This window comes from Rhododendron vialii, chromosome 4a (assembly GCF_030253575.1).
Source record: "Rhododendron vialii isolate Sample 1 chromosome 4a, ASM3025357v1".
Lineage (NCBI taxonomy): Eukaryota > Viridiplantae > Streptophyta > Magnoliopsida > Ericales > Ericaceae > Rhododendron > Rhododendron vialii.
Genome location: NC_080560.1, coordinates 27164618 through 27236706, shown reverse-complemented (window position 1 = coordinate 27236706; position 72089 = coordinate 27164618). Strand labels below are relative to the sequence as shown.

Sequence of the window (72089 nt, the reverse complement as noted above, 5' to 3'; positions counted from 1 at the left end):
GCATTACAACTGGAATTTTACAACAAATGCACGGTATTCCAAATTTTTGAGGTTGTCAATTTATTATATTTGCCGACCAAATTAAGACTTGAAAAAGATATGCAGAATATGTTTTTGGGCTTCAAAATTTGAAAAAGGGATTTTAGTGGTGTATCATATGTATGTACTGCTCTTACATACTTTGAACAGGACGAAATGTAAAAACCTATGTAGTACAGGTTAGTGCTGTTTTATATTATGTCAAATGGTGAATCTTGCTGCTGTTTCTTAAGCTGGGAGCTGTTATGTTATGGCAGATGGTTTTCTGTTATGGTAGCAGCTGATTTTTCAATATGTTTTCCTATGGTGCACCTCACGGTTGCTGGAGAATGTATTCACGAGTATTGTGCTCCTGTTTGTGTGCAAGATACACCATTTGAAAAGTACCACATAGATAGTTGCTGCTACTGCATATGGTGCTGCTATTATTGTACATCCCCAATTTGTTATGGCTGATTCGGTACCCCTAATAGGGCAATGATGAAACAATTACAATGTAAATGAAGGTAATGCCTTGGCGGGGTAACTTTTGTTGTAGCCATGAGTACCCTCATGTTTGTCCTAATACTTTTCTGAGCCCAGTGGACATCATGACAAACTGCACAGGGCTGCTGCAGTTTTGAACATTGTTTTCTGTTGAGCTTTACTGCAGTTTGATTTAGCATGCTATTTTCTGTTGTTACCAAGCTATTATGGAAATGCATAACCAATTTCGTGGCTATGATGTGTTACAAGCTGATCCAAGTGTTTGTGGTTTTGGCTGTGATGATATTTGATTTGAGCCTAAGGTTGCTTTCAAACTGCATTCATATATGCAATTTTTGGACTGCTGTGTGTGTGTGTGTTGTGTGTTGTGTGTTGTTGTTGTTGTTTTGGGACTGTTGTTGTTTTCGGAGTGATGAAAACTACTTTCAACTTTTTTTGGCAATGATGACAAATGTTTGATATGTACATTCAGGACTTAGGCGGGGCAACCGTAGACCGTCAATTGGCAACTATTGTTGCCGCCTTAGTTGCTTTCAACATTTCAAATATATCTGAGCCAAAAATTTATATTTACTTGCTTCGTATATGGCATTGGCATATATTGTTGGCTATGGTGAAATGCAGGTGTGTGGGTGTGTGTTTGGAATATGCAGTTCACAAAACTACAAACTGCAAAAAAACTAAATGAAAATGTAGACTTTGGTGTTCAAGCATGACTCTGTGTTTCTGCTATTTCTGAGTTGAGCATGCTATCATGTCTGTGTGTGTTTGGCATTGGCATATATTGTTGGCTATGATGATATATTATCTGAGCCAGAGGGACTATAAGACAGCTTTATGGGGTTACCATGGAGGTTCAACAGCTTTATGGGTGTGCTGTCTTCTGCTGTTTTTGGAGGGGTGTGTTGGCTGCAGGTTTCATGTGTGTGAGTGCATGTGTTGAGCTATGGAGTGGTGTGTTTTTCCTATGTGTCCAAATTGTGTCTAAGTTGAGCTTGTTGTTCTTTAAGTTGGCAGACAGGTTTTTTTTTTGTTGAAATTGAGTGTTATGTGTGCAGCAGGTTAATGGTATAAAAAATATTTACGCTTTCAATGTAATTTTACTGCACATTGCTATGCAAGTGCAAGTAATGCTACTTATGCTGTGTTTGTGTGTGTCCAATCTACAGTGTTAATGGATATTGGAGGTTCTGTTACGCCCCGTTTTATTGTTACTGTTGTGTCCAAATCTGTGTCCATCCTCTGCAATGTCCAAGTGGGGTTGAAACACCACAAACTGTGTCCAGAGGTGTGCCCATGTGTTACGACTGTTTTAGTGGAGTTTTTTGTGTTCAACAAGTGTTTGAGAAGTTTGCAGCAGCTGTGTGTATGTTCATGACCAGGTGTATTTGTGGAAGATTCAAGGTTTTAATGCAGTTTTGGTTCCAAACTGTGTCCAATATTCTGCTTGCAGCACCAATGAAGCTATTTGCCATATTTGGTGGCTATGATGATAAATTTTGTGAAGATACGTTCAGGACTTAGGCGGGGCAACATTAGAAGGTCAAATTGGCAACTAATGTTACAGCCTACTAGTCCTTCAAAAAGTGTTCTTAAATTTACAAATTATATGAGCCAAATGAAATTGAGTGTTCGACACGTATCCAAGCTCGCCAAGAAGAGTTAGTTAGAAGAAGCAAAGAACGACCAAGAAGAAGAGGACATATTTCATTGTAATTTTTTCCTAGCCTTCGTACGTTGACGTTGTATTTTGTTGGTACATGTTGTAGTGATTGTACGATTTCACAAGCAGCACATAGCTACTTGCTGCTACTGCATAGCTGGTGCTGTATCCAATATTGTATCCGATAACATTGTAAATGTCCCTTGTAAAGTGCGTTATGTATATTGTGTATCTGCAGTTAAGTAATGAGACATTGGATCTCCGGTAACATTATATACTTGTGTATCGGTCCATACGGTCTGCCGTTATGTATAATTGTATCATCGATATCATTACATTTCTTGATTGATACCGCAATGAATATCATGGAGCCAAGGTGATTTTTTGGATTATGTTACAAAATTACATTATCAAACTTTCTTGTATGAATTCAAGTAAAATGTTTAAGATATTACAAAATTTGAAGATTGCAATTTATGTATCCCTCTCCCACTAAATCACGAACAAGGCTCAGCCGCCTCAAACCCAATTTGAACCAGTTAGATGGATATGAGGACAACAAATTAGAAGGCCAAAAAAATGAAACACCCCTAAAAAATAAACAACAACCCCAGCGAAATTTGGGAATGACGTTATGACTTTTTCACTAACGTTATGACATTAATTAATTATATACAGTTTGGCAGTGAAAGTACCAAAATGTACTGTGGAGTTCAGAACCTAAACTACCATTATCCGAGGAAGTTAGAGCAAGTATCAATTACTGAAAGAGTACATTTTATTTTCAAAAAGAGTAGAACTGAGAATCATAAAGAGCAGTTGTTTCTTTATATAACACTCGAGTCTGGAATATTATGTGTGATCCACCCCCTATTCCACCTGGCCTTTTCATAAAAGGGCCGCAGCTAAGAAACCCCAGCGAACCTTGTCAATAATTTACCCTACCAATCTATCTTGACTAACATTGATTTGCAAGTATTCATATACAGCTTAACTACCATTCTCTGAGGTTGTAAGAGCAAGCAAATACTGTGCCCTATTCAATACGCGTCAGTCGTTCGCAATTTTTCCTTTGTACTGCTGGATGTGTAATCAGATTGTTCAACCCAACCCATCTAACTCAACGGCAGTTTGCTCCGAACGGAGGGAAATAAGAACATAAACAGCACTATCGTGACAGATAGACAATGTCATATAATAATGTAGATGGCCACTTTACTGGTTTTTTTGTAAGACCGCCCATACATAAGAAGAACGGGAGAACAACACACCTTTGTAAAGGAAGACAATTTATGAACTTTGTCTTCTGCTCGCATGTCTTGTGGGTTTGTGAACAATTCAAATGAACTACATATTCTTAGTGGTTTTTTTGTGATGACACTGAAGTGGGGGAACTTTCTTACTGTGTTAACATTGTTTGCACAACTTGGTGGTATTTATATGCCATGGGGATGGGAATTTAGTAGTTCGCATCTAACTTACTTTCTCCCAGGTCATCATACATCAATGAAAACCATATATATATTTTGTTTATTAGGAGCATATGTTGTGTTGACTTGAAGAAGTGTGGAAAGTTAAGTGCGCGAACTTCCATTCCACCTCAACCAACTTTTTCAGAAATTACAAAAGAACGAACTTAGTAAGTTAAGACAATTATATAAACCATCTGTTTACACCAATTAATTAATGCAGTTTAATGCAGTAGGAGGACATTTGTTGCAAAATTGATTTTTATTTCATCTGCCTTAAAATGGCCCAAATAATTTACAACCTTAAGATGGTCATCATCTCGATGACATAGTTCCGTCAATCAAACTTGTGTAAATACAACATCTATTAAATAACATAAGACAACAAAAAGGGGGGTCCCATCCCTATGAAAACATAACGTAACACCACAGAAGTCCTTGCTGTTTGTCATGCCTGGAAATGCCACCATGCCCAGCCTTCATCAAATCTGTGGGGATTGCTTGTTTTTGCGTCATGACAAATCAACATAATAATGTAGATAGCCACTTTAGGTCACCCCGGTTTGCAAGCATAACACCACATAAGTGAAGATGCTTAACAATGCCAAAAGGGCCGCCATGACCAGTCTTCATCAAGATGCTATGGATTTTGACGACAAGGCAACATAATAATGTAAATAGCCACTTTAGTGGTTTTTTACCAACACTGCCCATACCATACCCAAGCAAATAGGTTTACGCATGCAATGAACCTATCATAAATTTTATGGAAAAAGCAACTGCTTGAGAAAGCTCATGACATATTGTCAATGACAAGAAATGGACTTCTTGCTATTCGAACTTATATCGAACTCAGCGTTCGAAATTATGAGATATGCTCCAAATGGGTGTGAGAATGACCTAATAAGGTAGATAGCCACTTTACTGATTTTTTACCAAAACTGCCAATACCAAAAAAGAATTTTTTACAGACTGCATCTTGTTCACGCGCAGCAAGTAGAAATTTTTTGTTACTGTTGGGAGAGTAACGGGAAAGTTACGTTTGGATTGTAGTAAAAGCTGAGGTAAGAAGAAAGTTGGGATGAGAATTGAGGCAAAAAGAAGACGAAGTCAGTATGTTAAGTTTTGATTGTAGTTAATGATTGTGGGTTTATGACTATGTGAAACTGAGGTTTAAAGAAAGTTGGGATGGGAATTGAGGGGAGGCAGCAAACATTGTATGAGGACAGAAAGAAGATGAAGATGCAAATTAGTTCAATATCTCATATTTATTTATACACATAATTTTCTACTATCAACTAAACAGTCAAAGTACTACCATTACTATGGAGTTCAGCAGCTCAACTACCATTCTCCGAGGTAACAGGAGCAAGTAAACATTTCTCAGAGAGTACAATTTTTGTTCACATGGAATATAATTTAAAATCACACGGAGCACTGTTTAATTGACGTAACTGTTGAGTATGGAATATTAAGTGTGAGGCATTCCCTATTCCAGCTACCCTATGAAAGGGGGCCCACCATGGTTCAATGTTAAGGCCAGTGAATCTTGTCATTAATGGACCCTACCAATAATTCTTGACTAACATTATGACATTATTTGGACATAGTTCAGATAAGTCTAACAATAAATCTTTCCCTGGACGGTCAGATATTGGCCAATATTTTATTGTACCATCGATACCATTACGTTTCTAGATTGATACCGCAATGAATATCTTGAAGCTAACAACGTACTTGTTTGGATCATTGTATCCCTCTCCCACTAAATCACGAACAAGGGTTGTGTCCAGTTTAATCTCTAATGGTAGTGAATAATTTCTCCCACAAGGCACAAACCCAATTTGAATTGTCATCCACATTTTTTGCTATTTATTTGTTGTCCCCTTTTTTTATAAACCAGTTACATGGGTATGAGGATAGCAAATTACAAGCCAAAAAAAATATCAATCACTTATGCAATGAAACACCCCCAAAAAAACAAAAAATCAAAGGACATTTGGAACTGACGTTATGACATTTTCACTAACAGGAAGACATTAATTAAATATAGTTTAGAAAACAGTGAAAGTAGCAAATGTACTATGGAGTTCAGAACCTCAACTACCATTCTCCGTGGTAGTTAGAGCAAGTAAAAATTACTAAAAGAGTACATTTTTTTTCACCAAGACTATAACTTAGAATCATAAAGAGCACTTGTTTCTTTATATAACTCTGTCTGGACTATGGAATATTATGGCTGACCCGCCCCCTATTCCACCAATCCTATTGAAAGGGGCCCACCAACGAAGCCCACCGAATCTTGTAAAAAATCTACCGCCGATATAACTTGACAAACCTTATGCATCTATCTATTTATATACAGTTTGGCAGTGAAAGTACCAAATGTACTGTGGAGTTGAACACCTCAACTACCATTCTCCGAGGTAGTAAGAGCAAGTACATATTACTAAAAGAGTATATTGGTTTTTCCCAAAGACTCCAACGTTGAATCACAAAGAGCAATAAGGTTATTTAGATAACTATGTAGTATGGAATATTAGGTGTGACCCATCCCCTTTTCCAGATGCCCTTACAAAAGGTGCCACCATAAATGTTGTCATGAATGTACTCTAACAATAACTCTTGACCGACATTTTCACTAATATTATGACATTTTTAATATATGTAATTTGTCAGCGAAAGTACCAAACGTAGTATGGAATTCAGCACCCCATGCAAACATGTCCAACTTAGTAAGAGCATTGAAATATTACTACTAAAATACATCAAACATCTGTGTAGACCACCTTTGCTCATTGGAAGAGTATCCCTCATTGGAAGAGGCAAATAATGCTTGGACTACGTATGTTGAAGCTCATTCCAATGTGCAATTGTTGTCTCCTCAACTTCCTGGACTCCCGACTGATTATCCACCTTTGCTCGTACCTGTGGAAGCAAACATGGATGACAAAACTCCTTACAAGCTGTCCAAACATTACGTGTACATTGCAATGCTCTTACTTGGAGTTGTAATAGGAATTCTACTTTTGTTGGGCATCATGTATATTTTCTTTTAGTTGGTTTATGTAATGATTACGTTGAACAAAATTTCTACCTTTTGATGTGTACAAATTTAGAACTTGAGTAAGTGTTATTGCTGTTAGTGGTATGGTTATGTTGACTGTTTTTTTTTTGGTAAACTAGAGCATTTCCACATAGAGGGGAAAAAGTTGGTTGTTGTAATTTTATGTTGTAGGCCATCCCTAAATCTGCCCACAGTTTCTGATGGCAAGGCTGTCATTTTGGAAAAGGGCTTTGTTTCTGAGAAGGCAAATGTTCCAACAAGTTTGGTTCAATGAAAATATTGTTGACCCAAAATTCAGGTACAACTTTGATGAGGCAAGACTGGGACTTTTAAACCTTGAAAAAAATGGAACTTGTGAAGGGGATGAGGCTGCAATTAACCAACATGCTTGCCCTTCATTAGAGAGTGAAGGGGGCTACTCTTCTGATTGTAATTGAATGGAGGCATAGATGGGGGCTACTTTTCTGATAGTAGGACATATTTCAACAATCCGTTCCCAATATTACAGAATTACCAAAATCCCCAAACAGCTAACCAAGTTACAACTTTTAATATCAAAAATTTTGAAATATATCCTGGTAATACATGGTACGTAGCTAATAAATGTTGCCATAAATTTTGCCAATAAAACTAATACATATCTAACTGTCCACCAAGTTCATCATGGTAATACATGGTACGTAGCTAATAAATGTTGCCAGAAATTTTGCCAATAAAACTAATACATATCTAACTGTCCACCAAGTTCATCAATAAAGTGTCACCAAGTTCATCAATACATGGTACGTAAAACTAATACATGGTTTTCTCAGAAAATTTGCCAGTCAAAAACTAATACATGGTACGTATCTAAGTGTCCACCAAGTTCATCAACAAAGTTACAAATTTCGCCTCCATTTTCAGTGTGTAATACAAATGGCTACACCATTTCCATAGCATTCAGATAATTTACAAAAGGAACCGAGCATCATTGCTTCCAAGATCAGCAGCTATTTGTTGACATTAAAAAAATAGGAGCAGTAACAGCAGCAATAACAGCCATGACAGGCACAAAACAGGCAATACCAGCTCTGGTCAGACTAGTGAAATTCAATACCATACAATAGACATAGCCAAAAAAACTCTTTGCCCTCCTAGCTTTTGGAGTTGACAAGAGAAAAACACCAACCAAATGCAAATATCATGACAATACTCTCCAAATTCATCCATGTGCAACCACCAATCTATCCTGCAACCCGAATAAGTAATAATATCAATAAAAGAAAAAATAGGCGAGAACAATTACAGATATAAACTTAGATGTACCACAAACACTTACACTGATCGTCAACGTCATCACAAAACTTTATGAACTGTACCCAAGTAAGTTCCTAAAGGAGGGGACCATTGCACAAAACTTTCTGTCCAAGTAAAGCGAGAAGAAAGTGTTTTGGATTGTTATCTTCCACCCATTTTGAAAGATCAAGACAAATCCCATACAACTTGCCCAAATGATACTTGAATGAGTCTTTGGTTCTTGCGACCCAAGATCATTAACCATCTTTAGAGCCGTCTTCTGTCTTTCATCTTTCAACCCCTTTGAGCTACCAAACTTGTTCAAGAAACTTGTTCAAGTTTTCCTCTACGTGACGGAGACACCATGAATTAAGGGGCCCGCCAAAATGTTAAGATTTATTGGTAGGTAGGTACTGTAAATCCGAAGATTCACTGGACTTCTTAGCTGGGCCCCTTTCAAAAGGGAATATTTCATACTCCACAGTTATATACAAACATAAGTGCTCTTCGTGATTCAGAAGGGTAGTCTGTGTGAAAACCAAATGTAATTATTAAGTAATATGTACTTGCTCTTACTACCTCGGAGAATGGTATTCCAGCAGCAAGCAGCAGAAGAAGCAACAGCAAGTACATACCAAACAGCATTAGCAGCCATGGCAGGCAAACACTACTCTGATCAACAGCAGCCACACATCAACTTACAATCAAAATGAAATGGAATTGAACTATACAATCCACTACTGCAAAGAACTTCAAGTGCTGATTTTCGACTCTCACAAGTGCTGATTCTTGTGCTGGTGCTACTTTTTGACAGTGCTTCGAATTACATACATGTTCAGCAGGTTATATGACTGAAATACAACAATCTTAGGTAGGTGAGGCACAACCATTATAATATGACAAGGTCCCAATCCATTATATTCAACAAAATCCAACGTCAGAGGCAACAACAGTTACGTTACATTAAAATCCAAAGTACCGCATACCTAAAAAATCGAAAAGGTTCAACGAAAGTACCTAAAGGTTGGATTACATTCTCAACGCTCACCCAGGCAATGGAGACTTGCATGTGCTTCGATTGTGTCCAGGCTCATGGTAAAGCCCACAAAAAATAGTTTGTTTTTCTTGGAATTGTGACTCAATCCTCTTTTTCTTCAGCCTTCCAGTAGGTCGCTTTGTAGCAGGAGGTCGAAGCGCTTGCATGGCTATGGAAGAAGAGGTGGCTATGTCAAGGTCTTCACAACCGTACTGAATCTCAGGAACTTGTGGGACGATGTCAGTCGAAGAAGGCATGTCATGAAAAGGTATGGGAGACATTACGGTCGTGTAAATAAGAAGTTGTGCCTCGACCTTATAGAAAGGATCCACATGTTATATATATTGTACGACGAACCTTGTATTGCACGAACCGCATGCTTGCAAGGGATGTCTTTCATCTGCCAACGCACACAACTGCAGTAAAAGGGATGGAGCTTGACCGCATGAGATTTCCAGTCGGATGCAGAGACGATGAACTCTGTGGGAGAAGTGGGTCGACAAGTGAGACCTCGAGATTTTTCCTGAGATTCCTTAATCATTTTGTCCATATTACGACCAACCGGCAAGGGATGCCATTTACCCACCTCCATCTTATGCCTATATAACATGTTAGTGGTGATGGTAACGTGCCCCTTCATGAATTGGATGATGTCCAAGTCTCTCAATTTCAATATCCAATTGTTGAAGCTTTCGGCAATGTTGGTGTACAATTTGTCCCACCTCCGATACGGAAATCGCGCATTCGACCAGTGTTGTGGACCATTTTCTTCAACCCACTTCGACAACTCAGGTGATAGCCCAAACAATTTCGTCAAGTACACCCCATATAGCCGCTCATCACATGCATAGGCAATTTTTGTGAAAAGATGCAACGCCGTCTTCTTGGGGTTCCCCTTCATTCCTTTTCCGGTGGCAAACTTGCTAAAATTTTCCTTCACGAGGCGAACACACCATGCATTGCATTCCTCACCAAACAATTCCTTAACTGCCCTCAACAACCCAGGATTACGGTCTGTCACAACCACAACTTCCTTTCCGGCAACAATTTCCTTCAGGCTATGCATGAACCATAACCAATCCTCGTAGTTCTCTGATGATACAATAGCATATGCAAGAGGGTACAATTGATCATTCGCATCATAGGCAGCTACAGACAAACAACTACCGCGATATGGACCAGTCAAAAAACATGCATCAATAAACAACATCGGGCGACATCCCCCCAAGAATCCCGTAATGCTGCAACCATAAGCGACAAAAAGTTGCTTGAACTTGCCATCCTCAGAAGAACTCCAAACTGCCTTCGTGTTGGGAATTGATTCTATAAGATGTTGACAAATCCACGGCACTAAGTGATACGTCATGGATACCGGCCCACTTATCAACTCACGGGCACGTTCCCTAGTCCTCCATCCTTGCGAGTAAGTTAGGGGAGTATGGAACGCAAGCTCGAAGTCCTTGCATATGCTCCTTGGGAGGATATTGGGCTGCCCTGCTATTTTGTCCATGAATATCATACCCATCTCTTTTGCCCGAATCCTTGGCTTGAAATTAGTGTTGTCCTGTGCAGTGTGGCAATGTTCATTCTTCATATTGATGACTCTAATGAGTTCAGACTTACCTTATGTCCTAGCTGTTAACTTCCATGGACAACCATCAACCACGCAAGCTAACCTATAATAATGACAACTATTGTCCAAATACTTGAAAGTGAACTTGTTCAATGCTGCAAAAAGAATAACAGCCTTCTTGAATAGCCTATGGTTGTCAAACAACTGACCATCACCACTTAGAATGTCTTCACCTCGCCGTTGCGAGTGCGGCACCAAACCCATTTCATGGCAAATAGTCAAACTATCTTTGGTAGTCGAAGAAGGTTCTCCTTCGGCAGTGGATGGACTGCTATTCAACAGGTTCGACTCCCTACAAAAAAAAAACGTCTTAGTAGAACACTTGACTAGGGAACTTATCAAGTAAATCATTAAGGAGAGCAATTGCCATACATGTTATGCAAAAACCAAGTCAATTAATGAAAAAGTGGAAAACAGTAACCTCTTCTTGAAAACCATATGTTACCCATGTGTAACCTCTTCAAAACAATATCACTTTTCACGTAAACACAAACATGCAGAATCCTCATATATGTATATGTGTGTGTGTTATATTTCAAAAAAATTACAACAGTTATACCTGCTACTTATGTTACATTGTCTTGGTGTGTTCACAAGGGTCTTTTCTTCCACAAATATGTCAACCTCATCCTCATTCAAACAGAACATCATAGAAACACCATTTGCATCCCTCATACGCAAATGCTTCGACTTGTCCTTGCTTGTACTATAAAATAATGACTTCCCATCGGAGCTCATATCCATGCGCGAGCAAACTTTCATGACTAACTCCTCAAACGGTATGCCTTCTTCAATGATTGTGGCTTCGGATACACCACCCATATACTTCCCCAAGCTACCATCCGCATTTGCCATGCGCTCACCACCCGAATAACAAAAACACATCAACTTCCGAGGAGTCGTCGACATGGCTGCACAACATCAACTACATATATAAGCATTACGCAATTCATACCCAATTACATGATACAAGGGACGTTCAATTGTCCGATGAGTCCAATAAAACATGTAATAACCCTTTACACTACACCCACAACACTTGTTTGGATGAGGTAATTTGTAAATCACACAGGACAGCAGTAGGAAGTCAAATCAAATATTTGTATGGAGCAACTACAATGCTATGCAAAAACCACATCCTTTAATCTTTCTAGATTAAGCCACTAAACTCTTGAATACCATATGTTACACACCATCTATAAATCATTTGGGATTAAGAGGATAAGTAAAAGGGACAATTACGGGTGAGAGGCGGTTTAATGCAAATTTTACATTTTAATACTAATCCTATTACACACCACACCACCCACAAATTTAATGTTCATGAACAACACATTAAAGATGGTCTAATAAAGCTATGTTGGTCCTCATATGGAGAAGTAATCTAGTAGACAACTATTGTGTAAACATTTAAAAAAGCAGACATACCACCACACTTTCATTATCAATATCGATTTGCATGTGTGCACAAAATAGGAGGATAAAGATAAATGCTTAAACCGAAAGAAGACCTTTGCCTTAGATACAAGGTTTGAAAACCCGAAGCGCATTCGCTCTTGGATCATACTGGCAAAGTTTCCACCAGGGGGTTAGCCTCGTGGTCATAATACGCCTTCTCGAGACGTTTTACCTGAAACACTTAAGAACCTACCTTACAAGTATAATTGAGTAAAAACGACAAGTTATAACTAAGAACACTACTCACTAGGGGACTTAAGCACTAAATTTATCTACAATCTTAGGTGCTTATCAATAAACTGCATAACTTAGTAGGTTATTAACGATACAATCTATGCCCTAGCATCCACTCCTTCATTCCTGGCAAGGTCTTCCCTTGAAATTGGTTGCAGATATATGCATAGGGCAAAGGAGTGAATAGCTTTACCTTTTAACCAAATCAATGACCATACTCATAAACCAGATCCCAATAGACTGATTTTCACCTCTCTACAACACAATTACATACTATAATTAACAAAGAGCATTGAAAAGATTCTACCAATTAATACTCAACATGGCTTTATCTAGTCAAAGCATGACAAAACTCACAATGTTGAACAATTCTCGTACGGGACATGGAAACCATAAACCTACCCAACCATGGAAAACAACCAAAAAACCATATGAACTCATGGTTGCAGGTCAACTGTACATATGGACCACCTAATCACACCTAATCATACAGTTCAAAATTCTAAACCAACCATGGAAACCATAACCTCTGTCCAGATCAAAACCAAAACACACATGGTTACACGATATCTGTATCAATACAAACCCACTTGTCAAACAACTATATGAACTAAATACGGAGTACGAAACAACCAAATCAAATCAAACAAAGTGACCTAAATATGGACTTATACAAATGACTACACAGAAAAATCACCAATGTAGTATCTGTCAAACCTTCATTCAGGGTTCACACAAACACAACAATATTGGTCGAAATTTGTAAAACAACCAAAAAATCATCTCAACTGGCCGAACATTACAGTGAGAGGGAGATAGAACGGTATAGATAGTGAGGAGAGAGAATAGAATGCCAAAGAGAGAGGAGAGCGCAGAGAGAGAGACAGAGAGAGGGAATACCTGCAGAAGGGCAGAACAAAACTATGTGTGTGTGTGCGAGAGAGAGAGAGAGAGAGAGAGAGAGAGAGAGAGAGAGAGCGGAACATACCAGTTCGTGCTTTCTTACAAATCGAGTGGGAATCGTGCTCCTGCTACAGAGAGAGAGAGAGAGGAGGGGGGAGACGAGAGGGGAGACGAGAGGAATTGAAGAGGGGGGAGGGGGGAATGAGGGAGTTAGAGTTTTAAAATGTATATAAAGGAGGGTAAAATAGACATTTTAAGTTCCCACACCATGTATTGGTGAATACTTTCCCTTTTGCCATGGAAGGGGTACTATTGAAACTGGAGCCCATGGTTTGGGAAATAATTCCGATCCACGCCACTGACCGGTCATTTTCCCTTTCCCGAATTGAGATTGGCGCCCTTCTTATTATAATTGGGTGAACGCTATAATTGAGTTAGTGGAACGCTATCAAAAGCCTTCTGCTCCCCTATAGTGCTGTGCACGCTATAGATGCAACTCTACTATAGCATTTTCTTAAAAATGCTATAAGATTATGCTATTGAAACTTAAGTTTGTTGTAGTGCTGCCCAATCATAAAACACTATGTGTTTTATTTACTTGCACAATATCAATTGTTATGCTCGCTTTCACATTGAAAAGTATCTTGTTAATGATTAAGCTATTATCGTGTTGTTATTGTCGTACTTGTTAGATCGAACTTAGGTTCACGGGGTGGTTTACGATGAGAAAATTGATAGAGGTTGTCAAATTAATGGAAATCTAATAATGTGTGGAGAGAGTGTGTGTTGTGAAATTCTGAAATGGGTGACCAGGTAGGGCCTAGTGATCAAATTGTGACCAAGTAGTGCCATTGTGATCTTGAAAGTATTATGATTCTGAAATGGGTGACCAGGTAGGGTCCAGGGTGCTAACCGAGGCCCAAAGTGTGTTGTGTTGTGTACGGCCCTAATAGACGGTTACGTCATGGGTAACTTAACCCCTTGTTATGGTCTAAGTGAAACATATTCACCTAAGGCCCCGGTGCAGGACAAGCAAGAGGTAAGTTGTCCCATGAAACGGGCGGAGTTAGTGGTATGGGAGGAAAGGATTTTGTGGAGAAGATCTTTAGAATTCACGTAAGTTAATGGATAGTAAGAAAAGGATGATGTGTTACATTTTTGTGCTCTCTTTTGATATCAACTGTTATATTATTCAACTGCTTAGTTATAAAGTAAGGGGTTAGTAAGGTAGAGACTTATCTACTGAGTGTCAACTCACGGCGTTTTCATGCCAGGCTTAGAAGACGGAGCTGAAGGACCATATCAACTCGAGGATGACGTCAATTGTACCAGTAGTAGCTCTGTTTAATTTCTCTAAGTTAATTTCAAAGTGTTGTAATCAAACTAATCTTCCGTTGTTATTTAAAGAAAATTTTCCTTTGATTTAAATAAATTATTTTCGAAAATCTTTTAATAATTGCGTGTCTGAAAATCGGAGCGTTACAATATAGAATGGCACGAAGTTTTCCTTGATTAATCTTATAAAATCAATTTCTTCCCCTGGCTAAAGGCCTTGCTAATATAGTCTCAGGTGATGTGATGAGGCGGATAGACTGTTCAAATAAAAGAAAGGCTTGGGTGGTCAGGAAGGATGTATGTGAGGCCAACTACTTCCTATACATCAGAGACGAGTGTAGCTTTTCAATATGATGAGAAGAAGTCATATTGGTACCACACAAAAAAAAAAAAAAGCAATTGTGAATTGAGACCTATTCTTTGGCCTGTTTGCATGCGTGTTAGAAAGCCATTCTCATGTCATAAAAGAAAGAGCTACTCGCCGCAGAGTAGGCCTACTAAGATAAGAGCAGATCATGAACCCAAAAGAATAGATATGATTTAGGGTAAGCTGGAGAGCTTGGCCCAATCCTACTTAGGCGATGGATTGCGAGATTCACGATGCTAGTATTCACCTTCTAAAAACTCCCGAAATAAGTTTTCATGATCTCAAAATTGTTGAATACTCTGTGAGATGCTAAATAAATGGTACTTATAGTATTGCGTCTGAGTAAGGCGTTCATTCACCCGTCAACCATTACAAAGTCTCAAGCTCTCAAATCAGGTCCATCAAAATTTACCATGTGCTCATAGTAAACCATAACGTAATGACAAATACACTAGGTGATATTCATTAATTTGCATCAACTCATTCTCTTCTCTCAAATGTAGGATGATATCTCTCGTGCCACCAGCCTTGGTTGCATTTTTCCTAAGGGAAGTATAAAGAAGTAACTTTCTAGACCTCTTTACTCAGCCAAAAATAAAAAATAAAAAATAAAAATCGAAACCTCTTTACTAGTTTCCTGTTAATTAATTTAAAGCTAAAAGTATGTACCTTTTTTTTTTTAAGAAAATTTCTTTTATATCCCTTCGACTCTGATCAAAAATTCATTTTGGTCCTTCACCTTTCAATTTCAGCATAAAATAACTTTGACTTTCCAATTGTTTTTAATGTGATCTTGTAGAAGGAATCTGTTTTCTTTTTGGACGGAAAAAACGACGTTGACTCCTTTTTAGGGGCATTATTGTCCTTTCCCTTCCTCCCTCTCCCCTCCCTTACCCTAGGTCCATTGGAGGGAATCAAAACCCACGTTACCCACCTGCATACGAAAACAAAACACCAAAAATTCAAAAACCCAACAAACCCAATCCCAGAACTCAAAAACACAACCCGAGGTGGGACGATCGCACGGGAGATGCAGCATTTCGGGTTGAAGAATGTCGCAGGATGGAAGAACCGTAGGTGAGATTACTTTTTGGGTTTCGATTTTGGTCATTTTTGGTCTTGAAATTTTGGTCTTGAAATTTGAAAAAAAAAATGATTTTTTTGGTCTTGATGTACGATTTCTGGTTGAAGAATGTCAACACAACATTTTTGGTCTTATATATGATATCTTGTCGAAGAATGTCAACGCAACATTATTGGTCTTGATATACGAAAAAAAAGATTTTTCTATCTATTTAGGGTTTCGATTTTGGTCATTTTTCACTAAAATAGAAGCACAATAGTTGTATGATTTGTTTATTTGATCACTTCGCATGGGTGCTTTATGCCATTTGTATATTTGTTCTATGCATGATGGGTTGTTTTCTGTTATTTCTACTGATTGGGCTTTTAAATCTTGTATTTTAAAATTGTAGGAGGCAGTGGGTTGTTTACGATGCAGATTCATCATGAGGGTAAGTTCTTTAATGTGCCTAGAATCAAGTATGAGGGTGGTTCTATTGCATACGTAGATAACTGCAGCCGTGATACAATTTCTTTACTAGAAGTTGGTGACTTGGTCGAGCAATTGGGGTACACAGGTATGATAAACTATTATTATGTGATGACTGGGAGAACCATAAACAATGGGTTGAAAATGTTGTTGACTGATAAGGATGTATTGGATAGGATTGACCAACTTCCTCCAAGTAGGGTAGTGGACATATACGTAGAACCTATTAGTCCCCTTGCAATGATGCAAACTCAAGATAGTTCAACTGATAAGGCTGGGCCAAGTGGGCCAAGTGATAAGGCTGGACCAAGTGGGCCAAGTGATAAGGTTGGATCACCTGATATAGGACTTGGCCTTAATCTTAACTATGAGGATTTTCTCTTTGATGATGGTGACTTAGAAGATGTAGACATTGGTGATGTAGACATAGAAGGAGTGGTCACCACCAGTAGTGAATCTGATGCCTCCTTTTTTGAAGATAGTGACTATGGGCAGTCAGATGATGATGAATTATTTGAGGCTTTTGTTGATAATGGAATTGAATGGGAAGGGTTAGGAAAGAACAAAGGGAAAGAAAAAGAAGTCAATGAGGAGGTGAATATGGAGGTAGATGATGGGGAGGATTGTGGAGATGTTTCATCAGAAGACCTCCACAGTGTTATTCAGATTCTGATGATGAGGTAAAGGACAAAAATCCTGAGTTTAGAGCATAAACTGATATGGGAAAGATCAAGTTCTGTCCAGGGATGAAGAGTTCAAATGCAAAAGAGTTTAGGGAAGCAGTGAGAGAGTATGCAATAAAGAAAGGGAAAGACATAAAGTTTGTGAAGAACGAGACAACAAGAATAAAAGCAATCTGTGCTACTAAGAAATGTCCCTGGAGTATTTTAGGGTCGCTTGCACAGAAAGGTGAATCTTTTCAGGTGAAAACCTACAAAAAGTAACACAAATGTTTAAGATCATTCAGAGTGAGGCATGTAACTTCAATGTACCTTGCCAATAAGTATGTTGATAGTATTAGATCTAACCCTAATATGCCATTGGACCACCTACAAGAGAGAGTGAACAAGGACCTTGTGGTTAATGTGTCAACTACTCAAGCATACAGAGCAAAGAGGAAAGCACTTGACCTTATTGAGGGAACACACTTGGAACAATATGCATTGTTGAGGGACTATTGTGAAGAGGTTAGAAGGACAAATCCCAACACCACAATCATCATCAATACTATACCTCCTCCAACTGAAGATGGTCAGCCAACATTTGAGAGACTTTATATTTGTTTGGGGGCATTGAAACAAGGAATGCTATATGGTTATAGGAGGTTGGTATGTATGGATGCTTGCCATTTGAAAGGATCACATGGGGGTCATTTGTTAGTGGGTATGGGTATTGATGCAAACAACCAATCTTTCCCATTTGCATATGCTGTTGTTGAGATTGAAACCAAGGATTCATGCATCTGGTTCTTGGAGTTGGTGACTGAAGACCTACAAATACAGAATAGTAGTGCATGGACATTCATTTTAAGTATACTATTGCATATGCTGTTGTTCATTCTTATTAATCCATTCCATTGGTATTTGTAGGGACTAGTTCCAACATTGCAACAAGTTGTTCCAAATGCAGAGATGAGATTCTATATCAGGCACTTGTACACCAACTTCAGGGATTTGCACAAGGGGATGGAATTGAGGAAACAGCTATGGTCAGCTGCTAGAGCCACAACTATTGAAGATTTTCACAAAGCAATGGAGACAATGAAGGCCACTGATGTTGAGGCTTACAAATGGCTAGCAGAAAAACCACCCATGCAATGGTCCAAGTCTTACTACTCTACTTTAAACAAATGTGACCTTCTTGTTAACAACCTGTGTGAGGGTTTTAACAAAGACATAATGGTCCAGGTCTCACTACTCTACTTTAAACAAATGTGACCTTCTTGTTAACAACCTGTTTAAGGGTTTTAACAAAGACATAAAGTTGGCTAGGGACAAACCTATTATAACAATGTTGGAAGGAATTAGGTGTTACTTAATGAAGAGAATGACCAAAAGGAGGGAGCAAATAACCACATGGGAACACAACATCTGCCCAAACATTATAGATAAAGTGGAAAAATATAAAAAAGATGTGGTGGTTGTAATGCAATTTGGTTTGGTGAGGGACATTACCAAATACATGGCCCTCCACCTCAACAATATAGCCAGAATTTGGAAGACCGAACTTGTAGCTACAGAAAATGGGATTTGAAAGGTATCCCATGTACACATGCTATAACTAGCATTACCCACAAGCATGCCAATATAGAAGATTACATTGACCCTTGTTATAAGAAGGAGACAAATGCTAGTATCTATAAGGGTACCATTTACCCCATCAATCAAAGAAACATGTGGCATGCAAGTGGGTGCGTGCCAATTCTCCCTCCCAACTATGGCAGGTCTTCTGGAAGGCCTAAGAAATGTAGGAGGAAAGAAAGAGTTGAGTTAGAGAATCCTGACCCAAATAAGTTGAGGAGACAAAATACTTCATTGAGATGTGGGAAATGTGGCCAATGGGGGCATAATATGAGGACTTGCAAAAATAAAGCAAATTCAAAAATTCGAAGGAGGCCTACTGGAGGGTTAGTGTTCACTCGGCCAAGTGGCAGGTCAAGAAGTAGGCCAAGGAGAATGGGTGTTCAATCAACCTTTGGTAGGGGCAGGGGTGCAGTAGGTGATGGTGCAGCACCTCAAGCAAGCCAAGTTTCAATGGGAACTGATGGTGCAGCACCTCAAGCAAGCCAAGTTTCAGTGGGAGCTGTTGGTACTGATGGTGGTGGAACCAAAGGTGGAAAGGGAAAGGGTACTGATGGTGGTGGAACTAGAGGTGGAAGGGGAAGGGGAAGGGGTAGAAGCATATGAGGGAATAGTGGTGGAAGCACTGATGTTGGTAGGGGCAGTGGTGGTGGAAACAAAGGAGAAAGAACTGGTGGTGGAAGGGGCAAGGCTAGAAGGGGGAGTGGTGTTGGAACTAGAGGAGGGAGCATTGATGGTGGGGGCAGGACTGGAAGGGGAAGGGATCGTCCAGTGAGTACAACAGGAAATTCAAAGCCAACATGGTCCCAATACTAACCATGGGTCATTGCATTGCATTATGAGGATCAATTTTGTTTTTGTCCAGGTCCACTTTTGCTCTGTTGTAACTTGCTATATTGTAATGCATTTTGATTCCTTGCCACTAATAGATATGACAAACTTGGGTCATGGTGCTTTGTTTGTTTTGGCAAGTAGGTTTTATGTATTGAATGGGTTTGAATAGTTCCAGTTGAACTAACTTTTGCTTTTGAATATTATGGTCAATGGCAAGTAGGTCAATGGGTTTGAATGGTGCCCACTATTTTTGGATTGATTTGTGAGACAATGGGAAGCAGGTATTTGCATTGAATATTGTGTGTTGAAACTGCATTTTTGTTGAAATTGTGTTGAAGCAGATATATGCAAGTAGGCCAATGTGTAGACTGTCTTTTTGTTTTTTATTTTGGCAAAAACGTGAAACTGTTTTTTTTTGTTTGGCCAATGTGTAGACTTTTTTGTTAAAACTGTGTTGAAGCAGGTACACAAGTCAATAAGATGTTTATTTTTACTTATTTGTCTTTTTGAAAAAAATTATGAGTTTCAATCCAAATTTTTTACTTTTCCGATTCCTCCCGTCGAGACGAATCAATAAGTCACAAAAGTTTCACATAAAATTAACAAATGCAAAAAAATAAAATAAAATAAGACAAAATGACTTTTAATTTGAAGGGGGGACCCTTTTTGATATACAGGTGGGTAACGTGGGTTTTCATTCCCTCCAATGGACCTAGGGTAAGGGAGGGGAGAGGGAGGAGGAGAAAGGACAATAATGCCCCTCAAAAGGAGCCAACGTCGTTTTTTTCTGTCCAAAAAGGGAACAGATTCCTTCTACAGGATCACATTGAAAAAAATTGAAAAGTAGAAGTATTTTTATGCCGAAATTAAAAGATGAAGAACTAAAATAAATTTTTAATCAAAGTCGAAGGGATATAAAAGAAATTTACCCCCTTTTTTTTCACATTTTCCATCGTTTCCATACCAATCATACAAATTGATTAGTATCACTACCGCCATCCCGTCAATGTCCGGGATTCCTGTGCACATCCGGAGGACTAATACAAAAATGCTATCCTTACCGCATTAGGCATACCGCTCCATTGACCGCACCACTCAAATGGTGCCGTTATGGTGAGTTTTTTTTCCCTCTCAGTTCTCATGTAAATGGGCATGATTACCGATAATTTTGTGGGCCCATTTCAGGTCTCATAAAAATTATTCAAATCATAAGTTATTGGGAAAATGGCGGTCAAGAACGTGTTTCAATAATTAATACCCGTCAAAAACATTCACCATTAACAAATATTTTTAGCTTGTCCTTGGCAGGTATTAATTATCAAAACACCTCATGAGTCGTCACTTCCCCATAGTTATTCTTAAATGTTTATTTTATAGGTTCTTGTAAAAAAATAGCTCAATCCGATATCTGTAAGGGTTTTTTCAGCATTCGTTGGGATCCTACGAATTCTGAAATAGCCCTCAACGATTTATTGATAATTTTGTAAAGCCCATTTCTGGTTCCAAAAAGAAATTCAAAAAGCAAGATATTCTTAAAATATTTGTTATGGGTTCTTGTAAAAATTTAGCTCAATCTGATCATTCATTGGGGTCCTACAAATTCTGAAAGAGCCCTAAACGATTTATTGATGATTTTGTGGGGCCCATTTCGGGTTCCAAGTAAGTTATTCTTAAAATATTTTTTTATGAATTTTAGTAAAAATTTAGTTCAATCCGATATACGTAAGGGTGAAAAAGCCTTTACGGTTATCTGATTGTGCTAATTTTTTACAAAAAACTATAAAAAAATAAAATAAAAAACACTTTAACAGTAACTTGTGTTTAGAATTATTCTTTTGGAACCAAAATGGGTCCTACAAAATTATCAAATAATCTTTAAGGACTCTTTCAAAATTCGTAGAGCCCCAACGAATACTAAAAAAGCCTTTACGAATATCGGATTGAAGTAATTTTTTATAGCGTAAATTTTCGTAGTCGTCCCTGTAGTTTGTTTTACGTTCCAAATTGGTAAAATCGTTAACACTGTTAACGAAACTAACGGAAAAAAAAAAGTGTTCCAATTTTCAATCCGTTTGAACCGGTGCGAAGATCTTATTTTTTTGATCATTTTATCCTAAATGGTCGTAATGAATTTTTGGCTCTAAGGCCTTTCAATGAGCACCCGAAGACTTCTTATTTAGTTTCAGGGCTCTCTTAGGGTGCTCATTGAAAGGCCTTAGAGCCAAAAATCCATTATGACCATTTAAGATAAAATGATCAGAAAAATAAGATATTTGCACCGGTTCAAACGGATTGAAAATTGGAACACTTTTTTTTTCTGTTAGTTTCGTTAACGGTGTTAACGATTTTACTAATTTGGAACGTAAAACAAACTACAGGGATGAAATTGGAGCACTTTGAAACTAGAGGGACGAAAGTGAGATAACTGTAAAACTACAGGGATGACTAAGAAAATTTGCCCTTTTTTATAAGAATTCATAAAATAATATTTTAAAAATAACTGAATATTTGAATATTTTTTGAGACCCGAAATGAGTCTCACAAAATCATTAATAATTATGCCCATTTACACGAGAACTGAGAAAGGCAAAAGAAAAACACCAGAACGACACCGTTTGAGTGGTGCGGTCAATGGAGCAATATATAAGCCTAACGCAGTAAGGATAGCCTCATTGGGACTAGCATCTCCAACAGTCTTAACCTAATTTCTAGCCATTTTGGTTAGGAAAATTGTGTTAGCTAGCCACTAAATGTTTTCCCTTCCCTACAACCTCCTCAACACCCTAACCAATATTATTGAAACCCACCGATTCGGATAGGAAACCACAAATCTATTCCATTCGTCAGTGACTTCTCTCCGATCAAACAAAGCGTCAATCTTTCTGGATTTCAAGCATAGTACTGAGTTCTCTCATTATTTCTTTCTTTTTTTTGGTAAGCAAATTTTATTAAACCACCAAAAGCACAAAAAGCTACAAAAGAACAAAGGGGCATTCCCCTGAAACAACAAAAGCAACAAAGCCTATAGCCGGCCTAACTAGGCAACATGCACAAAATTTTTAAGTGCAAAAATACTAAAGTCCAACAACCACGTATCACAAATCTGATGATTCTGAGCAAAAAACTTGATAGTAGTCCAAGAGCTAGCTTTAACTCTAACCGAGTTGAAAATTTCGGAAGTCACCACATTCACATCCCTGGATTTGTTTTGGAAGATCCTAAGATTTCGCTCCCGCCATAGAACATAAATGGAAGCTGCTAACGACAACTTGTAAATTGTATCTCAAAGACTTTTACCCTCCCTATTCTAGACAGCCCATTCCAACTCTTGAGATAATGGCAGAAGAGGCCTATCCAAACCATTCCGAGCTAAAATTTGCTGGCAAATCGCAGAAGAAAAACAACATTCAAAGAAGAGATGAGTATGAGACTCCATCCCATTTTGGCAGAGAGAGCGTTGAGGAGATACCTCCATACCTCAACTTACTAATCTGTCTTTGGTAGACAATCGTCCCAAGATAGCTATCCACGTAATAAAGCTCCATCTGGGAACCGCTTGGCCAAACCACACAAGAGCATGCCAAGGCTGAAAGGCATTTCTATGCCTACAAGCTTCCCAAGCCGACTTGGTTGTAAAAATACCATCCTGTGTAAGAGTCCAAATAACCTTGTCAGAGCTGGATGGATTAGGAAAAAAGTCAACTGGGGTTTCCCTAATAATCTCCATAATAAATCGGTTGCGTTGCCTTGGCCATTTCCAGAAATCTTGATCAATAATGGAGTCCACTTTTGTTCTTAACGCTCTCCCCCTTTGAGCCACAACAGCCTCACCATACCTCTTGTACAAAGGACCCAAAGGATGCCAATTATCTGTCCATAGAAACTTCTATCTGCCATCTCCAACAATGTATCTAATCCAATCCTGACAGGTACCACGTAGCTTCAACAATTTCCTTATAACCCAAGAAGCCTCACCAGGAATTTGAATCCCCCATAAACTTTGACCTTTAAGGATATAAACATGAATCCATTTAACCCATAACGTGTCAGCCTTAAGACTGAGAGCCCAAAGATGCTTCATGTTGATAGCTTTATTCCATTCCTTGATAGAACGAAACCTTAAACCACCTTCATTTTTAGGAACGCAAAGGTTGGACCAACTAACTTTCACTCCAGTATGCTTCATCTCTGTTCCTGACCAAAGGAAAGCACACAAAAGACTTTCCATCTCCTTAATGATTTTCTGAGGCAGCACAAAAATAGCACTCCAATAAGTCTGAATATTGAAGAGGACAGAGTGAACCAATTGAAACCGGCCACCATAAGAGAGGGATTTTTGGGTCCAACTAAGAATTCTTAACAAAATCTTTTCTTTTAAGACAGCACAATCAGAGGAAGTAAGTCTAGTGCTGATTAAAGGAACACCCAAATACTTCACAGGAAGATGACCTTCAGCAATACCCAACAAATTAGAAAAAACTTGTTTAGAAGTAGTAGGCACACCAGCATAGAATATGGCACTCTTTAGTAGATTTGGTTGAAGCCTAGAAAAACTATGGGAATCCTTCAAGAGATCATCAGCAAAAATCACATGAGAAATTCTCAAAGATTGGCATTTTGGGTGGTACTGAAAGGTATTCGAATCAATGGTCCACTGCAATAGAAAGGAGAAAGCTTCCATCACTAAGAGAAAAAGATAGGGGGAGATTGGATCCCCCTGACGAAGACCTATAGCTCCTGGAAAATAGCCAACAAGCCCACCATTCAACACAATAGAGTATTTAGGTGTGGTTATACATTCCTTTACCCATTGAACAAAGACCCCCAGAAACTCCATAGCTGTCATAGTGTCTAACAGGAAGTCCCAATCAACTGAATCAAAGGCTTTCATAATATCAACCTTAATAGCACATCTAGGAGGTCCATCATCACGATGATAGTTCCTAACTAACTCATGCATAAGTAGAACATTATCAACAATACTTCTTCCTTTAATAAAGGCTGATTGGGATTGGTTGACAATGAGGGGCAAAACCTGTTGCATTCTATTAGCCAACACTTTAGTAATCACCTTATAAACCACATTGCAACATGCAATAGGTCTATATTGCTTAATGGTAGAAGGGTGAGAGACCTTAGGAACAAGAGTAAGAGCCGTAGAATTCCATTCCTTTAGTATGAAACCCTTATCAAAGAAAAGTAACACAGCATCCACGAAATCCTGCCCCACAGTCTCCCAATTTTGCTGAAAAAAACTAGAGCAATAACCGTCAGGCCCTGGTGCTTTATCCCCTTTTATGGAACTGAGAGCACACTTGACTTCATCTACAGTCACAGGTTTAGCAAGATCTCCTTGCATTCCAACAGGAACTTTCTTCCGAATAATTTGCTGAAGACAACTTTTGGCATCCCTCCTATGATAGAAAGGAGTACCAAGCAGGCCTTTATAGAAATGAATAACTTCTTGTTGCACCTCTTCAGGTTTATCCAGACAAATCCCATCATCATTAATCAAACTCAAAATTTTGTTCCTCATTCTGTTACTGGAGACTTTGTGATGAAATTTTTTTGTATTTTGATCCCCTAGAGAGAGCCAAGACACTCTAGATTTTTGTTTTTTAATGGATTCTTCAGACATGCTAAGCTCCACAAAGGATCGAAGAGCTTCCTTTTCCTGAACTCGCAAGCTGTCATCCCTAATGTTTTGATTACAAAGATGCTAAATATGCTCTAGCTTTTGTCTAGCCTCTACAACCCTACCAAAGATATTATAAAAACATCGGCTATTTAAATCCTTAAGCACTGGTTTCAATCTTCAAAGTTTTAAGGACAGCTTAAGCATAGTAGATCCAAAAATAGGTTGAGACCAAGAATTCAACAATAATACTTTGAACGAATGGTGTCTCATCCAGAAATTAAAGAATCTAAAAGGCTTTTTGCAAGGCACCATGCTAAGAATAGAGACCAACAAAGAACAGTGGTCAGAGATACCTGGAGCATGCACAAAAGCCTCGAATTCTAGAAAAACATCCATCCTGCTAGGATGAAACACCACTCTATCTATCCTACTCATATTCGCACCTTCACTACCTCGTCTATTGGTCCAAATAAACCAGGCACCCCTGCAGATCAGCTCCTCCATATTAATATCAAACAAACATTGCCAGAATTCAGCTGCAGCCATAGCATCAAAAGAACCAAGTCTTTCAAAGCTTCTACACACCACATTAAAGTCCCCCATTTGAAGCCAAGGAGATTCACCAATAATAGCTATTAAAGATCTCATAGAAGCCCACAGCAGCCACCTGTCAATCATGGAATTAGCCCCATACACAACAGAGACATAAAACATCCTTAAAGTTGACAAGCAAGTCACTTGAACTCACAGCAATTGAGCAGAGGAAAAGACCAGCAGAACTTCCAAAACAGAAAGATCCCATCCAAGAACAATCCTAGCAGGACTATTGTTTTCAGAGTTCTCTAACACCAACCAAGAATTCGGAAAGCATCTCCCATAAATTACACTAATGTTTTCCTTCCTAACTTTAGCTTCCAAAACACTACAGAAACTTAATTTTTGAGAATGAATAAGAGACTTAATCTTTTTTGGCTTTAAGGGGTTATTTAAGCCCCTTATATTCCAACAAGCGATCCTGAATTTAACGCTTATTTTTCTTTCCCCCCCCCCCCCCCCCCCCCCTTGTGTTAGAAGGACCTTTACCCCCACCTTTGCTTTTACCCTTAATAGAGATAAGAGGGGAGACATCATCCTGAGAGGAAGCCACAACAAAGTCAGCAACAATCTCAAAAACAATACCTTCACGGCTAATATGAGGAGCTTAAAACAAGTCATCAGGAAGACTCAAAGAAGCATGGCTAGAATAATCCTCCTCTGTACCACTCAGATTAGGCACATCAAGGGTAGCAAATTGGTTAGAACCAGGCACCAAATCAGAAATTTAAGGAGCAATAGTAGGGTCATGAGGTACCCCCAAAGAGCTATCCAAAATAGAAAACATGCTAGCAACTTCAGCACCTTTTAAAGGAGTAAGACCCTTAGAAACACCACCTTGAGAGCCAGAATTAGGAACAGGAATGGGCTGAACAACCGTAGCAACAACAGAAATACCAGAATTGTTATTAGAGATAGTAGGCATGCTAGTTCATGTAGGCATTGAATGGAGAGACAAAGGAGGTCGAATTCCCACTACACCAGAAGCTTCCTTTCTTGAAGACCCTACCACCTGCCAAGCTTGAGAACCAGGAACAACAGTTTTACCTACATTACTAGAAGACGTATTATTTTAAACCTTAGCTACAACTCTCTTGGGATAGCTAGAAGAGCCATGACCAAAAACCATACAGTTAGAGCACACCATGGGCTTCCAAGGATAGTGAATTTTAATCTCCACCACATCACCATTAGCATGCTTCAAATCAAACGAAGTAGGAAGGGGAGAAGAACAATCAACTTCCACACAAATTTTGGCAAAGCTAAGCCGCTTACCAAACTCAATCAACTTATCCACATACAAAGGACGCCTTACAGAGCTAGCAATATAACTAATCCCTGGTCCAGTCCAAAGCTCCAAAGGAATATTGTAAAAATGAACCCACAAAGGAATAGTAGATAGTTGAACCTTTTCCAACTTAAGATGGGATGCCAGAGCTTAAGAATCAACAACTTACCTCCAAAATGCCAAGGATCACTTTCCATTAACTGGTGGAACTTCTCTCCTTCAAATAAAAAGAAGAAAAATCCCTTTTCATTTGACAGAACATCATGAATCCCAAACCTCTCCCAAATATTCATAGCAATGTTCCTAACACCGGGAAAGCCAAGTCTCTTATCCAAAAAGTGACCCACAATACACTTTTCCCATTTGGATTGCCCCAAAGCTTCAACGTCCGTTGGAGGGGACACCACAACCCTGTCATTAAGAACAACAAGAGGAATATACTTAAGCTTCATCTTCTCAGGAGTTACCTTACTCCCATTAGCCACTACATTGCTCCAAGAGAGGACATTACCAGAATCAGAGACAGTCTTACATCCAAAAGCCGATGAAGACGAGCATTCTCAGCATTCAACTCCTTAATTTGACGAATAGACGGCACATCCGTCGCACTCGGCGTTAAATGATCTTCATTAAGGATCGTAACAGATTGAAGTAAATCAAGACCACTCTCCAGAGAACCAGAAACAGGCAAGTTAGAAACCTTAGGATGCACAACCTTAGGACTCACACCAGAAGAAACCCTAGATTTATCCTGCAACAAAATCTTAGGCGAAGAAGAAATAGGCAATTTCCTCTCAGAGACACAGGGAGAAACCGAGGAGTGATTCAGGTCAACCACAACATCACCCGCACACGTCGTAGGAAACCAAATCAGAAGTCCCACAGACCAAATTTGAACCCAAAAATACAGAATCCATAGCAATAAACCGAAGAACAGATCACAAAAGAAGAAGGCAGAGAGCAATTACCCGTAGTTGGAGAAGAACGAGGGAAAATGGAGAAGAAATTAGTGAGAAGCAGCAAGAATCAAGCAGGTAGAACATCCCGTCAAAATCACCACAGAGTTTCTCGCCTCACCCCTGATATATTGTTTGTTGATTCCGTTGAGCCCTCATTATTTCTTTGTTCCTTCTCTAGAAAAATAACTATGCTACAAGTTCCTCTTATTGAAAGATTTTACTTGTCACCAAGAAAGACAAGCCTTCTCAAGTCCCACTATTCTATTTGAGAAATTGGAGGGGTCCTTCATTTGCAGATGTACTGCCGCCCTGTACAGCTTCTTTTGACAACAATGTGAAGGTCCTCCAGAGTTTCTCTGTCGCCTGTAAACTGACAGCCTTCGTCAGGAAACTCTAACGTTTGAGGTGGCACTAGTGTAGATTGAGATCTAGATGAGAGAGAGAGTGTGTGTGTGTGTAACGCCCCAAATTTTGGGAACGTTAAATAGGACAATTTCATTGAATATTAAAAGGAGTCTGGCTCAATATTACAACACAATCTCCATAAGAGTACTTTCATTACAAAAGGGAGGGAAACTAGGGTTCCTAACTACAATTCCGCCTGCTCCTCCATCCTAGCCAGCTCTTCAGCTCCAAAGGCCTCCAATGTGTACAGCTTACCTTGATCATCTACAAAGTCTGACACATTATACCAGCGTCGCCACTAGTATAATATGTCAGGGTCACCAAAGGTAACACCATGAGCTACGAGAGCTCAATAGAATAATCCATACCCACTAACCCTTAACTTACCAATTATTGATCACATGGTGCATGCATAATTGACCAAACAGTTAACAATGACACATCCACAATCACTATCCACTAACGTTGGTGTCCGTGATTTTTCTGAGTTTCTCCTACGCGACATCTCGTAGACCGTGTCACTGGTTTCACCTTTCATTTACCAAATCAACATTTTCAAAATCGTCATTTTACACACCCAATCTCGGTTCCGCCGCGCCGGTCTTCTGAGTATCCTCACAATGGTTCCGCCACGCCGGGTTCCCATTGGCACACAAAAACATGGAATTTGGCATTGGCTCCTCTCCACGGATAACCAATCCACAATTCAAACCCTTGGTTCTGCCGCTCCGGGTTCCCGAGTATTCCCACAATGGTTCCGCCGCTCCGGGTTCCCAAGTATACCACAATGGTTCCGCCGCTCCGGGTTCCCATTTGGGTTTTCGAAAATCACAATTCATCCCTCGGTTCTGCCGCTCCGGGTTCCCATTGGGTTTTCAAAATCATTCCTTTACACACCCATACCACACAATGGGCAAGTCCGGCCTCATTGGGGTTTCAAATTCACACCTTGCCTTTAACACACCCTAAGTGTCATGTTTCTACCTCCTCGATTTCTGTGTCACGTTTTCATGCAAGACTCCGCGGTAGGACTTTTCACATACGAAATCATAAATCATTCATTGTAATCTTGAAACTAAACTAGCAAGATCATCCAACTCTATATTACTAATCATGCTCAAATCACAACTTAAAGCATAACGCCACATGTACGGACGCCTTTGGAGTGAAAATCACTTATGCTTTGCAACAAGACAAGTAATGCAAACAATTCATAACACATGCTCATAACCATCTAAAGATCAAAATACGAATATTTCTATCAACGATAAAGTCTTATCTTTTGCAAAACCGTTCTTTCTTCCTTTGTGGGAAATTCAAAACAACATGTGTTTATTAGGGTAAAAGTCGATTATTCCAACATGTTCATACTTCCATTAGCGAAAATAAGTTATTAACTATCATGCATTTCAAAACATATTAAGTGATAGATAACCTTATCTACGGATGAATCTACTTATACTTCCAACATATGGTTCTACGTTATACGTTTGAGTTTAGTGAACAAAGTATTCTACGTATACTTAGAGATAGCGTATATGGGACTCTACCTTTCTTCTTGGCGGTAGTTGACGACTACGGAAGTAAGTTGGTGTTTGGGCGGAGTAACTTCTTACGGTGAGCTTCCGGGAGCTTCGAAAGAGAAGGGTTTCTCTCGAAACTAGTTTGTGACTAAAACTAGTCTACTTTATGGATTGAAAAGGTGGTTTGGGGATGAGTTTCTTGAAGAACACAAGAAGAGCTTCAAGAACAAGGAAAACTAAACAATAACAAGTAAGAACACATGCTTTCTTAGAGAGAGAAGTTGGAGGATGAAGGTGTGGGTTGAAATGGCAAGTGAGGGGTCCTATTTATAGCAAAATTCTTGGCTCCTCCTCTCTCCTCTTGGCAGGCCATATCTCTCTCTCTCTCTCTCCCATGGATTTGCTCCATGGTCATGTCAAATCATGCTTGAAAGCCTTCCATGACTTGTCTTGTCTAATCCTTTTAGGCTTAAGGCTATAAACTAACTAGGATCTTAGGCTTTCTAGGTGAATCTAGGTGATTATAGCCTAGGTCTTACAAGTCTAGGGTAGGGTTTGATTAGGCTAAAGTGTCGTCTTCCATGTTTAGTCATTCATAGGTCTAGGTTGTAGTCAATTTCTAGGATGATTAAAGGCTAGTTTGGAAGCAAATCTAGGATGACTAAGGCTAGGATTCTATGCTTGAAAAAGACTAGAATGAGTTGTCAAGTCAATTGGACTAAGGCTAAAATAGGGCTAAAGAGGTAGCTTGTGCAAGTGTACAAACCTCAAAGCACACACATGCACCTTTCTCTCTCTCTCTCCTCCCTCTCTCTCGGCCTCTCTCTCCTCTCTCCTCTCTCCTTTCTCGGCCTCTCTCTCTCCTTCTCTCTCCCTAGTACAATGTATAAACATATATTCATATATATAAGTACATATATGTATATATCTAGGAAAGTAACCCTAGAATAGTTAGGTTTAAGGCTACAATCCTAGGTTTGCATGCATGGCAAGGCTAGGCTAGGTTAACTACTTTTGGAAGCAAAATGATGGCTATGATTTGTTGTCAAATCTTTGTATTCATTGGCAAGTCTAGCTTCCATTATCCCAAGGGATAAAGATTTCCCTAACAATTATGGACCAATGGTTAACCATTTCCTAGAAAGTAAGTCTATGGTCAAGTAGTCATGATTAAAGTAGGTTATGAGTGCTACTTTTGGTAGTATCATGATTACTATCTTTGTCCAATGGTTCTTAAATGCTAGGGAAAGGTAACTAAGTCAATTGGTACTTAGGTTGGCCTAACTAATGGTTAGAAAGAAAACCTTTTACCCAAAGGATAAGAATTACCCTAACAACTATCGTTCAATAGGTAAAGAGAAAAGTTACACTTAGAAGATGTAATGATGAGGAATAAAGTCAAGAATTGACTAGTCAAGAAAGTGCAATAATTACATCCTTTGGTCCAAAAGGTTCAATTAGGGTTTGGATGGGTTCATAAGGTTAAAAAGGTCCAATTAGGGTTAGGAAAATGTAACTAGGTGAATTGATAGTCCGGTTCTTCCAACTAATCGGTTGGAAACTAACTTTACTAGCCAAGTAGGGTTTCTAGCCAAGAAATATATATTTTTAGGACTAAAATCTAATTATGACGGATTATTAGAAATTAGAAAGAAATTTTAAAAGCAATCCAAGTAATTAAAAATTCAAATTCAAATTTTTAACGAAATTTTTATTTACCAAAAATCAGGGTCGTTACAGAGAGAGAGAGAGAGAGAGAGAGAGAGAGAAGTGAGCCAAAAAACCTCGCCACTTGGTCCTGTAGAAAATATTAAAATGGCATGGTCTCTATTGAGGCTGTTGGGTGTGATGTTTCCCCCTTTTTGTCGCAATTTTGACGAATATTGGGTTTTGGTGAGGCTCCTCAAGATGCTCTAAGAGTATAATAGAGGATTTTAAGTTACAGAAGCTCCATTCTTCTTTTCGAAGGTAGGTAATAGAATAAGGGACGAGCTATTTGCAACCACAAATTTTCTATATGTAGCATGTTTTAAATTTAACCCCCAAATCTTATAACAATTTTTTATACGCAACCTAACAAATATTCTAAAACTTCCAAAAATACCCTCTCTCTCTCTCCCCTAATCTCTCTCCTGGTTCTCTCTCTCTTCACCGCCGAACACCACACCCACCACCACCACACCTCCATAACCGCCACCTTCACCAACACCAACAAAAACAAATCAGATACAGACGAGATAGGAGCGAGCAAAAGAAAGAGCTACAAAAAAGAATTATAACACTGCCCTACCTATTTCATTCACGGACAGCTTCCTTCAAAAAAAATTTTGAAACTCGAAATTTTGGGAAGGAAGAAGAATCCCATTTCCTTGCTGCTTAAAACAGGATTATGGAAAGTTTCGGAGTGGAGACGGAAGAAGGCGTGAAAACTCGGAATCTTTACTTGTTCTACCAGGATGTTTGCTCGAAGCACACCCTGCATGTTTACACGATAGATTCGAGTTCTCTCCTCTTCTGCTCAACACACCACACTCATCACCACCACCTCCACAACCACCGCCTTCACCAGCACCACCCAAAAAAAAATCGGATACACAGTCCTTCAAAAAAAAAAAAAATTAGACAATTTCAGATTTTAAAACTTGAAAATGTTTACAAAATTCAGATTCTAATACTTGAAAATCTTACACTTTCGAGTTCTAAAATTTGAGCCCTTTATAACGCATTTTGAAGATGCATCACGGCTTTTTTTTTTTCCGTTAAAAACACAGATTCCAAACGCATAATGATTTGTATAACGCATTTCGTGAACGCGCAATTAATATTGCGCATTTTGCTAATGCGCAATGGTACTGGTTTTGTAGCAGCAGCGTCATCGTCGTCCACTGTCTCTCCCCACCAAATTACCCACCTTCACTACCATTTCTTTCCACTAGTCGATTCCAGAGAGAAGACCCAAAATTAGGGGCCGAAATTGACCCCACCTAGAAGGACGAAGACCAATAAGTTCTTTTCATGGATATTTCTCCACTATGAAACAAAGGGTTTCCGAAGTTCGTCAAGAAGTGGAAGAAGACTTCAACATAGCAACCAAAGGAGAAGAGTTTTCATTAATCAAGCAACTGGAAAAGGAGGTTCAGGATAAAAACGAGCCTTCCCCGGCGACAAATTCCACTGGTAGTTGTCTAGGACGGAGGCGACAAATTCCACTGGTAGTTGTCTAGGACGGAGGGAGGTGGGAGGGTAGTCTGGTACGGCGACAAATTCCACTGGTAGTTGTCTAGGACGGAGGGAGGTGGGAGGGTAGTCTGGTACAGTGGGAGGTGGGAGAGGAGGAAGAAGAAGGGGAGGAAGAGGTTGGATGACCCTTCCATCCAAAACGGCGTTGTCGTTTCATTGGTAGGGGTATTTTTGTCCATTTTTTTAAAGGGCATTTTTGTCCGAAAGTGATTAATTTTAGCACGGGCTACGTATAAAAAATTTGTGATTGCAAATAGTTCTGCCCTAAAATAATGAGCAAGTGTTGAGAAACCACCATTTATCTCCGTAAAACAATTTACGAAACAATTTAACCAACATTGTTTAACTTTTAAGAGAAGCACCAAATATGCTACCCAGTATCAGCAACGCCAGGTAAAAACAACCGCAGACCACCGAAAGAACTACGTACATCTTTCCTCTGAGTAAATCAACGAGGTTAAATTACCGCGTTAGAGTGAGCAATTATGTTTAAAAAAAAAAAAAAACTTACAAATCAACATAAAGAAAGCTAAAACCCGCAAATACATCCAGACCTCCAACGTTGCAAGTACAAAATTACAAGAATGTGAACACTCATGGCATCGTGATTATACCAACATTATCAGTCATGCGAGCCATTTTCTGTGTAAACCTTTATATGGTGTTACCCTCGCAACGCAACTGTGGTCATGTTTAATCATATATGACAAGAGTTTGTATGCACATCTGCATCACTCAGAAAGATTTTGTTCCTCATACAATAAAGTTTTCACCCAAGTCATAAGACGTTGGCCAAAGACTCAATACACCGAGTCAATTGGTCATTAAAAAATGTACAACAGTAATTCCAGCTATACTTGGCAGAAATTTCTCCTCAATTGTTCTCTTCCTAGTTACTAACAGTAAGCACTCTTACCCTTACCATGGGCACATCAGATGATGTGTTTAACACGAATAGAAGTAATCAACGAAATCCAACTCACAGAGTATAATATCTGAGGGGCTGGATCTTCATCACCACTCATCATCAAGGCTAGCACGATGAAAACACATGACAGTACAAACAAATATGAAGAAGGAGAAGAACTCAATCAACATGGCTCCTGTCCCAATCAAATCTGCGTGCCTGAGGATAATTGGAATGGCTATGCTGCCTACTGATGATGCCCCTGTTAAGAACTTAGCAGCATCTATCCACCTGCAAAAAACAAAATAAAAAATAAAGATTAAAAGAATCTATCAATATATTATAGAAATGTGTTCCAACCCCCAAAGCCTCCAAAACCCCAATCCTTAATTCCTAGATTTTTTATTTTCTTTAAAAATCAAAAACCTTAAACCCACGGATCCATTTCTCCAAGCCAACACGTGTCCCACCCACAGTTCTACACGTACTCCACCCACTACTCATGTGCTTGAATGCCACTCCCACGTCTGCCCCCACGTTGCCCAAAAAACAGTTAGCTCCAAGTTTTTTTTTCCCCAACACTTATATTATCCCCACCTCCAAACTCTAATGGAAAATCCCACATTCTTCAAAATTATCATTGCTCGCAATTCTAACATTCATCCTGACTGATGAAAACATTTCGAACTTTCGTCCCCACTGATGATTTCCATCATCTTACTCCATTGTTACGGGAATTTCTTCATGAAAATTTAAGCAGCAAGTTCGGCTTCATTCTTTACGAGAATTTATTTGCGGATTATTGAGTACCAAGTACGGCTCTAACTATTATGAGAATTTGTTCATGAAGCACATTTGCTCAAAGGTTGGTTTCCATCTCCAAACTACGTACCTATGCATTTACAAAGGTTTTACCACGGTGCTAGGCATATTTGGTCCTACTTCTAAAGCCTGTATATTTGATTTAGTTCTTTAAGTTCTTTCAAAATCTTATTTTTCCTTTGGCTATTTTAACTTATAAGAATTTGTTCACGGTGCCAGGCATATTTAATTTGTTTGCGAATTTTCTGCTCCAAAAGACCTTCGGATTTGATTAAAGTCTTTGCTTCAAAAAGTATATCACCAAAAATATGACACTAATGGTGAAGATTAGTCCGTGCACATGGGATTCTAATCCATAAAGAAGGATAGTTAACTTTGAAGCAAAGAAGCGAAGAATGGGTATTAGAAAAAGTCGCTCCATATATATAAAGCAACTTTTTCAAAATATTTTTTGTTCCTAACATTTCCATTTCCCATTAATCTACATGATCCACAGGTTTTGATTCAAGAAAGGTGCAGCATTCAAGCTAGAATGGGTTTATGTTCGTTCGAATTATCTTCAATGTGAACGAACCCGATTATTGAGACGGACGCAAAATGGGGACGGAACTGCCAGCCTGCACGGGGTGCCTCATCCGACAAAGAAGCCATTTTCAGCAATTACACTCAGAAGTCTCCCCCCGTTGCCCATTTGAAAGCAATAAGTGAAAGAATTAGTAATAGTTACTGCAATTCACATTTCACATAATCTGATGTACCACTGCCATTCTCATATTCTTCGGCTCCATTTGCTACGAGAAGTTGTTCACGTAATTTTAAGTATCAAGTTCGGCTCTGTTTATTCCAAGAATTTGTTCATAGATTTTTGAGTACCAAGTTCAACGAGAATTTGTTCACGGATTTTTTGGCACCAAGTTGACTCTAATTGTTCTAAGAATCTGTTCACGTAGAGCATACCAATTTTGTTGAAAGGTTGGTTTTACTCTCCAAACTACCTACGCATGTACTTCTGTTTTTACTAGCGTTGTGCCCGTTCGATGCACGAGGAACAAAAACAAACATCAACGTGAACTCTTTTTTCTATTGTCCCGTGCATCGAACGGGTACAACGCTAATTAAACAAGAAGGAAAACTGTGGTTACAGCAAACAAAGCATCTCTGTTTTTGTTTGGGCCATATTTGGGATTTCCCAAATTAATTATGTGTTTTAATTAATTAATGTTAGAGTTAATTAATTAATTCGGCTGGAAGAAGTGTACCTCCTGCAATGTTCTAAAAAACGCTAGATGTTAGTCGGGCGGAAAAGGGGAGCCTAGGCACTGACTAGTCGGCCGCCTAGCGCCTTGGCAGGGACTAGGCACCCGACTAGTCGGCTGTCTAATCTAGGCGTCGGACCACCGCCTAGCGCCTAGGCAGGGACTAATCGGCCTAGGCGGCCGCCTTTTAGAACACTGACCTCCTGAGGTGGGAGGTTGGAGGATCCCACATTTTATGGAGATGATGAGGATAATCTTAAATTAATTCCTATGTTTTAGGAGTTAATTTAATTTTACCTTTAAGGTGCGTTTGGTTGGATGAAATGGAATTAAGAATGGAATAGAATTAGAGGAATTGAGAATGGAATAATCATTCCCATTCTCATGTTTGGTTGTGCTTAGGAATAGTCATTCTCATCTCCAATGGAATAGTGTGGCAATAGCAACTTTTGGAGTGACAATAGTAATTTTGGGGTGGCAATAGTATTTTTTGGAGTGGCAATAGTAATTTTTGGAATGACAATAGTAATTTTTGGTGTGGCAACAGTGAATGTTGGAGTGGCACTAGTAATTTTGGTGTGACAAAGAAATGGAATAACAATTCCTTAGTTTTTTGGATGGAATGACAATTCCTTTACTAAGGTGAATAGTGATTCCATTATTCAGTGGTGAACCAAACATTGGAATAAGTAAGTCATTGGAATGACTATTCCATTCCAACCTTGATTCCATCCAACCAAACATACCCTTATTATTTTGGCTGTGTACATAATAGTGGTCTTTCAACCCATGTTCTTAACGGTTTCAAACAGTTGAGGAAAGAGTGGGACACATGGCGGTCTTTCATTTGCTTTCAAGGAATAAGAAGGATCTTGGACTTCGTCAAGGGGACACATGGCAGTATGTGAGCACTTCAGGAGATTCATGGGCAGAAATCGTGCATCATGGACCAGCTTCCTTTCAACCATTCCAGCAGAATAGTTGGGGCCTATAAATACAAGACTTCGACGATTTTTGAAGGGGTCCACGCACCAACAAAGCTCATAGCAGCCATACCCTTTTCTTAGTTCAATATCATTCCTAGTTATCTAGGTAGACGTTTTTTCTTTCAATCACTTTAGTCATTATAATGCAAAATTCTTCTTCCCTTAGCACTTGTTAATTTAGTTTAGGTTTCTGTTGAATTTTAAGTCCTCTTCATTGAGGCAATTTGAATCTAGTTTGTTACTTTGTTTTTCTTCTCTTAGCACTTTGTTTTTTTCTAGTTTATTATTGGAGTTCTATGCTCCTGGCATGCCCTGCACTTTTCGTTTGGTCACACTAGGCGATTTTAGTCACACGTCAACTTTCATTAGGGCTCTCTTTCTCCTACTTCTTGGAGAAAAGTGCATCAACATTTTCAGCACGCCAGTGGGACAACAGATGTCTAAGTTAACAAGATGATTGGAGCTGGTAACAAAGAAGAAAGAAAGAAAGCCGCATTTGGAGAAGGATCGCCTGAGGCCATTGCTCTCAATCAAGCACCTGCTTATCAGGAGGATTTCCAGGATGTGGCTCTTGGAATGAAAGATGTGATTTTGGAGGCCAATGCCAGTTTGTTAGTGGGCCTTCAAGAGTCCCAAGCCACTCCACTTCAGGAGATTCGAGACTCTCGGGATGATCTGATCAAAACCATCAAGGAGATGATGGTTATGCTCGGTGAGAAGCTAGCACCTGCTGTTTCAGCAGTAGGTGCAGGCTATATAGCACAAACACAGATACAGATACGGACACGGTGGGGGACATGGCACGTGTAGTCTGTTCTAAATGGCGGCCGCCCAGGCCGCCTAGGCGCTTGGAGGTACCCTGCCGCCACGCCAATAGCCCTTGGCATTTGATTTGGCGCCTAGGGAGGTTTGGCGGTGCTTGGCGGGCTTGGAGCTTGGCGGCCTTGGCGGCCTTGGCGGCCGCCTAGGCGGCCTTGGCGGTCTTGGAGCTTGGCAATCTTGGCGGCCTTGGCAGCGGCGGCGGCGTCTTTGGAGGCCTTTGGCGGCCTAAAAAAAATATATATAAAAGTAATACAAGGGATGTGAGCGAAGCCCTACTACTTATTGTCTTATTCAACTTATTTGCTAGTTGCTACTACTTAATTTCATTTGGGTTTGTACTTTGAAGTTTGAACTTGCATTATGGATACATGGAATATAGTTTGATTGGATAATGGTTTGTTAAAAAAAAAAAATCCGCCGAATTGCTTGGCGCCGCCTAGGCGGCTTGGCGCTTGGAGGTGGGTTTCCGCCCTACTAGCGCCAAGCGCCATTTAGAACATTGCACGTGTATAAATAAATAAATATATAAATTTTTTTATAGACATTGTATATGAAAATTTTCACAAATTGAATAAATTTTTTCGAAGGCATAGTTACATTTTAACCCAAATGTTCTGAGTTATTTCATATTAACCCCCAAAAACTAAAAATATTACATTTTGACCCCCAGCCATGTCCCTGGTGTGTCCCCTATAAAACAATTAAAAAAATTATTGGACACGCCACGTGGCGTGTCCAATACATGCCCCAGCGTGTCCCCGTGTGCAATAGATGCTAGGCCCTCAAGGGTTTGTTCTTGCAGGAGGCCAGGCATCATCATCGACTACTCCTCCACCAGGGGCAAGGAGGTGAACATGGTGGAAGATGGCCAATTGTGAATAGGGAAGTTCAAGGAGGGACACCAGAAGGACGGAGGGAGGCCATCCCTCTATTCAATAATCCCCAAGGGGATCATGGAAGTTTCCAACCAAGAGGTCCAATTCCAATCCTAAAGCAGCAAGGTCCAGTTCTCCTGAACAGAGACCAGGTCATGGAGTTTGTCCAAGACCAGTTTGGCCCTGTGTTGCAGCCTGTGGAAGACCTACCCTATCGAAAACCTTATAATGAGGCAATTGATAGGGTGGAATTTCCAAGAGGATATAAGGTACTCCCTCCATCCCAATTTGTTGCGGGGAAAAATTCAAAACACCCCCCAAAACTTTACACTCAATGTCTATCAGGTTCCCAAACTTTCAAAAAAAATCAATTTTACTTCCAACGAACAAACAAAAGTCAAAAACAATAGAAAATAGGGAAAGGCTACAATACACCCTTATTTGGATGGGTATTATATGCACACCCCCAACATGTTATGATTCATTCAGGAAATGTTATGAAAAATATGATTTTAAACCAAAAGCTACGAGACGCACCAAAATGTTATAATCCGAGTGAATGTTATGAATCCTAAACGTTACAAATACTATTACAGAAAAGTTTACGATTTTTTAGTATAAAAGTTACAAGATGCACCAAAATGATATGAATCATAGTGAAAATCTTTTAAATCCTATTGCTAAAAGATTGCGAGTTTTAGAACAAAAGTTACAAAACACACCAAAATATTATGAATCAACCATACAATAGGTGCATATGGTACCTATTGTATGGTACCATTGTTTCAGTCCATTGACAACATTAAACAATTCTCCTTAGTTCACCAAAAGAGGAACACGATACAACAATCATTTCAGAAACCAACAGAACATAAACCATCTGATAGAGGAATATTATTGTTCAGCGTTTATTTCTTATTCTTACCTTTTACCTTATTGAAGTTATCCTTTAAGTTGGTTGCCTATAAATTGGCCCCTAAGTAACGTTTACAGGTAGATTGATGATTTGAATATGGAGATAGTGATTTAGAATCCGTATCCCCGTTTCTTCTTTCACTAAATTCTCTTCTTCCCATTTCTTTTTCTCCGTCTACACTTTCGGTGCAACATCATGTTTAAATGGCAACGACACAAGAATGGGAGGAACAAAATTTGAAGACCTAAAATTTCTTGGATTTAAGAAAATTTAGTCAATTAGGGGTACGAAAGAAGCATTGAAGTAACAGTAATAACACTAGTCCTAGGAAACTCTTAATATCAAAGGGCTAGACTAACGAAGTACTCACCCCCCACCATCCCGGCTAATTAAGAATTGAGTGGAGCCACCTCCAAAGAACAAACAGGGCATAGGCACCAAAACATACATGAGAGCTGCAACAAGTAAACATCAAGATATCAACCTTTGAAAGGCAACCCTTGTTTGAATTACCCAAAACAAAGTAGTAACAAGCTAGCACACCTGATAACATTGGCCACCAGTTGTTGTATAATGCACAAGCCTGCACCCGTGATCAAACACATAAATTAAATAAGCACACTAATATAACAGGTACAGCTATTCACACAAAAGATGCAGGTCCGAATGAAAACAAAATTAGCATCCGAATTCCTTATTAAGGACATGCTTACGCCAAGGAACGAACTATTGTTATTTTCAGAATTTCCATCAAAACAATTGAAACGTCTCCGCTTACTAGAGACTGATATGAAACACCCATGGAATAACAGAATCATAGTGTTTCCATTCACGTATTGAAACTTGGTGAAATACCCCTGTTAAGGCATCCAACTCAACCAATTGGCAATGAGTGAAAAGGCTGCCCAGGCTTATATACTAGTTTTGGAGGAGACAATTAACCGATGTTGGACAAACTTTTAACAGCCCAGAAACTCACCTACTCAGTAGAAACAACACATTTACAATCCGGCACAAAAAATTTATTTCTGATAAATGAGAAATATAGTAAGAACAAGGAGCATATGTATCAAGACGGCATCCCTCCAAAACCAAAGAAAACACAACCCACAAGAAGGCATTCTAGTGGGCTAAGAATCCTAGAACCCTCATAAAGAATTACCACCGTTGACATAGAAACAGATTAAGACTAGTGTTTTTTAAGTTTTAACCGATGGAAACTGAGATGCCTTAGTTTGTACATCAAAGACAATCAAACAAAGCAAATAGGCAGGAGGTATGCGGATCTGTATAAGGATCCACTAATTTCTTTCTTCCCAACTGTGGGATATGATAGCAGCCGGGTTATCCTTGGGAAAAACTTTCCCCTGAACTTTCTACCAAGCTAAGACATATCTGCAACCCATGAGGCAAGAGTGATAAGATTTTGATATACACCATGTCCAGAAACTTGACCCCATGGAAACCTGGAACATGGACATTCAGACATATTTGGGCTCTCTGGTCCAAGCCGCAATCACTTCGGTTATCACTTTTTTTGGATTTCGCCTGCCCTTACTAATTGTGCCTTAACCTGGAGGAAATTATCAAACTTAGACCTGCTTCCCATGGCTCCCTTACAGGTATTTTTGGCCCTCTCATTGCTAGGGATTCTGGTATCCCTCTCACGGCTAAGGTTTCTGCTATCACCTATAATGGTTAACGGACCTGGCCTTTTTCTCCTTCCTTAGTGCCTTCCTTTCAGCAGTACTGTGTACTTTTTCTGATGGTGTTGAGCTGTACAGCTCACAAATACGATGCCCCAGCCACCTGGAAAGCCGTTAGAGCTTCTTCTTTTTTCTTTTGATCCGCCCCTTGGAGCTCATTCTCCTTCAATTGTTTGGCACAAACTGGTTTTCTTTTCAAAATCTATTTCCAGGCACAGCCAGTGTTGTCCAAATTCCAATCAGGCACCAAATCATGTATCATTTTTCTCATTTTTTTTGAGCTCTTAATTAAATTAGGCTACAGATCTGGGTTTTAAAACATTGGGGAAACAAGTCTCTATTTTTACCTCGGCAAACGAAAATAAAGTGTTTCTTTCACATATATAGATACATTAACAAATGTTTCAAAATTGAAGGCGTATTCCAGTATCCGTTTCCAAATTTGGATACATACCCACGAATCCTTTATTTTCAGGCTTAAATATACACCTGAATCCTATTCACGTACCCACCTCCGGGTAGCATTGCAAGTTTGAGTGCAGCCTAGACTTGGGGAAGATAGGTCTGGTGACATAGGGAAGATCCAATCGGGCATGTTGGGGAAGAATGAAATGCAACTGTAACTCGATCCAAAGCCAGCATGAGAGGCTACTTACACTTTGAGCACAAGCTCTTGATTTGACACTACTTTTTGTCAATTAGATATCAAAACAACATGCTTACAGACACACCAGGATGTGTATGTTGACCTAATTTGTACATTTTTAAGCAAGAGATGCATAGGACATGCCCGAGATGCGCGTGTCTCAAGTTAGACACGACTAGGGACACGGCAAGGACCACTTCATAATGTAAAAAACTTATTTTATAATAATTAAAAATTATAAAGAAAAAACTTTTAAAAAATTTCTACCCAATAAACATTGTGTAGACTTTAATGTTTTAGAAGAAAAAAGTACAAATTGCAAATTCTAATACTAGTTTTGCTTATTCCAAATGCCAAATTGATATGAGCAATAATGGTGTGTACATCTCTGCACTTAGAACTGTTGTGTCCAGTGTATATGTCTGTGTCTGCGTCCGAGCCTATGCTTCTTAGTACAGAGGCAACCGAAAACTCTACATAGCCAAATACGGCAGCATCTATGGCTAGATTTTTCAAACCAAAATATTGCATCATATGCAAAGATGAGATACATCTTAAATAATACGATTCCATTGGAGTACCCTGCTATTTTTGCATCACTAAAATACATAAAAGATCCGTATAGAAATGTGCTCATTGTGATGCATTGAAGGATTTAGCTTTTCACAAGAAGCTTGAACTAAGGAGAAGCTCAAGAAGTGGAAGCTTGTAGACAATCTACCTGCACTTTTGCACCTAGTGGCACGCAGCAAGAGTGGGGGCGGGAGCGGAGGCACCTAGAAGCTCCTGAGGTTGGGAGCGCCTAAAGAGCGTATATAGATTACATGTAAAAACGTATATAAAATATCTTTAAATACTTAACCATTGAAGGAAAAGTGATACTTATTGAGAATTTTCCTGATCTTAACAGGTAATTATTGGAAGTTAGATATTTTCAATTTGTAAAACTTCTTGACTAATATGATTTTTATATTCTTATTTTCACAAGAGCAGAACTCCCTTAAAAGTAGGAGAATAACTGCCTTAATTGCCCGATAAACTCCCATCTTAGTTAGGAGCGAGCTCCCGTCAAGCTCCCATTTTGGGAGCACCGATTCGAGCTCCCGGCTTGGGAGCGCACCCATTTTAGAAGGATCCCACTACTAATCTTATGCAATAAGGATGAATGTCGCACAATGTTGTTTTCAGTGTTCGGAACTATTTTGACAATCAGAAATAATAAAAGGCGTCCAACAATAAATGTAGTGTAGCTACAAACTATTACTCTAGCAAACTTCTAAACCTCATTTCATTGTGATCTTAAGCACCTCCAAAATAGCATACTTGTGACGACATGAGATTGATAACATTGATCTCTTCGGGATTAATTAGTGACTTTCAGTACTTATCAACCTTCCCTTTCTGATTCTATATTTGTTCTTTATGAATAAAATACAAGTATGAAATGAAAATGTTGGATGAATAAATAAGAGATCTTTGATGCATACAAAACAGGTTTGAGATTATGTTTCTGAACATTATTATGGATTTCAAAGTTCCTTTTTTTCTGTTTTCTTCATGTTTCAACACATGCCAAAACGTTTCCAAATCATGCAATCAGAAAAACCACATTAGATAACATTGATTTGTTTGGGATTAATAAGTGACTTTCAGTATGTATCAACCTTCCCTTTCTGATTCTACACTTGTTCTTTATGAACACAAGTATGAATTGAAAATGTTGGACGAATAAATAGGAGAGCTTTGACGCATACAAAACAGGTTCAAGATTATGTTTCTAAACATTATCATGATTTCAAAGTTCTTTTTTTCTATTTCCTTCATGTTTCGATACATACCAAATCGTTTCTAAATCATGCAATCAGAAACACCACATTAAAATGATTTCTCTCCTTGACTTCAGCTGAAGGTGAGCTTCCCCAACCCTAAGATACACGAAGGTATGCACGAATGAAACTAATTTTACAAGAACTAAAATTCTGTGACAATTTACAACACGACAGTCAAAGATTTCCAAAAGGGTATGATTCAAAACATTACCAGGATCTGCAACAGGATGCTCGCTGAGAACATAAAAGCAAGCCCAGCAAGTCTGCAAATTTGAATGTTGGAGCAGATTTATTCAAATCAGAGGAAGGGGGAAGGGAAAAAATAAAGGAAAATTAAGAGGCGATTTGCAACATACACTGTAGAGGCCAAGAATAGCACCACCATTCAAGAGTACAACATGCAGTAGCAACAAAAGAAGAAACAGTCAGAGCCAAACATAGTTGAAATGTGAATATTTCCATTAGTAATTTAATTGAACAATACATCACGAACTTCTAAAATATAGTGGCCAAATATCATCAAGTTAATAAAGATGAGATATTCATCAAATCCAATGTTCTAAAAATTGCTAGGCGCTAGTCGGGCGGGAAAAGGCCGCCTAGCGCCTGGGGGGACTAGACGCCGACTAGTCAGTAGCCTACTCTAGGCGTTGGACCACTGACTAGCACCTAGGTGAGGAATAGTCAGCCTAGGCGCCGACTTTTAGAACACTGATCAAATTGCCAATCAGTGTATGCCAAAGAACAGGAATTTTGAATGTATACACATATATGATAAAATATTTCACTGAATTTGGCTCATTGATGAAAGTTTCATACAGACCCATGTATCATGATGGTAATGGTGGTTTTGGGTTCCAATCTGATGGCAATATCAATGCACTAGTGTAGTCGTGCAGATGGCACACTGATGAGTGCTTCCTACCACAGAAAACGTTGTCAAAGCAGAAACAGTACTCTAGATGCAATATCAGGTGCTTCGAAGGAACCAAAGTTTCAAAACTGGTGCCATTAACAAGAACAGCCTCTAAGCTTGGGCAGAAGAACAGGGGAGAGGGAGGCTATTTTTTACTTGCCCCCAATAGTGAACCCGTCCATTTTTTGAGGATGTGTTCAAGGAAACAAGCTCAGCCCTTTGAAAATGCCTATAATAACCATCTTCCCTCCAAAAGTTGGTCACAATTTGATACTATGCCCACTTGTTTCCTCTTTTATTTCCTCCTGCCCAATCATAACTAGGAATCTTGTAAGGACCCGTAATTTCAGAAATTAGTAAAAGGGTTATTCGATATTATGAGGAAAATATGGAATTTGTTGAGTTTAAATGAGTCGGGGTTAATGTGATGAAAGTGTTTGTACGAGGGTGCTAGTGCAATATGTGTTTATGTTGGCATATAAATGTGTGTGTGTGTGTAGAGGAGTATTTTACTCCTCACACTCTCTCTCTCTCCATCTCCCGATCTCTCCCTCTCTCTCGGCACTCTCTCTCTCTCTCCCCCTCTCCAACACTCAAAACTCCAACCCTCACTCAAAACCCATGGCAAATAACCTCCAATTCTTCATCCATTCGCATTATTGAGCTCGTATCCCAGTGGGTTTAGCTTGAAAAGGGCATATTTTGCTTGGTTCAAGATTTCGGAGTCAAGGGCTTGCGTGGGCTCGATCTCTCTTTAGGTTTGCTCTCCAACTTCGAGGTAGGAATTTCTTGCTCTTTCTATATGCCTATGAGTTGATTTTGTGCTTTGATCGTGCTTGAAATTGTTGGTTTGATTGTTGGGAATAGTTTTGAAAATCTGCTCAAACCCTACCAAAAAGGTATCGATATCTTTGTGTTTAAAACCCCCGTAATAATCTGGTATCGATACCATTCTCTTGGGTATCGATACCCTTGCGTTTGGAAAGATTTTGGACCACTAGGTATCGATACCTATCATTACCTTGGCTTAAAGACAGTTTTGATGCATTGCTTTCCTACTTCAAGGCTTGATTTTCGGGTCGTTCCAACTCACTTCAAACCCTTTAAAATCAACCCTTATCATGATAAATCATACTTATTGAACCCATTGATCGTTCTCATTCTCTAGGCACTTGCTAAGCTCAATCTTAGTATCGTTGTAAACGGAAAACGAATCATAAAGTGTTTATGAGTACCGAAGGTTGTATGAACATCAGGTGGGTATAAATGGTTGATGGGAGCGGTATAATGACTTCAAGGGTAAAAGTAGTAACTTGTATCTCCACACCTCGTTGAACCTCTCGATTTTTCCTTGGTAAACTTGCTACGGGATTCAAGTATAGGAACTAGTAGGTCGGGTACTTTATAAACCGCTTGTGAGTAGCAAGTTGTGACGGTACGGGGATATACTTAGAGGTATGGTGAGGACATGTGTATTTGCTTACATGCGATACAGTAGATTGTTGGTCTTGTAAGGCCATGTGATTGATTAAATGGCTTTTGGATTCGATTGAATGATTTGATGTTTGTGAAATGGGAACGTGGAATGAATGTGGATGACAAATGGACACAGAGAGAACTTTCAAGGCTCTTTAATGAGTAAATGTCTGGCATGAGCTAAATGCTCATATCGTATGCTTTCAGGGCTCTTTAATGAGTAAATGCCTGGCAGGAGCTAAATGCTCATATCAATTGTCCTCAGGGCTCGTCAACGAGTAAGTGCCTTGCAGGAGCTTCGGCTCAGACTCTTAACGACACATAATTGGTTTATGAAGTTAATGAGAGGATGTTGGTTTTGGTTAAAGGATTTTTTATGGAAATCCTCCAGTATTCTTGAGCGAATCAATGGTTTTCGATATTTGGGCACAAATCAACGGACTCCGGTATTCAGCCCGAATCAACGGAGCTCGGCCTACAATGGTCTTGAGTTTTCTTTAAATATTTTTGAAATCAAAAGGAAAATTTTTGTAATAAAAGGATTTGATGACGATAATTGTGGACATCAGAAAGATTGTAGTATCGTACGAAGAATGATAAGATGATTTAGAATTGGTTATAGACTAATGTGGATTGACATGAGTTTATTAATGTATTTAGTCTGAGAAGTAAACGATCAGTGACATTTATGTGAAGTCTAGAATCCTTTGACTACAGCGTGCAGCTCATGGTAATCATTCGTACTTTGGGCGTATCTGTCAATACTCACTCATTCATGGTGCATGATTCATCACATTTCCATATAGTTTGAGCATAGAATTCTCTACTGGGCACACCTCAACCCTTAATCATTTTCAGGTACACCCGAAGGCAGTGACACGGAGTGCTTGGCATGCGTTTGACTTCATCCCTTTTGAAAGCTAATATAGGAAATTACTTTGGCATCATTTTGTAAAACTCTTTTGGGATGTAATAATGATTTTTATTATAACTATCATTTGATCATGGAGGATTGTAAACCCTAAACTTTCTTTTCTATTATGCAAATTGGATCATCAAGCTAGAATAGAAACCTTAAACTTATTTTGCAATTATGGGAATGAACTATCTTTTTAGGTATTATCTGTATTGTTGCAAGAAATTGTTTATCAAAAATCTTTATGCTTTATGTTGAAAATCGAGGGCGTGACAACTTGGTATCAGAGCTTAGGTTTAGAACACCTCGAGACTGTGGGGAGACTTTTAGTCTCATGGGTTCAAAAATCGATGCATGTTTTTTTACAAAACCACATGTGTGCTTGCATGAATGATATTAGTCCATCGATGTGTCATTGCATTGGTATTACGGTAGAGTGGCGTAGAGTTGTTAACCTCTAATGGAAAGGTTGGAGACTCGCATCAAAAGGAGACGTGATTAATGTTGATGTTTTTCTTTCTTATGCTACTATAGTAGGATGTCATCGAGACGTGGAGTTAGGTGGGATGAGACCGGCCGGGGATCATGATCACCAGGGCTGAAGTGCATACAGGAAGGATGAGGCGAGTTAGTACACTAGGGATGAGGTAATGTTTCCTGAGATTGTTGAGTGCGTGAAAGGTGCTGAGACATTTGAGGGTGCGCAGAGCGGTGTGAATGTGAGGGAAACTAGACGTCAAGTCGTTAGCACGAGATCATCTTCCGAGAGTATTAAAAGTTTAGGAAGGAAGAAACCTAGGGTATCAAATCCCTCTATTCAAGGTCAGCAAGGCTTTAAGCCACCTCCTCATTCCAAGACACTGGGAGTTCTCCTCAAACGTCAGATTGTGTGTCATCGATGTTGTCAGGTCATATTCGTTCTCAATGTCCATGGCGTGGGGGATCTTGTTATACTTGCGGCGAACTTGGCCACATGGCAAGGAATTGTCCGCTGGGACTGGGAGTACATGGTGAGTCGAACTCCGTGCAGCAGCATAAACGTACACCGAAACAGCAACAAATGTAGTTCCGTAGCTAAACTACCACCTCCTACTACTCTCTAGCTCTTAGAAACATCACTTGTTTGAGGCATCATCTTTTCCTAGTTGTTCTAATCATTCACTACAATACTTTTGATTCGGAAGCATTTCACTCAGTGAGAATCTCATTCTTGTTCATGTTTCGAATCGAAAATAAGAAATCTTAGTCCACGCGTGTTGAGAAATGTCGATAGATCATATTTGCCGAGATTAGGGGTTAATCGTTCCATATAGAAGTGTTGTATTTGACTTCTTTAATTTAAGCATGGCGAGGATTGATATGATTTGGGTAGAGACTGGTTGTATTCATGTTAGTAGGCGGTATTCCAAATGCGATTTCGTAAGCGTTGTTTCTTTAAGTACCCTTGTTCATTGGCCTAGTTGGGTCTTGTTAGAATTGTACCGTAATCTGCTTTCCGTGAAATCCGTTAAATTCTTGATATTTAAATTAACTGTTACGCAATCCGTTCCGAGCTTTTCTTGGGAATATTCACAATCTTGTGGCGAAGTATCCTATGACACCTTTACTATTGATGTTGATGAATGTTCCTCGTATCCCATTCAAAGTCTTATTTTGACATCATCCTGCTTTAGGTAAGTTTCATTGGTCAGTTTAGATTCTCTTGCTGCGACTATCGTTTTTGTCGTTTGCTTGAAACCGTTATTCCACGTGAGTATCTAGTTTGCAACTTCAACCTATTGAACCCAATCAATGGTCAGTACCGCATGATATACGAATTCGTTGGCACCATTAAAATTTGGACCTTGTTACTATTGTTGCCTGCTTTGGTGCCACCACTTACCTTGATTCCTTAACTATGAAATCACGTGATTTGAACTTGTATCCACTTTTATATCCATTTGCTTGCTTAGATCTACTCGGTTGGTTTGGATTTCATTGCTGCAGTTACCGGTCGATCTTTTGGAACTTGTTACCCTATTTGAGTTTTTAAGTTGTAATCAGCGCAAAATCTTGTGGTGACAACCACTGTATTGTGGGTCCTCAACTCTGGAGGCACATTACTCGTTCTGTAGCGCTCAGCCTTAACTTGTTGGAAGTTCTTATCATTTCCGGTATTGGACAATTTATGATCTTGTATCAGTTAGTTTACCAGAGATCTGTTTCACTACCTTATATTTATCCTTAGTATCGACATCGTTCAATTGCCACAAGGTTGTTCACCGACTCCGTTGATTTGTAGAGCAATAAGAAAGTTATGATCGGTCATTTCAAATTTCTTGGGTTATCATAAAAAGGTACTTTGAGTTTGTTGCCTTCCCGCCTTAAAGATTCCATGTGTTTTTTGAACTTCGGATGCCCCGTTACCGTTCTTTGAATTCTTGATTGGCGTCGCTTGAGTTTTGGAGCTTGCTCGTTTCGTTTAAGATAACAAATCGAATTCTTCTCGTAATCTAGAATGACCCAACCTAGAGCGAGAATTTGGTGAGACTTTTAGGAGGATTAGCATGTGTTCTAGGATTGCTAGATTTAATATTAAGGGGTGCGATGAAATTTATTCGCTAACGACATTTGGAAGCCCGAGAGAGAATGACCGAAACAAATCAAGGTAATTCGTCAAAGATTGCTAACCACGCGAGGTCGACCAAGGGATTATGCCAACTACCGTTGTCATCCATAGCCATTCGAGGGGGAATCGTATGTTTCATAAAGCATCACCACGTTGGAGTTTGTCTCGTCTTGGGCAAAAAGCAAGCGTTCACTGTTAGAAAGATAGTTTAAGTGTCAGATACTATGTGCCTGTTTTGGATACCCAGGCGACAACCGATGAAATTCAGTTGGAAGAGGCGCTTGATCACCGCACCTTCTAGATGGAAGTCTCGGGAAGTCAATTGGATTATCGGGTTACGTTTAGAGGCAAGATCTTCGTGTTTGGATAGATAATTGTATATAGGAATTTCGCTATAAATAGAAGTTTCGAAATTGCGTACCGTTTGGCCTTGCCGCTGAAAATTTCAGGTATTTGTGATTCACTCTATGTGTAGATATTGAGAAAGTACGAATCGAATCCATTCCAAGTCTTAGAACGGTCGAACTTGAGTTAGAGGCCGACGTGTCCTATGGTGAGGAATCGATACGTATCCTAGATTTGCGTGATCACGTTTTGAGGGGTAAGACGATACCGTTAGTGCGAGTCTACGTGGAAAAAGGAGGACAAACTTAAAAAGAAATGCCCACATTTGTTTCGGTTTGGTCGATGTGAGTTTGACGTAGGTTTTCATGATTATCGAATTGTTGCATGAACAGTGTTACGATTGAGGCGTATCTATGTGTTGCACGTTTGGTTGGGCTTAGTTTAGCAAATTTCGAGGACGAAATTTCTTTAAAGAGGGAAGGGAGTAAGGACCCGTAATTTCAGAAATTATTAAAAGGGCTATTCGATATTATAAATGAGGAAAATATGGAATTTGTTGAGTTTAAATGAGTCGGGGTTAATGTGATGAAATTTGTTTATAGGAGGGTGCTAGTGCAATATGTGTTTATGTTGGCATATCTATGTGTGAGTGTGTGTAGAGTATTTTACTCCTCACACTATCTCTCTCCATCTCCCGATCTCTCCCTCTCTCTCGGCACTCTATCTCTCTCTCCCTCTCCCTCTCCCTCTCCAACACTCAAAACTCCAACCCTCACTCGAAACCCATGGCAAATAACCTCCAATCCTTCATCCATTCGCATTATTGAGCTCGTATCCCAGTGGGTTTAGCTTGAAAAGGGCGTATTTTGCTTGGTTCGAGATTTCGGAGTCAAGAGCTTGCGTGGGCTCGATCTCTCTTTGGGTTTGCTCTCCAACTTTGAGGCAGGGATTTCTTGCTCTTTCTATATGCCCATGAATTGATTTTGTGCTTTGATCGTGATTAACATTGTTGGTTTGATTGTTGGAAATAATTTTGAAAATCTGCTCAAACCCTACCAAAAAGGTATCGATACCCTTGTGTTTAAAACCCCCGTAATGATCTGGTATCGATACCATTCTCTTGGGTATCGATACCCTTGCGTCTGGAAAGATTTTGGACCACTAGGTATCGATACCTATCGTTTCCTTGGCTTAAAGACAGTTTTGCTGCATTGCTTCCCTACTTCAAGGCGTGATTTTCGGGTCGTTCCAACTCACTCCAAACCCTTTAAAATCAACCCTTATCATGATAAATCATACTTATTGAACCCATTGATCGTTCTCATTCCCTAGGCACTTGTTAAGCTCAATCTTAGTATCGTAGTAAATGAAAAATGTATCGTAGAGTGTTTGAGTACCGAAGGTTGTATGAACATCGTGGTGGGTATAAATGGTTGATGGGAGCAGTATAATGACTTCAAGGGTAAAAGTAGTAACTCGTATCTCCACGACTCGTTGAACCTCTCGATTTTTCTTTGGTACACTTGCTACGGGATTCAAGTATAGGAACTAGTAGGACGGGTACTTTATAAACCGCTTGTGAGTAGCAAGTTGTGACGGTACGAGGATATACTTAGAGGTATGGTGAGGACATGTGTATTTGCTTACATGCGATACGGTAGATTGTTGGTCTTGTAAGGCCATGTGATTGATTGAATGGCTTTTGGATTCGATTGAATGATTTGATGTTTGTGAACGGGGAACATGGAATGAATGTGGATGACAAGTAGGCACAGAGAGAACTTTCAAGGCTCTTTAATGAGTAAATGTCTGGCATGAGCTAAATGCTTATATCGTATGCTTTCAGGGCTCTTTAATGAGTAAATGTCTGGCAGGATCTAAATGCTCATATCGTATGCTTTCAAGGCTCATCAACGAGTAAGTGCCTGGCAGGAGCTTCGGCTCAGACTCTTAACAACACGTAATTGGTTTATGAAGTTAATGAGAGGATATTGGTTTTGGTTAAAGGATTTTTGATGGAAATCCTCCGGTATTTTTGAGCGAATCAACCGTTTCCGATATTTGGGCACAAATCAACGGACTCCGGTATTCAGCCCGAATCAACGGAGCTCAGCCTACAATGGTCTTGAGTTTTCTTTGAATATTTTTGAAATCGAAAGGAAAGATTTTGTAATAAACGGATTTGATGATGATAATTATGGACACAAGAAAGATTGTAGTATCGTACGAAGAATGATAAGATGATTTAGAATTGGTTATAGACTAATGTGGATTGACGTGAATTTATTAATGTATTTAGTCTGAGAAGTAAACGGTCAGTGACATTTATGTGAAGTCTAGAATCCTTCGACTATAGCGTGCAGCCTCATTGGTAATCATTCGTACTTTGGGCGTATCTATCAATACTCACTCATTCATGGTGCATGATTCATCACATTTCCATATAGTTTGAGCATAGAACTCTCTATTGGGCACGCCTCAACCCTTAATCATTTTCAGGTACACCCAACGACAGTGACACGGAGTGCTTGGCATGCATTTGACTTCATCCCTTTTGAAAGCTAATACAGGAAATTACTTTGGCATCATTTTGTAAAACTCTTTTGGGATGCAATAATGATTTTTATTATAACTAAATGATCATAGAGGATTGTAAACCCTAAACCTTCTTTTCTATTATGCAAATTGGATCGTCAAGCCAGAATAGAAACCTTGAACTTATTTTGCGATTATGGGAATGAACTATCTTTTGGCGTATTATTTGTATTGTTGCGAGGAATTGTTTATCGGAAATCTTTATGCTTTATGTTGAAAATCGAGGGCGTGACAAATCTACCTCCCATTCCCTCCTTTCTTTCTTCCCTCCTACCTTCCATTCCTACATTGCATAACCAAAGGTAGTAGGTTTAATAGAATATAGGTACTCGATCCTCTTCAGAGGTTGTTATCTCGCTGTGTGTGACAACCTTACTTTAACATTAAATTAAGTTCAAACTTGAAGCCAGACTCCTTTATTTCTATCATGTGGTTGCCATAGAACTCCTAACTAGAATTTGTGATATCTCGATGTGTGTGACAACCTTACTTTAACGTTAAATTAAGTTCAAACTTGAAGCCAGACTCCTTTATTTCTATCATGTGGTTGCCATAGAACTCCTAACTAGAATTTTCACAACAGTCATAGGTCAAGGAGCGGGGGGAAGGCACGGGCTATCTCTTTATGCAAAATTAAAAACTAAATTCTGAATAAGCCTTTCATGCTATCAATGCAACATGCCCTTGTGATTCCTAAAATGGTGTCGTGCTATTTTCTAAAGAGATTTTTATCGCCATGAAAGTTCTGAAACCTGAATGAAAGCAACAGAACTCCTCTAAGTAGCTTTGCATTTTTTGCAGTGTCTCATATGTAGTACTATATGTGTGTTTAGAACTATATATTATAAGCCTCCCTTTTAATCATTGGTTGACCATAAATTTCCCATACAGTAGATAGATACATAAGGTCATACCACATACTAATAGTTGGCAAACTCCTGTACCCTAAAGTCCAAGCAACTACAACACATTGTAACTTGACAAATCTTCATGTACAGGCATATTTAACTTGTAATGACACAAGTATAGCATCTTTCAGCCCACAAGAGGACAAGTTTCTGAGATCTGGCCCAACTGCACCCCATATTCAGAATCTCAGATCCATTACAGCCTAATTTCCTGGGGAAAAAGATAACTATACTCTATCTGACTGAATATTAATAAAGTAAAAAGTACTCTTCCTATTGGTAATTTGCCAAGTAACCGGATGTTCTTTAATAACTCGAGATGTCAAGCCAGCTTACACGCACCTCGACTAATCCCTGGAACAATCCCACTATCTACTAGCAGGGATTCCAATCAAATCCGAGACAAAGTCCCATACATACTAGCCCCACAAGATAGTACCTGGGACGTATCGAACCAGAAACTTTAGGAAGGAGCAAAACCTAAGTTCCAAACCTTGACCGCCAGGCCAACCGCTCGGGTTATTGTTAATATCATGGGAAATCAAATCATGACTCCTGAACTTCAAACCCCACCACCACATAGCTGGCACTCATCATATTGAGCAGGGAAGTAAAACCAATACATTGTCACAGTTGTTAACTACAAAATACTTGATTTTTATTTTCAACTTTCTACATGTGACCTTGAAGCTAGGGTAGAGAAAAACTAATTTCAATTCACAATAAAGAAAAAAACAAACACCGATCTCAATTCATAGTTATGGACAAGAAGAAAGAGTTTTGTACCACCGCTGGTCATCATCATTTCTCCTGATTCCATCAGGCAGATGGATAGGATTGGAAATATATAGTACACGTTACGTTTAATTTATATTTTGTATACCATATAGTACAATACAATCGTATATGTATATGCATCTAAGTTTGTACCCCCATATTCAGATCCATTATAGCCTAATTTCCTGGGGAACAAGATAACTATACCCTATCTGACAAAATAAAGTAAAAGGGATCTTCCTATTGCTAATTTGCGAGGTAACAAGACAGTTTATGTATTTTGGAGTTTTTTTTATAACTCAAGTCTCAAGGTGTCCGAGCCATCTTATGCGCACATCGACTAAACCCTACTAACCCAATCCCACTGTCCACGGAGTCCAATTAAAGCTAGGACAAAGTCCGACAAACAGTGGCAGATTTACATGAAGACCAGTGGGGGCACGTGTCCCCACTCCACTTTCCATAATTACAGGTTTGCCTACAATATTTAGGAAATATTCTAGTTTACCCCCTTTAGTTATATACTATCTCATGTAAGAGTAATGCTTCATGTTTTCTTTCCCTTTATGTAACCACTGCCCCAAAAAAGTTTATGTTGCTGAGATTCGGTTCTGTGTACTAATTCATATGTTATTTTCTAGCCATTGATGAGTACTGATTTTTACTATGAATTTTCATCTATCTAGTTGTTTTATTGATTCTTTCTTTTCTTTTTTTCACTTTCACACGTTCTAAAAGTCCCCGCCTAGGGCTGATTAGTCACTACCTAGGCGCCAGGTGGGGGTCCAACGCCTAGGCGATTAAGCGGCCGACTAGTCCCCCGCCTAGGTGCTAGGCGGTACCCGGCCGACTTGGGAGCGCCTAGCGTCTTTTAGAACCTTGCTTACATTGCTTAACGTTCTCTTGGTTAGTGTTGGTGTATAATAGTTTAATATGGTGCTTTATAATATTAGAAGAGTTGATATATTTACTCTCAAAATTTCTTTCATTCGGTTGATTTTGAGCTAAACTTCCTTATAGACATACAAAATGCATTTCACTTGATTACATCTTGACCAAAGAAAATTAAATTTCCCTAACCTAATGGTATATGGTGCCCTCACTCAATCCAAATCCTGGCTACGCCATTGCCGACAAAGTTCCATACAGCCTGGCCCCACAACATAGTACATGGGAGGTTTCGAACATGAGACTTTAGGAATGAGCAAATCCCGAGTTTCATGCCTTGACCACCAAGCCAACCGCTTGGGGTGATAATATTATCATGGGAAATAAAATCATGACTCCTCAACTTCAAACCCCACCACCACAACACTAACACTTTGTGACCACATTTTGAGTATCATGTCATATGTCAACGAAGTATTGGTGGAATGTGCCCCACATGTCATAGAGTGGAGCACATTCGCATCAGAAGGAATACGCTAATAAGGCTGTCTGTCAAAAGAATACGAGCTACTCTTTGCTCACTCTCCTATGCTCTTCATACTATAGATTCTACTGAGATAGCTACCTATCTCAGAGAATACTCTTATGACTCGTATCCGGAGCGAGAAGATGCGTATAATGTAAATCTCGTAGCGGATCAATTCCAACGAGCCTTTCAAACTAGTACCTTTTGTAATGCCAACAGCTCCATCCGTTTTGCAGTATGGATAGCACACAAATCCGCAGGGAATAAGTGGTAGGCACTTTGCTCACATAAGGGAAATTGATTGTCTCTTTACCGCCATTTATGCTAATCCTAATCCAGCTTCTAGAGAGGAATTTTGGGAGTACTTGAAAAATCATGAGGAAAAAGAGCCAACCCTTCTATTCCTCTCCCCCAGCTTGAGCTTTCGCAAAAGAGAGGCCCTCGCCCCGGTGTGGTACCCAAATATGGTCATCATTGCTCCCATCACAAAGACTCATCATATTGAGCGGGGAAGTTAAAACCAGTTGACATTCTAATTATAGATACTTTCACATTCGTTGAACTACGGAATACCTGATTTTTTATTTTCAACTTTCTACGCGTCATCATGAAGCTAGGGTTGAGAAAATCTAATTTCAATTCATATAATCGGGAAAAAAAACAAACAAACAAACACCGAACACAATTCATAGTTGCGGACAAGAAGAAAGAGTTTCGTACCTTCGATGGTCATCGTCATTTCTCCTGATTCCAACAGGCAGATAGATATGATAGGAAATATATAGTATAGGTTACGTATATTTATGTTTTAGGAGGATATAGTACAAGTTTGTACGGGATTTGTAAAAAAGGGAGAAGAGAAATACTAGAAGGCGCGCTGATGATCGATCAAAATTTTCAGGTCGAAAACTGGAAGGGAACGAGAAAAGCTACGGGGGACGTCAGAGCAGATAAGCCTTAAGCGCTTTAATTAAAACTAGAGGCCTGAGGATAGAAAGTCCAATTTTTACTGACATTTATGAAAATTTGATCAAACAATAAGTGAAAAACATATTTATAAAAATATTGTGAAAATTTGGCTTGCACAAGATCGCCTATGCTCCCGACCTCTAGTATTAGATTAGACAAACCCGACTTACGCACGCATTGTGTGCTCCGGCCTCTAGTATTAACTATTAACCTATTGTGACAAATAAGCAATAATTAAACTCTCGAAAATTCTATCGAATTTTTATATATAATAATAACAATTGACATGCATATACATTTCTATACATTACGGTACATATCACTGTGTGTATATTATTAAAGCTTGATATTTTATGACCAATTTTTTAGTCTAACTTTAAACTGTAACGGAAGGAATCCCAAAAAAGAAGAATATATGTAAGAAAAAGATGAGAAAGTAGGACATGTGACTGACCTAATAAAATATGACACCGAAAACCAAATTTAACTCTTAATTTTTAAGAATCATCAATTGCTTAACCGTTTTAAAAAAACAAATTGTTGTACTTGTTTTATGGAAGCATAATCTCTGGAAAAAATAATAATAATAAAGGGAAAGAAAGGCTCAAAATGCCTTCAGTCGTCCGGCAATTTTTGGGTCACTTGCACGAATTTGCACATTTTCAACTGTTAAAAAAAAAGTTAAATATAATGAAAGAAGACAAAAACTAAAATGGGCACCAACCAAAAGACAGTCTTTGTGTGTGAATAGAAAACCAAACTCAGAAGTTTGCAAGGAAATGAATGAGTACAGTAAAGAGCTGTACATAACTGTGGAAAGTACAAACCTAAAGTGGAAATGAATGACATTTGGCAGACTCCTTCACAAAATGGTCGCTCTAGTTCTCTCTTTTCTTATTCCAGATTTTTGGCAATCTTATTCTGTGAAAGTAACCGGCAGGGATGGAGTAGTTGAAGGAAAAAGGGTGTATTCGAACGTGGGTATGGGTAATCAAAAAAAAAACGTGGGTATGGCAGTTGGTGATGCGTTTTTACTTTGGCACCCCAACGGTGTTGTCCCGCGGGGGTTTTACAAATTAGTTTTGTAAGAGGGTATTTATGGAAAGGAAAATACATGGCAGAGGAGACACCAAATTGGTGCTCCCTCTTTATAGATTAGAATAGATATAGGTGTTTCAACTTTTAATGCTTTTTTTTTTGGTTTGTGAACAAAAATTGTGTTCGAAAATCTGTAATTCTCTGGAAAAAAAAACAGAAGCCAATACAAAATTTGATCTAACCTGCAACTTCAGACAATCGAATGGTGTCTAAATTTGATCTAACCTACAACTTCAGACAATCGAATGGTGTCTTTAGAGACCCGTTCAAACAATAAGGTAATGAAAAAGGAAAAAGGAAAAAGTGAAAGAAAGTAATAGGTGAGATGAAAGTGACAGGTGAGTCGATTGGTGAGGCAATTGTAAACTGACACCAAAAGAGTGCTCTCCCTTTATATATTAGAATAGATGGAAGATTTCAGATGTTTTTTATCGGGTAAAATATGTAATTGTCCCTTGAATTATTTAAATTTTGTTTATTTCATATTTTAACTATCAATTGCACACATTTGCTTCTTACACTAACCAATCGTTATTTACTAAGGCCAATTTCTACATTCTATCCACGTCCTGGACCAAAACTCACACCTTGGATGGAAAAATGGTGACCTAACATTACCCAACTTTTTTGGCACCCAAAAGAGGGCTGTTTTGGACTTTTACTCCCAAACCCTAAAACGGGAAGAAGAAAGTGATTTGGGGTTTTCAGCTGAAAACCCAACACCCAACTTGACCACAGAGGGAGAGAGAATGCTGATTTTCATAAAAAAAATATTACCGTATACAAAAATTCTACTCACACAATAATCCAAATACAACACCAAACATAACCTCTCACATACATGTGGGTCCCATACATAGAGTGAGAGATTGTGTTTGGTGTTGTATTTGCATTGTTGTTTATGTAGCATTGTTGTACCATATAATGTGAGTTCAGGGCCGACCACTGCGCTTTTAGCTTCGCTACAGATGGGTTCGATGCCTTCTAGCCTCAATGGATCGAGGTCTTTTGTAGGCTCAGTTTGGATGACCGGAATCTTCAATAAGAATAGGAATGCGATTACTATGAATCAAATTCTTAGGAATTTTATTGAGTAGAAATAGGAATATGATTACTAGGAATACAATACCTAAACTAATTTTATTTCAGTGTTTGGATTAATTCAGTAATCTTATACAGGAATCAATTATTTTGGAAATTTATCAAAGTCAATATTTCCTTCTTTTTTTTTAATTGATTGAGCCAAGAATATAACATTCCCATGGGGGTAAGGGAGGGATCAAATTCTCACTCAATTAGGTAATATGATTCCTGGTCGGATATGTCATCAGGAATTACAATCATATTCATGTCTCTTCCAAACATGGAAATTCTGAAAACGTGGCATCACATTTCTATACATGTTCATTCCAAACGTCTGAATCATAAAAGTATGGTGTCACATTCTCATTGCTCCTCAAGATTCTTGTCATCCAAAACTGAGCTTTAGTTTATTAGTATTATAACTATAGAAGCAAGAACCACAAGAAAAGAGAGTGTAACTGCAGCAACAATTGGGGTTTAGTCTTAGGCCCAAAATAGGGGTTTTAGGGTTCTATATACATACTTATTTTCATGTGCACAGAGAGAGATACGAACAGAGTAAGGAGGGACTGTGAGATAGAGAGGAAGAATGAGATATATACATATACCTATATTAGTATGTTAAAAGACATTAATAGCCTTCAACTAACTTTTCCGTCCAAGACATGGATGGAATGTGGGAATTGGCCTTAGTAAGGTGTTGTTCCACTAAACTTTTTTTAAATAAAAATTATGGTATTGTCCTTATTTAAATTTTTTTGGCATTTGTTAGTTTTGCGCCAAACTTTTGTGACTTATTGATTTATCTCGACGAGACAAATCAAAAAAGTAGAAATTTTTTACTTCTACCAAATATTTTGGAAAATAATCACTTTTAAGTTTTAAAAAAAAGGCAAAAAAGTCAACTTCTTTTGCTAAAAAGTGATTATTTTTCAAAATATTTTAGAAAAGGTAAAAAATAAATTTACTTTTCTGATTCTTGTTGACGTGATGATGAGACGAATCAAAAAATCAAAAAAATGAGGCACAAAACTAACAAACACGAAAAAAATTTAAATAAGGACAAAATCAAAAAAAGTGAAAAAAGTTATTAGTGGAATGGGATCTAAGTAACGATTAGTTAGTTTAAGAGGTAAGTGTGTGCGATATTTAAAGAACAAAGTAAACAAATTTTGAATAATTTAAGGGGCAAGTACATATTTTACCATTTTTTCTTCACACAAGAGCATCTCCGGCCCTATACGCTTTTTTCCAATTCAGAAATAAAAAATCTGATTATATCTCAACCCTATACTCAAAACCTTAGTTACATAAATCCTTCACACTCAAAACCTTATTAACATATATCTACTTTGTGTTATAAAATCATTTTGAAGGTATTGTTTGATATTTTGAACAAAAACGTTTTGGGCCCCACTTTGAAATTTCATTTGGGCCCGAACATCTAAAGACCGGCCATGTTCCAAGTTACCACCACTTTAGATACTTTGAACTAGGCTGCAAATAAACCGAGCAGCTCACAAGCTCTGCTCGGCTCGTTCGACAAAAGCTTAACTCATTAAGGAGGCTTGGCTTGATTAAAGAGACTCGTTTTGTAAATGACTAAGCTTGACTTGTTAAAGACTCAAGTCGAGCTTGAATTCAACAAAGCTCGACTCAGCTTGTTTGCAGCCTTGCTCTTTCTTTTTCTTTTTCTTTTTTTGATCTCTTTTTGCTAACAACCTTGCATTTCACCTCTTTCTTGGTTACCATAATGTTCGGTCACATAGAGGCGAGCTACTTTCCTGAGTTGGACATCAAATATTAAACTTTCACCTCAACCTCAACTTATATGCACCCCAATCGACTTGCCAACTTCGAGTTTGTTTGGCACATTATGTTCGAAGATAATCCATCATTTTTCACTGCGTCTGATCGGCATTAATTGTGCAAATTACGCGATCAAGCTCTTTCCAATCGAATTTACTCGTAAAAGTTAAACCAACCTCTTCTAGTAATCATGCTTATATGTCTACAAGTAAATATTTAGCTAGTTTCCAGCTGGTTTATAACAAATATAACAATCGAATGTAGTTTGAAATAATACAAACTGTAGGTTTCCCAACGTTTATACATGTATTCCTTTACCATTTATCGTCATAGATGCAATCATGACTTTGTATGCATTTATTTTCGGGGCAGGGTTTGGATAGGGACTGGAGGTGGCTAGAAGCATTCGCAATGGCTAGTAGGTGGTGGTGGCACAGAGCCCAGGCTGTGTTGGGTGTTAGTTGGAGGGGACCCGTGTCTTATTTTAATTTTAATTTGTTTTGTTTATTGATATTACGTGGAATTATAATTAGACAAATTTGTGAGCAATGAATTATTACTATTATTATTATTATTATGTGTACATTTAGTCGTGTGGGCCTGAGTTAGTGGGCCATAGGATGAGAATGTTGGAGGACCCACATCGAATAGATTTTAAAATTAGTTACTATTTATTTTTTATAGCACATGGAGTTATAATTGAAATTGTTTAAACAAATGGAATCAGGAGACCACCATTTTGTTTCTTTTCTTTTGCTTCTCTCTCTCTCTCTCCGCACCATTTCTACCATTCCAACAATCTAGACGTGGGACCGATCTTTGGCCAAGGGCGGAAGCCACAATTCGACCACGGGTGGTACCGTTCAATGAAAATCTAGTAATTACATATTGTGTAAAAAAAATATGCGAAAGAAAATTAATTGTAAAAACTCATAACATTTAAGTTTTGTCGTAGATTTTTTTTGTGTGTGAAATATTACGATAATAATTTTTCTGAATCCGAACCGATCATTCTCTAAATTGCACATGACCCATTTAAATATTTTATGGAGCAATTTTTTTCCCAAGTTTAGTACAGTTTTTACTGCATGTTTCTCTATGAATATTGGTGTGTGTGAATGGACATATAAAATAAATTCGCGAAAATGTTAATTTTCATATTTGTATGAATAAGTTACGTATTACACCTTCTTTTTTTTTACACTTGGAGTGAAAGAGGGATTCACCCTTGCCTCCGGCACTCCTGAAACTTTTCAATTAATTAGTCGTTCGAAACTTGTCACTTTTGAACACATAACTTTTTCTTTAGATTAATGTGGTTCGACTAGGTATTTACGACTATGAATAGAAAATCCTAATACCTCGTACAAATAATGAAAAAATTGCAAAAAATTAACATTGAGAGAGGGACAGAGCGCTGATAGTTTTCCAAAGAGGAATTCTTTTTGCTACTTACGGGAATCGAACTCCCATGATTGATGTCCAATACATGGCAGCACACGCTGTAAGGATCCGGATTTTTGACCCAATTTTTTTATAGGGTAAATTTCACTGACCTGACAGAAACCTCCCCTCACGTTTCTAAAATTGAACTGTCCTCCCCTCTGCTTCTATTGTCTGTTGCACTTTACCCCAACCGTTTGGTTGACGTTACGGAAAGTAACTAACGGTGATGAGGTCAGCATATATGGAACATATAAACTGAAGGTTGAAAAATTAAGTGTTCCAAATTTCAATCTGTTTGAATGGGTGAGAAGATTTTATTTTTTTTATCATTTAATTCTAAAGGGTCATAATTAAATTTTGACTATAGGACGCTCGTTGATTAGCCCTAAAAAAGTCATAGAATCAAATATCTCTTAGGACTAACCAACGAGAGCCCTAGAGCCAAAATTTAATTATGACCCTTTAGAATTAAATGATCAGAAAAATAAAATCTTCTCACCCATTCAAACTGATTGAAATTTGGAACACTTAATTTTTCAACCTTTAGTTTATATATTAAAAAATATGGTTAAAAAATTAAGTGCTCCAAATTTCAATCTGTTTGAACCGATAGAAAGATTTTATTTTTCTGATCATTTTATCCAAAATGGTCATAATTAAATTTTGACTTTAGGACTCTCGTTGATTAGCCCTAAAAAAGTCGTACAACCAAATATTTTAGGACTAACCAACGAGAGTCCTAGAGTCAAAGTTTAATTATGACCATTTTGGATAAAATGATCAGAAAACTTAAATCTTTCTATCGGTTCCAACTGATTGAAATTTGGAGCACTTAATTTTTTAACCATTTTTTTAATATATAAACTGCAGGTTGAAAAATTAAGTGTTCTAAATTTCAATCCGTTTGAATGAGTGAGAAGATTTTATTTTTCTGATCATTTAATTCTAAAGGGTCATAATTAAATTTTGACTCTAGGATTCTCGTTGATTAGTCCTAAGATATTTGATTGTCCGACTTTCTTAGGGCTAATCAACGAGAGTCCTAGATTCAAAATTTAATTATGACCATTTAGGATAAAATGATCAGAAAAATAAAATCTTTCTATCGGTCCAAACGAATTGAAATTTGGAGCACTTAATTTTTTAACCATATTTTTTAATATATAAACTAAAGGTTGAAAAATTAAGTGTTCCAAATTTCAATCCGTTTGAATGGGTGAGAAGATTTTATTTTTCTGATCATTTAATTCTAAAGGGTCATAATTAAATTTTGACTCTATGGCTCTCGTTGGTTAGTCCTAAGAGATATTTGATTCTACGACTTTCTTAGGGCTAATCAACGAGAGTTCTATAGTCAAAATTTAATTACGACCCTTTAGAATTAAATGATAAAAAAAATAAAATCTTCTTGCCCATTCAAATGGGTTGAAATTTGGAACGAGAGGAGGGTGTGTGGAGAGAAGAACGTGTGTCAGTGGATTTAATGCGTCAACGGGGCTAGACTTGCTGATTGACAATTTACCCAGAAGGCAAATTTTTATTGGTGGGAAGTACCACCAGGCAAAGTAGACGTGTTGTCCTTGGGGCAACCAATAATTTCTCAGTCCTTTTTAGCTTTTTCCCTTTTACTTATTTATTTTATTCATTACAAGTACGTGGGCATAAAAGTAAAATCAAGTTTCCCGTTAGTAGGCGTTACCCGACAAGAGGCAGAGGGGAGGACAGTGCAATTTCAGGAATGTGGGGGGAGGTTTCTGTCTTTGTCAGAAACCTGAGGGGAGGTCAGTGAAATTTACCCTTTTTTATATAATAATATTATTAGGATTATTTTCTTAATACAATTACTTATTTTTTTACAAACATGCATGCATTCTTTTCTTCTTCTTTTTTCCGTGCATGCATGTATGCACACACTCTCATCTCCCTCACCTCACTCTCTTGCAATGTCCCTCTATCTCCCTCCCACAGCTCAATCTCTCTCCAGCATTACTTCTCCATTTCCATTCTCTCCAAGACAACAAAATTCATCCCACTTGCCCCAAACCAAAAATTTCTTCATCACCAAGCATGATCCGAAATTCAATACGTTCATATTCATTTCTTGCTTCCTCAGCCCCAAAAATAGTTCCAATTCGTCCATTCCAAGTACCATGAACCTAACCTCCATTACATGCCATCTTATCACCTTATTCAAAATTCTCCTATAAATACCCTACCAATTTGACCCATGAGCACGCCACCATCTTCCCACACACCACTGAGTCAGAATAGAAGAGAAAATTTCAAGAATTCGAAGCTCCAATCCATGGAGTTTTAGAGAGAGAGAGAGAGAGAGAGAGAGAGAGAGAGAGAGAGAGAGAGAAGTGGGTTTGTATTTTAAAACCAACCGAAACCTAAATTGACCGTTCCAAACACTTCTTAAAACCCCTAGCATCACCAAAAAATGTTCAATTCGGCCCCAATGTTCCCTCGTAGCCAAATTCCGAAGTCGTCTTCTCCAAAACTCCAAATTCATTTTTGAATCAATCTAATCCAATTCGAGGTATTATAGTTGTAGGGGACCAAAATATCCGAAGATTCATAGGGTTCATAAGGTTCAATGGGGGGAACAGATTCACACGCTATTTGACCCATCGTCCAGTTGTCTCAGTTCATCGCTAAATAGAGATGGGCTTAGGTGTGATGTGTCATTAATCTTCCGAAGGATAGAAGGATCCTCGGGAGCTTCACCGAACGTCGTATGCCTTATCCGAACATACATCTACTTGAGCTCGCTCGGTGATCTAACCAAACGCCCGGGGACATCCTCTCGTTCGGCTAAGTTGTTCTTCAGAAAGAACACTAAAACACTCGGAGATTCTTCGTCTGTCAGAAGTGGGCTCCACCGAGTACAATCGTTTATGGAACCTTCCAGAAGTATCTTTTGATAAGTAAGCTGTCCTTTCTGATATTCGAAGTGACATCTCTGAGCGAAGTGACCTCTCTGACATCGACCCATGTGACTCTGAATGATCTGGGAAGTGGCGCTCATTAAATGGCCTTGCTACAGGACGTCATCCGAGCATTACACGACACGTGGAAAGTAAAGCCAACTTGCTCAACACTCTACCCCTTTGCCTATAAATAGAGAGTTATTATCACTGAGAAAGGGAGATCAGAAAAATTTACTCTCAACTGCATTCTATCCTCTTCACCAACATATTTCTTACTAAACTTCTTTTTCTCCTTTCTCCCCTTACTGACTAGTTCGTCGGAGCTTTTTTCCGGAGGAACATCCCCCTCCGATTCTGCAGGTACATCAAGTCCAACGTCATCTCTCACGGCCCAACACACGGAGACAACTACACAAGAAAGATCACAAAGAAAGCCACCCCCACAATTGGCGACTCTGCTGGGGATCCCAAGGTTCTTTGTGGTGTTCTTCGTGTTCATAACACCAGTTGAGGGCCTGATTCGGCCCCTGTTCAAATTCTGTCTGCTCATCTCGTTTGAACGGAACAAATGGCTTAACGCTTCTCACCTCCGGGTCCAGAGAACTTCACCCTTGGGTTGGAGGGTTATGGGTCTATCAACCTCGAGCCCCATCAAGCAGCTAGGACGGTTCTCCACGTGGCCCGCCAACTTTCTTTTCCACCCACCGAGTTGGAAATCGCCTTAGCAGAGCAGAAACGTCAGGCGGCGGTTATTGCCCTGCTCCAACAACGGTTGGAGGAGTGGGACGAAGGGATGACCATAACCCCAGCTCACGGGTATCCCGCTGAACCCAGTCGACCGAAGGGACCCCGCAAACGAAGCAGAACGTCTCGTCTAGCCTAAACAGCCGAACTCGCCGTTTCCGAGCGACGAACTGTCTTCGAGCGTCTTGACCAAGGAGCTTCACGACCTCGGTTGACAAGGATTATTCGTGCCGAGAGTTCACGATCTTCAGCTACAGGTTCCACAGCCGGAACCAATAAGGAAGGCACGTCAGCACGAGCGAAACTTCGTTCTGAACGGCAACCGAGTCTAACAGATGGGAAGAGGCCCGTGGATCTAAACGATCCACCTCGGCGCACACACACCAGCAGCAACCGGGAATACTCGGTACGATTAAGACAAAATTTCGAACGCCATGAAGGGCGACACTCGGCAAACTCAAGCAACCGCCACCGAACAGATAGCCGAGGAAACCGTTCGGAGCACGAAAATACGATTATCCTATACGATCAATTTACGGGCTTGCCAACCATGTATCAACCCGTCGACCCAGGTCTTCAGCCTCGGCATGCTCATTTGGCAGGCTCGGGAGGAGAAGCGCGAGCGCCCTCGGCTTTAGCCACTCGGCGGCCGAAGGAGAAAGATGAACATCACCGGCGCCATCGACGAGAACGTAAAAAGACTCCTGAACCACTTGCTGAAATTCCTCTCCCTATTGTCTAGCAAACCCCAGTTCAAGAAGATAATTCCAAGCTCGGGAAGGCAAAGGCTTCCCCCTTCGTGGATGCTATACAACAGGAGCGGCCACCGGACAGGTTCGTCATGCCAAAGCTGAAACGTTACGAGGCGAAGGAGGACGCAGTCGCGTTCGTTTGTCGCTTAAGACAGACTATGAGCCTTCATAACTTTTCTGACGCCCTTATGTGCAAGATCTTCCCACTCACTCTGAGTCAGCCAATCATGTTGTGGTACAATCAGTTGAAACCCAAATCTATCACTTGCTTCAACGAGCTGGAGTTGGAGTTTAGTAAACGCTTTGTAACCAGCAACATTCAGCCGAAGACATTATCTATGTTGGTAAACATGCGAAGAACGGCAGGAAAAACCCTACGGCTTTACACCGAGCGCTATTGGGAGGTTTACAATCTTATCCCAGACTGTGATCAAGGAGTCGCGGCTGAGTCGTTTATGAACGGACTAGATCCAGCCTCGGCGATGTTTCGTGACCTTTCCCGTAACCCGCCTAAGACGATGGGAGAGCTCATGACCATAATCGAGAAAGATTGCGTTCACGAAGAAGCCATGGCCGAACGACATACACCAAAGACTCCAGAACCTGCCAAAGAGACTGGACCGAAGAAGCAAGTATCAAACGTTCGCCAGGGGCAAAGAGGCCAGGGCAGTTCAGGCCAAGCGACCAACAAGCTGATCAACAAAGGTCGACCTCCGCAGCACCCTCAGCCATAATCGTGGCAACAAACGAAAAGAAAACCACGGCCAGACGAGTATGTGGCCGAGCATGCAGCATTCACCGAACCTATCTACAAACTCCTCAACATCATCGGCAAATTGCCATTCTTTGTTTGGCTAACAATACTCTTAGGCACCGTCGGGAGTGGACCAGGGATGTGTACATATCACAAGGAGCGCGGCCACTACACTACGCAATGCCCACCTTTCAAACGGTATCTAGAAGAGCTTGCAGCAGCTAGGCATCTAAATCAGTGGATTGACGTTCGGCGAAGTCCACTTCCACCCCCTCCTCCGATTATTGGAAATCTCGTAAGCGTTATACAAGGACTAGTTTCCGAAGAAAGGGCAGCCGAGCTTCGTTCAGAAATTGACAGAGCCATCACCTTTTTACCCGTCTGCAACGTTGGCGTTTCAGGAAAGCGAAAATGGGAAGATCCGGGCCTCGGCAGCCTTACTTTTTCATCTGACGACTTGAAAGGTGTGCAACTCCCTCATACGGATGCCCTCGTTGTTACTGTTGCTATCGATAAACCAACCGTCCAGCGAGTATTGATAGATCAAGGAAGCTCGGCAGACATAATGTTTTATTCAACATTTCGGAGCCTTGGATTATCTCCCGCTCAGCTTCGGACAGCATCCACTCCCCTCGTCAATTTTACTGGAGCCCCGGTTTGGCCACTCGACTTGATCACTCTCCTTGTGCGGGCTGGATCACGGGTTCTAGAAATCGAGTTTGTGGTGGTCGCTTCTCCTAGCCCATACAACGTAATACTCGGCCGAACTTGGCTGCACGAGATGAAGGTAGTCGCCTCTACCTTTCACCAGGTGGTAAAATTTGTTGGATGGAACGGTCGTCAGGAAAGCCTCCGAGGGGATCAAATCCAGTCAAAGAAATGCTACATCAGCACTGTAACAAACAAACAGAGCTGTATGGAAGTACAATGCGTGGCAGCCACTCCCGTCCCAGTAATTGAAGATGTTGGTGTGCCGGCCGAACAAAGGTCATCCGAGGAGTTAATACGATTTTTAATCCCCGAGGGAGAAGGAGGATATTTTTTAATTGGGAGTTTTTTGAGCATGACCGAACGTGAGGAAATGTATGACTTCCTAATGTGAAACATAGAAGTATTCGCTTGGACTCCGAAAGACATGCCGGGTGTAGACCCCACATTCGCCGTGCATGCATTAAATGTTGATCCAAGTAGACGGCCCGTGGTGCAGAAAGTCCGACGCTCGTCGGCCGCACACGTCGAAGTTGTGATGACAGAGGTGGACCAACTGTTAAAGGCTGGCGCCATTCGGAAAGTTTTATATCCCACCTGGCTTGCCAATCCAGTGGTTGTGCCGAAGAAAAATGGGAAGCTACGGGTTTGTGTTGATTACACAAACCTCAATGACGCCTGTCCTATGGGTCGATTTCCCCTCCCTCGGATTGAGCAGATGCTGGATGCAACAGCAGGATGCGAGCGCTTAAGCTTTATGGATGCATATCGGGGCTATCATCAGATAGCTTTGGCTCCGGGTGATCAGGAGAAGACAGCCTTTATCTATCCTCGGGGAATTTACTGCTACAAGGTCGTGCCGTTCGGCCTGAAGAATGCTGGTGCAACCTTCCAACGCTTCATCACAAAGATGTTCCCTGGTATGCTTGGCAGAATACTGGAAGCTTATATCGATGATCTGGTTTGCAAAAGCACATTCGCTCGGGATCACCTTCGGGATCTAGGAAAGGTCTTTGATGTTTTGAAACGACGGAAGTTGCGCCTCAATGCTGAGAAGTGTGCGTTTGGTGTAAGCTCGGGGAAGTTCCTTGGGTACATAGTAAGCCGCCGAGGAATCGAAGCTGATCCCACACAGATCTTAGCCGTGTAGAATCTCCGAGCTCCGATTACTATAAAAGAAGTACAACGACTTACAGGAATGGTGGCAGCCCTGAACCGTTTCATCTGACGTTCGGGTGATCTTTGCCGTCCGTTATTCCGAGCAATCACTACTAGCCGACGCAGGTTTGTATGGACCAAAGAGTGTGAGCAGGCTTTGCAATCCTTAAAGCAATACCTGTCACACGCTCCTCTGCTCGTCAAGCCCCTTCCCGACGAAGACTTATATCTTTACCTTGCTGTTTCGGATCATGCTACGAGAGCGGTGCTTGTTCGAAAAGAGGGGATGGAGCATCAACCAATCTTCTATTCAAGCAAAACGATGATGGACTCTCAGACGAGGTATCTGCCTATGGAGAAATTGGCATTGGCTCTCGTTTCAGCTAAAATGAGCCTCTTGCCTTACTTTCAATCCCATAGGATTGTGGTCCTCACTGAGTTTCCTCTCAAAGTCGTTCTTCGAAAGACGGACACGTCAAGCCGGATCCTGAAGTTCTCTTAAGACTTGGCCAATTTTGACATCCAGTTTGAACCTCGGACCGCCATCAAGGGTCAGGCCTTGGCTGACTTCTTTGCCGAACTCACTCCTGGATTGCAAGACGAAGCCAATGCCTTGGCCACCGCTGCCGAGGAAACTCGAATTCAGGAAGAGGAAGTTTTTGGAAGAACCATGTAGCCATCCCACGGAGCCCCTTCGCGCTCGGTACACCCTCGGACGGAAGAAACCAAGGCGGCAATGGAGGCTCTTCTCTGGCGATGCCTGGCGAATGACCGTCGATGGAGCCTCCAATGTTAACAGGGCTGGTGCAGGCATTGTCCTTGTGTCTTCGAGTGGGACGGTGCATGAAAGCATTGTCTCGATTGGGTACCCGGCGACGAACAACGAAGCGGAATTTGAAGCTCTGATTGCAGGCCTCCATCTTGCTCTTCGGCTTGATGCAGATTCAGTTCATATCTTTTGTGACTCTCAGCTCATTGTGGGTCACTTAAACGACGATTATCAAGCCAAAGACCAGCGTATGAATGCTTACGTAAGCCACGTATTGGCCCTATTCGGAAGATTTGGCCGAGTGGAAGTAGAATGGATCGCTCGGGAGCACAATGCGCATGCTGACGCACTGGCAGGTCTTGCTTCGGTTTATAGGACCTCGAGAAGTCGCACTATTACCTATGACGAAGTTGAAAAATTGAGCTTTGAGCAGGCGTGCCAACCAATAATGGCGATTTCCCTCGGTCCAAGTCAACTAGATCCGGTAACGGATTACTTGAAGAACCAAGTGTTTCCACCGAACAAACGCGAAGCACACAAACTCCGTTGCCAAGCAGCCAATTATTTCCTAGATCCAAACGACAACCTCTACCGACGAACTTTCACTGGCCTAGATCTGCGTGTCGTCCACGAAGACCATGTGCAGGCCGTTCTGGAGGAACTCCATTCGGGAAGCTGTGGGGCGCATTCCGGAGGACGGTCCCTTGCACAGCGTGCGCTGACGCAGGGCTATTGGTGGCCGAAGATGGTTAAACAGTCGGAAGAATACGTGAAGCGATGTGTTCGGTGCCAGCAGCAAGCATCTCTCATCCACCAGCCTGCCTTCCCCCTTAAAATGATCACTAGTCCATGGCCATTCGTGGTTTGGGCTTTTGACATAGTCGACAAGATGCCGAAGGTGCCCGGAGGATTTGAGTATATGCTCACAGCCACAAATTTGTTCACTAAGTGGGTTGAAGCTTCCCCTTGGTCAAGACCACTGCAGGCGACGTGGAACGTTTTATTTGGAAGCATATCATCTCGCGGTTCGGCGTACCTTACGCCATCCTTTCTGATAATGGCTCCCAGTTCGTCGCGTCCGCCATCAAAGCTTTTTATGCAAAGCGCCACATCACGATCCATAACTCCTCCGTGGCTTATCCTCAAGGCAATGGACAGGCCGAAGCATCTAACAAGGCGATCACTCGAGGGCTAAAGCGCCATCTGGACAGGAAACTCGGTAAATGGGTGGAAGAGCTTCCACACGTTTTATGGGCCTACCGTACCACCCCTCGGCGGTCTACCGGCCGAACTCCATTTGCTATGGCCTACGGTATGGAAGCTTTCCTCCCCTTATCTACTATGATCCCCACAGCCCGAACAGAAAATTTTAACCCTGTGGATAATAATGCTCTTGTGGGGGTTGAGTTAGACTTTGCCGAGGAACTACGTGATAATGCCAACCTTCGGCATGCGGCGTATCAACAAGAAGTAGCCAAGGGCTACAACCAGAATGTCCGCGCTCGTCCGTTTAACGTTGGGGACTTAGTCCTTCGGATGGTCACCGAAGCATCAAAGCTAACCAAGCTGAAGGATCCGTATGAAGGACCCTACCGAGTGGTGGAAAAGATTGGCCATGGCGTCTACAAACTTGCTGAGATGGATGGAACGCCAATTGCTAATCCATGGAATGCTCAAAAACTTAGGAAATTCCATGGCTAGTACTGGCATCCTCCATTCTTTATTTTCTTCTCTTGTATTTACATTTTTTGTTCGGAATGTACGCCTTTGAGCGTCGTTTACTTAATGCAAATTTCCCTATCTATTCAGTTGTTTCCTTATTACTCTCTTAACTGGGGTATCTCATCC

The 72089-nt window shown here is 39.8% G+C and overlaps 5 protein-coding genes across 8 annotated transcripts; 3 read left to right on the top strand and 2 right to left on the bottom strand.

Annotated features, from left to right (window-relative positions):
- Positions 1-9315: 9315 nt before the first annotated feature.
- On the bottom strand, positions 9316-10629 carry LOC131323860 (uncharacterized). The gene has a single exon (XM_058355702.1). It carries the CDS (start codon positions 10627-10629, stop codon positions 9316-9318), a length of 1314 nt encoding a protein of 437 aa, XP_058211685.1.
- A 5132-nt stretch (positions 10630-15761) lies between these two features.
- On the top strand, positions 15762-19829 carry LOC131322289 (uncharacterized). The gene is made up of 2 exons (XM_058353555.1): positions 15762-16042; positions 16441-19829. Exons 1-2 carry the CDS (start codon positions 16018-16020, stop codon positions 17199-17201), a joined length of 786 nt encoding a protein of 261 aa, XP_058209538.1. The 5' UTR covers positions 15762-16017; the 3' UTR covers positions 17202-19829.
- Positions 18043-19765, top strand: LOC131322291 (uncharacterized). 2 transcript variants are annotated; one of them, XM_058353557.1, is made up of 2 exons: positions 18043-18342; positions 18425-19765. In XM_058353557.1, exons 1-2 carry the CDS (start codon positions 18149-18151, stop codon positions 18768-18770), a joined length of 540 nt encoding a protein of 179 aa, XP_058209540.1. In that variant the 5' UTR covers positions 18043-18148; the 3' UTR covers positions 18771-19765. The 2 variants fall into 2 exon arrangements, with proteins under 2 accessions (XP_058209540.1, XP_058209539.1); XM_058353556.1 differs by having other exon boundaries at positions 18043-18418; positions 18501-19765.
- Positions 19830-33971: 14142 nt separating the features above from the next.
- On the bottom strand, positions 33972-56988 carry LOC131322288 (vacuolar protein sorting-associated protein 55 homolog). 3 transcript variants are annotated; one of them, XM_058353552.1, is made up of 5 exons: positions 56739-56988; positions 44275-44326; positions 40426-40465; positions 40253-40337; positions 33972-34496 (listed from the first exon to the last, which is right to left on the bottom strand). In XM_058353552.1, the coding sequence occupies exons 2-5, from the start codon at positions 44305-44307 to the stop codon at positions 34313-34315; spliced, it is 342 nt and encodes a 113-aa protein (XP_058209535.1). In that variant the 5' UTR covers positions 44308-44326; positions 56739-56988; the 3' UTR covers positions 33972-34312. The 3 variants fall into 3 exon arrangements, with proteins under 3 accessions (XP_058209535.1, XP_058209536.1, XP_058209537.1); XM_058353553.1 differs by lacking the exon at positions 56739-56988 and adding an exon at positions 56413-56430; XM_058353554.1 differs by lacking the exons at positions 44275-44326; positions 56739-56988 and adding an exon at positions 44073-44097.
- A 10757-nt stretch (positions 56989-67745) lies between these two features.
- LOC131323859 (uncharacterized) lies at positions 67746-68708 on the top strand. The gene has a single exon (XM_058355700.1). The coding sequence runs from the start codon at positions 67746-67748 to the stop codon at positions 68706-68708; it is 963 nt and encodes a 320-aa protein (XP_058211683.1).
- Positions 68709-72089: the final 3381 nt, after the last annotated feature.

Coding starts and splice junctions, on each gene's coding strand:
- LOC131322289 (XM_058353555.1), top strand. CDS start 16,018: ATGTCGCAGGATGGAAGAACCGTAG. Junction 16,043..16,440: donor GCAGGATGGAAGAACCGTAG/GTGAGATTACTT, acceptor TTAAAATTGTAG/GAGGCAGTGGGTTGTTTACG.
- LOC131323859 (XM_058355700.1), top strand. CDS start 67,746: ATGTGTACATATCACAAGGAGCGCGGCCACTACACTACGCAATGCCCA.
- LOC131322288 (XM_058353552.1), bottom strand. CDS start 44,307: ATGTTCTCAGCGAGCATCCTGTTGCAGATCCTG. Junction 40,466..44,274: donor GCATCCTGTTGCAGATCCTG/GTAATGTTTTGA, acceptor TCACGGGTGCAG/GCTTGTGCATTATACAACAA. Junction 40,338..40,425: donor CTGGTGGCCAATGTTATCAG/GTGTGCTAGCTT, acceptor TACTTGTTGCAG/CTCTCATGTATGTTTTGGTG.
- LOC131322291 (XM_058353557.1), top strand. CDS start 18,149: ATGAGATTCTATATCAGGCACTTGTACACCAACTTCAGGGATTTGCAC. Junction 18,343..18,424: donor CCACCCATGCAATGGTCCAA/GTCTTACTACTC, acceptor ATAATGGTCCAG/GTCTCACTACTCTACTTTAA.
- LOC131323860 (XM_058355702.1), bottom strand. CDS start 10,629: ATGAAGAATGAACATTGCCACACTGCACAGGACAACACTAATTTCAAG.